The sequence below is a fragment of the Bos indicus x Bos taurus genome, chromosome 15 (assembly GCF_003369695.1).
Source record: "Bos indicus x Bos taurus breed Angus x Brahman F1 hybrid chromosome 15, Bos_hybrid_MaternalHap_v2.0, whole genome shotgun sequence".
NCBI classification, from domain to species: domain Eukaryota; kingdom Metazoa; phylum Chordata; class Mammalia; order Artiodactyla; family Bovidae; genus Bos; species Bos indicus x Bos taurus.
This window is the reverse complement of record NC_040090.1, coordinates 37,346,489-37,407,436: the sequence shown is the minus strand read 5'-3', so window position 1 is coordinate 37,407,436 and position 60,948 is coordinate 37,346,489. Positions and strand designations below refer to the sequence as shown.

Genomic DNA, 60,948 nt, shown 5'->3' with positions numbered 1-60,948 from the left:
TTTGAACTGTGGTGTTAGAGAAGACTCTTGAGAGCCCTTTGGACTGAAAGGATATCAAATCAGTCAATCCTAAAGGAAATCAGTACTGAATATTCATTGGAAGGACTGATGATGAAGCTGAAGCTCTAAAACTTTGGCCACCTGATGCGGAGAACTGACTCATTGGAAAAGACCCTAATACAGGGAAAGATTGAGGGCAGGAGGAGAAGGGGATGACAGAGGATGAGATGGTTGGATGACATCATTGACTCAATGGACATGAGTTTGAGCAACCTCCTGGAGCTGGTGATGGACAGGGAAGCCTGGCATGCTGCTGTCCATGAGGTCGCAGAGTCAGACATGACTGAGTGACTGAACTGAACTGAAGTGAGCACGATTCCTGGATCTAGGGTGGGAGGGCCTATTCATGGACATCTGGAAGACAAGAGGGGCTTTTCAGAGATCAAAGGGACACCTTGTGGACCATAAGGAAGTCTCAGTTATGTATGATTTGATAAAATAATCACATTACGTGTTTAGCACAATGCCAGGCACATACATATGCCCAATAAATACAAGCAAATTATTATAGTCATTCATAGGGAGGGACCTGAGGTGACTCAGTGGTAAAGAACCTGTCAGCCAATGCAAGAGACTTGGGTTTGATCCCTTGGTGGGAAAGATCCCCTGGAAGAGGAAATGGCAACCCACTCCAGTATACCTGCCTGGGAAATCCTATGGACAGAGGAGCCTGGCGGGCTACAGTCCCTTGTGTTGCAAAAGTTGGATATGACTGAGCACACACACAGACACACATTCAGAGGGGAAGTAAGAGTGGACTATGCAGGAAGGCCAATTATAGACAGGGAAAATCTTGAAGGAGTTGATTGAGAGCAGCGAGCACTTTGGGTACCTGGAGCTGCATCCCAATTCTTCTAAGTCCAGAGAAGAGAGAATCCCATCTCTGCTGCCTGGAGTGCTCAGCACACTCAGCACTCATGGAAGTGAGAAGTAATTGGGATGAGAGAACTCAGTGGCAGAGCGGGCTGCACACAGCCAGTCCAAGGGACAGTAGGGCAGTGTCCAGCCTAACTGCAGCCCTTGGAGATGCCAGAGGAAGCTCTGTCCATGAAGATGTTTGTAGGCACATATTCACACTCCCTTAGGGGGAAGTCAGAGAGCTGCTGGTCAGGAGGGTTGGGAAGAAAGACAACGTGGTAAAGGGGATGGTTGGATAATTCCGGGCTTGAAATCCCCAAGAAATCAAGCAAGGGACCAAGGTTCCTACACCTGTTCGGGGCAGCGGAGATTTTCAGAGAGAGGGGACAAGGCACTAAGGCCCCACAGCGAGGCTGAGAAGAGTGAAAGGGAAAAAGTGTGGGGAGCTGGTTTCAGGGACGAAATCACTGGGGCTGTGGCTTCTGGTTGCTGGGTGGGAGTGCACTGATCCCCGAGGCCTCCAGGGGGCGCTCAGGCCCAAGTTTGGACACAGCCCAGGACACAGCGCTGGGAATAACTCAGGACAAGCAGAAATGGCCAACATATCCACACCTGGGTTCTCAAATGGCCTCTCAGCCCCTGCTCAGGAGGTGAACTTTCATGCAAGCTGCCTGCTGTGCAGAAGACTGTTGGCCTAGTCCCTGAGAGGTTGGGGGGGCGGGGGCGCTGAGGCAGTTGGGTCGGGGGTGTACCGGAGGAAGAGGAAGGCTTCTACTAATACCATCAAAAGCACCTTAGAGTAGACAAATTAGGAAACAATAGTGGAAAAGTGCCACAGATCAGTCTTCTGTGATAGGTAGATCCAGGGGTGCTGTGATGGGGACCAGAGCTGTGTGGGAAAGAAGAGGCCAAGCTGAGAAACCACCATCCAGTGCATGTGCTGTCTCCCAGCAGAGGGCCCTGCTAGGCCACAGGGGGCTGCTCCTGGACCAGAAGGTCCATGCAGGGCCCTGCCAGTACTACTGAAGACCCTCACAGTGGCTTTTCCAGGGGATGTTCCTGCTCGGTGTGAACACTTCAGTCTCCCCAGGCAGGCTCAGTGAAACCTGTAGGACACGTGGACACAGTTCTGAAGCTAGAGATGGTTGTTGAGGGGTTGGTGACTGGGTGCTCAAGGGGGGCTAATCCCAGGAAGGTTATATAAGACTTTAGAGGCTGAAGACAAGGAGAAGGGGAGTCTGGGAGTAGCAGCCCCCAGTGCCCAGCAGCTGGGAGGAGGGCCCAGTCAGAGATACCCTGCAGTGGGAGAAACGGGTGTCAGGTATCTGCTGAGGGAGTCGAGGTGCTGCCCATGCTGCCAAGGGCCTGAGGAGTCCAGCTTTGTCCACTAACCTTAGGGGAGGAACAATGTTAACATGACATGTTTTCATGGTAAGTCAGGAGAGGACGCTAAACCTGACGGCAGAGGCCTGGTAACACGTTCCAGGGGTCCCAGAAATCTGTCTTCCTGTCAGGAGGAACCTTTGCAGAGTAGATAAAGGATCTGAGGCCTTTGCTGAGGTTATTTAAGGGGATGTGGAGGGCATCTGAGAGGGATCAGGGGCCCTTCAGGCTGGATTGGGGAACAGGGATCCTGGAACCTCAGCCTGGCCCAGAACAGACAACTCCTTATAGTTGTCTCCTGCAGCTACGTCTCAGAAACAGGCAGACCCCAGTGAGTGCTGAAGATAGCAGATACTAGAGATGGTGGAGCTGAGAGGAGGAGAGGAATGTAGGGCTGGACACTGGAGAATGAAACAAGACCACAAGATGAAGGTCAGTGCCACAGAGACCTATGACCCCTAGATCAGTGTGTCTCCAAAATAAAACACCCCCAATCCTGATATTCTCCTTACCTGGAAAGGAGAAAAACTGTCAGAAATTTGGCAACATTAGTAACACTATTCAATACTTGAAATTAATGTTTTTCATTCAACAAATATTTATTTAACATCTATTACAGGCGTACCTAGTTTATTGCACTTTGCTTTATTGCACTTCACAGATAGTACTTTTTTTTTTTTTTTGTAACAAATTGAAGGTTTGTTGCAACCCTGGGTTGAGCAAGTCTTTTAGCACATTTTTTTCCAACAGCATTTGCTCAGTTCATGTTGCTGTGTCACATTTTGGTAATTCTTGAAATATTTCAAACTTTTTCAGTTTTATTATATTTGTTCCAGTAATCTATGATGTTACTATTGCAAAAGGATACAACCCCCTGAAGGCTCAGATGATGGTTAACATTTTTAGCAATAAAGTGTTTTTAAATTAAGGTATAGAGGCTTCCCTGGTGGCTCAGTGGTAAAGAATCCGCCTGCCAAGCAGGAGACACCGTTCTGACCCCGGCCTGAGAAAATCCCACATGCTGTGGAGCAACTAAGCCCTTGTACCACAACTATTGAGCCTGTGCTCTGGAGCCCGCAACCCGCAACTGCGGGGCCTGTGGGCCGCAACTGCTGAGGCCCACACGCTCCAGAGCCCATGCGCCACAGCAAGAGAGTAGGTCCTACCCTCTGCAGCTAGAGAAAAACCCACACAGCAACAGAGACCCAGTGCAGCCAAAGAGAAACAAATACAATTATTTTTAAAATTAAGATATGTACTTTTTTTTTAATCTAATGCTATTACATACTTAATAGACTACAATATAATGTTGTTATAACTGAAACTCCAATACTTTGGCCACCTGATACGAAATACTGACTCATTGGAAAAGACTCTGATTCTGGGAAAGATTGAAGGCAGGAGGAGAAGGGGACCACAGAGGATGAGATGGTTGCATGGCATCACTGTCTCGATGGACATGAGTTTAAGCAAGCTTCAGGAGCTGGTGATGGACAGGGAAGCCTAGCACGCTGCAGTCCGTGGGGTCGCAAAAAGCCGGACACGACTGAACCACTGAACTAAACTGAACTTAAACTAATTTACTTATTTTATTTCTAGTTGCTCTGGGTCTTCACTGCAGCACACTGGCTTTCCTTAGTTGTGGTGAACAGGGGCCACTCTCTAGGGGTGGTGTGCAGGCTTCTCATTGCAGTGACTTCTTTTTTATTTGCACTGAGAAACCAAAAAAATTGTGTTAGTCATTTTATTGCGATATTCACTGTATTGCAAGGGTCTAGAAACAAACTCGAGATATCTTTGAGGTACGCCTGTACATGCCCGGTACTAGTTTAGGTAGAGAAAATGTAATGGTTCAGGGACTTCCCTGGTGGTCCAGTGGTTAAGACTCTACCCTTCCAATGTCTGGTCGAGGAACTAAGATCCTACATGGCACAGCCAAAAAACATTTTAAAAATTTTTGAAAAATATATAATGGTACATAAGACAAGCAAATCAAAACTAGCAAAGAAAAAATGCATAAACAAGCAGAAGCAAAAGCATATACAAATAAAATATTTCAAGTTTTATTAAGTAACATAAAGGAAACCCGCGAGATTCTGAAATAGCTAGATGAGGTGGACAAGAAAGGCTTCATTGGAAAGATAGCATTTAAGCAAGAATCAGCTACAAATATTATGAAACCCCAGTACAGTTTTATTTATTCTGTGATAGGTAAACAAAGCACTTTCCCCTTAGGATAGAAACTATGAAGAAAGTCTGATTACTAGTAGGTCTCTCTGAAAGAGACACCTCCTCCAGCCCTTCCATCCCAGGTGATTTTTGCAAAGCCTGTGGGGGTGGGGGCAAGGGCAGAACTTGGACTTTCAGCAATGGTGAAATATTATTGACCTGTCAAGGGCAAAGATAAAGAGACTTGGGAATGCCCCCAACAGGTCCCTGATGGAGCTTGGAAGAAACTTCTCTGAGTAGTTCTAAGTTTGTTTGTATGTGTGTGTGGTTATTAAGTATATGTAAGTGTTAGTGTTTTTAAGAGTCTCAGAGCTGGGCTTGGCACAGTTCACAAAAATGTTACTTTCCTCTTCTCTCCTCCTGCGTTGTTCAGGCAAGTCCAACCACAGTCAGGTGGTCCTCAATCAATCTAACCCCTTCTTACCCTTTATGGGTACCCAGACGCATCAACAAGGTGAAGAGTCATGTTGAACATCAATGGCCTGGGCCAGTCACCGCTCAAAAGTCACCAAAGTGCTTTGCTGTCCACCTGAAACTATCAAACGTTGTTAATTGGCTATACTCCAATATAAAATAAAAAGTTTTAAAAAAAGTCACTGAAGGGGGATGGGGCCTCCTGCCGGGAAGAGTTAGTCTTTTCAGATTTCTGTTCAGACCCTGACCTTATTTGCACTGATGTAATCAGCCAATATTGGCATAGTCCTGAGAGATCTTGTTCCCAGCAGGCTTGGAGTGGGGGTAGTGCTGTTGCCTTCTCTATATAGGGGGTTCAGCCAGGTGCCCAGCGCTGTCCTGGGGCCTCTCCAGCTCACCATGGCTCGGGCATTGAGAGTGCCAGTTGCACTGTGGCTGTTGGGCTTGTGCTGGTCTTTGGCTAAAGCCCACCCTCTGTGAGTAAAGTTGAGGCTGGAGAAGGAGGACCGGGGTTGGGATTAGAGTGGGATAGGGCCAGCTTTTAGGTCTGGGGTAAGTCTGGGGTCTTGGGACTTCCCTGGTGGCTCAGACAGTAAAGCATCTGCCTAAAATGCAGAAGACCTGGGTTTGATCCCTGGGTTGGAAAGATCCTGTGGAGAAGGAAATGGCAACCCACTCCAGTAGCCTTGCCTGGAAAATCCCATGGACAGAGGAGCCTGGTAGGCTACAGTCCATGGGGTTGCAAAGAGTCAGACGCAACTGAGCGACTTTACTTCACTTCTTCAAGTCTAGGGTCAGGAGCTAAGGAAGAGGGGTTAGCTGCTGTGGAGCCAGACAGCTCTGTGTCTTCTCTCTAGGGCTAGAGCTCCTGAGCTTGGGCACGGAGTTGAAGGTGGGAATGTGGCCAAGCCGGATCCAGACGTGACGGGTGAGGCCCTGACTCTCTGTGTCTGTCTCTCTGCTTCTGCATTGTATCCTCTTACTGATCTTTCACCTGCTGCCTCCCTGCCTCCTCCCCAGAACGCTGCTCGGATGGCTGGGCCTTTGATGCTACCACCCTGGATGAGCATGGGAACATGCTGTTTTTAAAAGGTAGGAGGGGCTGGGACTGGGGCATTTGGGACCTCAGACTTGGTTGCCTTCACCAGGATGTATCCTGGTGGTCTTAGGAATTATTTAAGAGCATCACCCATGGCTTCTTTGTAACTATCTCAGTAGGCCAAAAGTTTGCTCTGGGTCCTTCAGTGACTGTGTGTTTTGCAGGGGAGTTTGTGTGGAAGGGTCATGCCTGGGCCCGGCAGTTGATCTCAGAGAGGTGGAAGGATGCCCCCAGTCCCGTGGATGCTGCATTCCGCTATGATCGTAACAGTGTCCTTCTGATCAAGGTACGACTGGACCCAGGTCAGGGCCAGGCCAGAAATGCTGGAGTCAACATGAGAAACCCTCCCCTAGGTGGCCCTTGCCAACAGGTTCCAGGTTTCCTCCTCCTGGGCCTTCCTTTCCTGAGCAAGGTCAGGCTAGGGGGGTGTGTGTGTGTATGCATGCGGACCTGACAGGCGCCACATCCAGTGGCTCTTCTTCAGTCCTAATCTGCCTCCACACCTCTCTGCTACTCCTCAAGCTGTTGACCATCCTTTCCTTCCTAGAAATTCCTCCTTGGCTTCCATGACCCCGCATCTGGTCTTCTTCCTATGGTTGCCAGGTTGTTCGCCGCACAGCGGTACCTGGCCGAGGGGTGAGTGGAGGATGAAATCCAGCCCACTGTGCTCATCAGGTCCCATGTCCTGGCCCAGCTTGTGTCTGGTCCTTCTGGGCACCTTCTCCTGACTCACACAAAGATGCCGCATGGCTGGGTGGCCCTCACTGCTGGGTTTGTTTTCCCTCCTGCCTTTTTTTCTTGCTCTTCTCAGCTTCTCATCCTGGGCCACTCCCTGAATGTTCCGTGGGGATCCTTCCCAGCCTTTCCATTCACCCTCCCTGGGTGATCTCAACTACTGCCACGGCTCTGAGACTCTCCACGTTGTGGACACCAGATATGGCTCTTTCCCCAGAGCTCCAGACATTTCTTTGCAATTTCCTGGCTGACATCTTCAATTTAGATGTTCTGTAGACACCTCAAATACAGCACCCCCCAAACGGAACACAGTATCTTCTGTACAAATCCCTCTCCTCCCAAGTCCCCTATTTCAGCAAATGGCACCACCACGTGCTGCACCCTGTAAGCCAGGGGCACACGGGTCATGAGACCTGGCCCTTGCTTATCTTTTCAGGTTGATCTCTTCCCCAGCCACATTCACTCTATGCCAGCCACATGAGTATACGGTGTACATGCTACTCCCTCTGCTAGTAATGCCCTTTCCACACTTGTCTACCTGGAAAATTCCTGCTCAGTTTTGAACACCTGGCCCAAATGTTCCCTCCTCTGTGCAGCCTTCTAGGAATTCTCTAGGTTGACTTAGGCACCTCTCCTTTATTCCCAATGCACTTCACTTGCCTCCACCTTGGGGCTCACATGGCTAGGACACACTAGGGGCTCACTTTCTGTTTTTGTACAGTGAAAAAAAAAATGAAGTCCTTGAAGGCAGAGATAGAGTCTTGTCACCCCTTTATGACCAGTGCTTCTCACAATACCTGGCATATGGTAGTCATTCAGCAACTGTTTCTTGAGTGAATAAATGAACAAATGAATGTTTGAATGGATGGATGATCGCAGGATGACTATGGATGTGCCTGCCAAAACCAATGGTGTTGCAGATAATTGTACCATAGGCGTGCTAGTTGCACATAGTCAGATGTGTGTGTGTAGTAACAGTGATTGGATTTGCACAAATTGAAGGTGTATATTTGTGCAAGGGGTCAGCACATTGTTGTCCACAGATGGATTGAGAGTATGGGGGACTGCAGAAGAATATTATGTTAAGTGTGATAGATCAAAGGTGTTGTGTGAGCAGAATGGCAGTGTCTGGCATGCATATTAAAAATAGCATGCTTTTGTGTGTAGGGGGACAAATTCTGGGTATATCCTCCTGAGAAGGGGGAGGAATATCCAAAGTTGCTCCAAGAGAAGTTTCCTGGAATCCCATTCCCACTGGATGCAGCTGTGGAATGTCACCACGGAGAATGCTCTCATGAGGGTGTCTTCTTCTTCCAAGGTCAGTGCAGGCTGGAATAAGAGAGCGTGGAGTAGCGGTGGGATGGTGGTGAGGGAGGTAGAGATAGGGAGGGTGGTGCTGGTAGAACCATGATATGGTTTCCCAAGAAAGAGAAATAGAGAAGCTAATTAAGGTCTACACAGTTTAAGTAGGGGAAGTAAGAGGAAGTCATTCTGGGGAAGTTAACTGGATATAATTTTGCTAAAAGCCCTTCGTGTCCTCCATGACCCTTAGGACAAATCTATGTTCTTTAGTCTCACAAAGTTCTTCATGACCTTACAGACAAGGTTCTCCAAGTCCCTCCAGCCTATTGACCCTCCAGTGTTTAATCTCTCAATCCTTCCCTTGAATATGAAGCCCCCCAAACTCTCTGCTATTTCCTAGACACCCAGTTTGCTTCATGCTTCCATCTCCCACTCTTGACTGCTTTGTAACTCCTTCAGTTTTTAGTTTAAGTATCACCTTCTCTGGGAAGTTTCCCCAGACTCTTCCCACTGCCCTTGCTGAACTGATCATGTGTACTTTGCTGCTGAATTTTGTCATATGACTACTTTCCTCAACTGGGAACTTGCGCTGCTGGGCTGTGAGCTCCGTGTGATGGGGGCCACATCTGGTCCATCCTGGGGCCCAGTGCAAGCACAAGGGAGGGCACAGTCTGTCCTCACCGAATGCTTGTTGGTTGATTGGACAAAGGCAACCACACGTGGTTCTGGGACTTCTCTACAAAAACCATAAAGAAACGTTCCTGGCCAGCCGTTGGGAACTGCTCCTCGGCCATACGATGGCTCAACCGCTACTACTGCTTCCGGGGTAACAAATTCCTGCGCTTCGACCCCGTCACGGGAGAAGTGAATTCCACTTATCCTCGGGATGTCCGAGATTACTTTATGTCCTGCCCTAACAGAGGTGAGAAAGCCCCAGCCCTGGGACCTCTGGAGACATGTCCACCTTTCCTGAGTCTGCAAACGCCATACACCCCAGCTCCTACCCTCACCTATGGAATGATACCTTGGCCCTTGCCCCAGCCCCACTTCCATTCCGGCTCTTCCCAACTGTCTTCATATGGGGAAGACCTGCACCCCCAATACCCCCAGCGGTTTCTTCCACCTCAGACCTCATTCTGACTTCTTGCCTTTGTGTGTTCTCCCTTGCTTATTTCTCCCCCAAGGCCATGCACATAGGAATGCAACCCAGCATATGGATAAGCGCTGTAGCCCACATCTAGTCTTGTCTGCATTGCTTTCTGACAACCATAGTGCCACCTACGCTTTCAGTGGTAAGAGATGCCCTCCAATCCCCCCATCTCTGTCCTCCAATCCCCCCGTCTCTGTCCTCCATACCTCCCTACTCTTTCATGTGTGCCTCTCATCTCTGAGATATTTCCTCCATTTTCATCACTGTGCCCCTTATGAAAGGCTCCCATCCTTTCACCCTGGCATGCTCCTTTTCACCTCTCATTTCCTCAGATGCATATCTGAGGAACCTATCTCATTGTCCAGGCCTCTAACTTCTTCCACCTATCTGCCTCTCAGTACTATCCATGCAAGGTTTGTATCTTCTCTGGACCCCCTGAACCTATGACTCCTCATACTCCCTTTGCTCCTGCATGTCTCTGACCCTCTCTACACTGCTCTACCTCAAGCTTATCCCCAGGAGCTCCATCTTTTTCCAGGTGCCTGGTTCCTATGTCCAGCCTCTGGGCCCAGCATTACCTGGAAATAAGATGTTCCCGTTGCTGAGCATCAGCCAAGAAGTGTTCAGTTCCTTAGATCTTTAGGCAATAGCTTCACTAGCCTGATAAGATTTCTCCCCTGAGTGACTAGGGGAGACCCCTCTCCCCAGACCTGTGCCATTAATTAGTAAAAGCCATCTAATAGTACCTAAGGATAAGTCTTGATCCATACTTGAGGACAGCTCTAAGAGAGTGACCTATCCCATTACACTCAACCTAAGACATATGTATGACAGGATACAGGTGTGAAACAGTGGTTTAGAATACAGCAGAGTGAAAAATCCTTCCTTACTCCTAACCCCTGAACAAATCCGATCAGATGTGACTACCAAGCTATAATGAAAAATACACAGCCACAAGCAGAGCATATCCCCATATCAAGGGGGATATAGAACATAGCAGCATATCCCCATCTGTAATGAGAACATACATCCGTGATGAAACACACACCTATAGTGAACAAGTAGACCTGTACTGAGAATACCTGCCAGAGTAAGAACACATACGTCTCAGGAGAATACGCAGCTATGGTGAGAGCAAGGCACCACTGGGAGAACACACACACAAAGTGAGATAGCTATGGAAATAGAGATAGAGATCGATAGAAAGACATGGAGATAGAAACACTAAGAAACTAGGGCTACAGGGACCACACAGAGATAGACAGAGAACACTCACCCATGGCGAGATCGTGGAATCTCAAGGCCATGTGCGCATAAACAGAATGCAGCTGAAATCCTAAGTCAAGAGTATTAGAGATGTTCCACAGCTGTTGAGGGAACACCATTATGTTAAAAATACCCAGCCAAGGTGGGAACTCACTATGTTGGCAAAAACACCAGTATGACCCAGCTGTTCAGCAAAGGGCCAGTTCTCCCCTCTCCTTTATTGATAAACCTCTTGTCTCTAGCTCACGGTTTCTAATCTATTCTTTCTGCTTTCCCAACTTTGGCTCACACATGGACCATTATGTCCTCCCGATTTTCTCTCTAGTTATGATCTTTTAGCCTCAGATACAACCGATAACTGCCTCGGTTGCTCTTTTCCCTATTGGCTTTCCAGAGAGAGAATGGGACTGGCCCAGCCCCATAGTTTTATTCCAGACCACATTAAAGTGGCTGCTGGTTGGTCTCTGCATTGGCTATTGATGGACTGGGGGCTCAGCACTTATTTCCTCTGCCCAAAGAGCAGCATAGCTCTGATTCTCAAAATAGGAGCCATGAGCAGGGTAGTTTCATCAGGAGAGAAAGGTGGACATGTGGTCACTGAGTCTTGCCTGGTTAATACACATAAAGAGAGCTTGTGGCTGCATGGGGAACACTGACTATTTATCAAGCACCTGATAGGCACTGGGCATTGTTCTAGGCACTGGGATACAGTGATCAACATGGCAGGCAAGACAATTACCCTCACAGAACCTGCTGGAGAGAGAGATGATAAAGAGAAAATAAAAGAGAATACTTTCAGGCAGTGTTAATAGCTGTGAAATGTCCTGGGAACATTAGAATATTTCTTATTCCCAAATACCATTTGAAGCTAGTATAAATGGATTTGTGAGTTGTTGATATTTTAAAATATAAAATAAAAAATGTTAAGTGTCAAAAAGCTGTGAAGGAAATAGGACAGAATAATTGGATAGAAGTGAAGAGAATGATGGGCCCCTTCTCTGGGAGATGATTTTTAAAAAATATTTATTCTATTTATTATTTATTTGTCTCAGAGAAGGCAATGGCACCCCACCCCAGTACTCTTGCCTGGAAAATCCCATGGACAGAGGAGCATGGTAGGCTGCAGTCCTTGATGTCACTAAGAGTCGGGGACGACTGAGAGACTTCATTTTCACTTTTCACTTTTCACTTTCATGCATTGGAGGAGGAAATGGCAACCCACTCCAGTATTCTTGCCTGGAGAATCCCAGGGACAGAGGAGCCTAGTGGGCTGCCGTCTATGGGATTGCACAGAGTCGGACACAACTGAAGTGACTTAGCAGCATTTATTTGTCTGCGCCAACCTTAGTTGCGGCATGTAAGATCTTGTTCCCTGACCAGGGGTCGATTAAACCCGGGTTCCTGCATAGGAAGCATGGAGTCTTAGCCACCAGACCACCAGAGAAATCCTGAAGAGATGACTTTTGAGCTGAGATTTCAGTGATAAAGAGAAATTAGCCCCATAAGGCAATGGAGGAGAAGCATTTTAGGGAAGGTGAACAGCAAATACTTTGAGGAGTCAAGAAAGGAGGCCAGTATGACTCGAGTGTTGGGAAAGAGCAGATGAGTGGCTTGAAAAGAGGGAGAAAGGAGCCAGATCACATGGGTCTGGGAATTCCCTGGTGGTCCAGTGGTTAGGACTCTTATGTGTTCACTGCTGAGGGCCCAGGGTTCTGTCCTTGGTCGGAGAACTAAGATCCTGCAAGCTGTGCATGGACCAACCAAAAAAGAAAAAAGATTATATCATGGGCCTGGTAAGGATTTTCAACTGTAAAAGGAAGCCAGGAGGGGATCTTGAGTTGGGCCATGATCTGTTCTGACTCAATTTTTTAAAAGATCATCCTTATTTCTTATGGAATGTAAGTCACAGAGCTATAATTGTATAAGCAGGGAATCAGGCGAAGAGTTCTCGCAGCTGTCTGGATTAGAGGTGATGACAACTTGGATTGGGATAACAGCACAGAGGTGGTGGGCAATCATCATGATGTATTCTGGAAGTCGAGTCCATAGCATTAACCAATGCCTTGGATATTGGTCAGAGTCGGGAAGGGAAAAGAGTGGTTTCAAGAATGACTTAGCTTTGGGGAACTGGGCAACTAGGTGACAAATGGTTCCTTTTATTAAGATTGGAAAAGACTAGGGTAGAAGGTGTGTGTGTTTGCTGGGAGCAGAAATGAGTTTGGACACATTAGAGTATTGGTATCTAGTAGCCCCAAATGGACACGTCAGGTAGGCAGCTGAGTTTGAGCCTGACACTCAAAGAAAAGGTCCATCAGAAGTGAAAAGAACAGATCAAAAGTATTCAGTATGCAGATGGGGTTTAAAACCCTGGACTAGGTAAAATCACTAGAGAATGAGGGCAGATAGAGTGGAGGCCCAAACCGGGGGATTCTAATGTGGGATACCAGGCTGAAGAGACATCAAAAATGTAAGAACACTGGAAGAGTCTGGAATAACAGGAGCCAAAATTAAAAAAAAAAAAAAATTTAAAGAAGGGAGCTGTGAGCAGTCAAATGCTGCTAAGAGGTAGAGTAAGAAGAAGACATTAGATTTGGCAAGCTAGAGTATACTTAACCCTGAAGAGAGAAATTTCAATGGCAGAGGGAAACAGGAACATAAGTGAAGTGGATTGAGGAAGGAAAGGTAAATAAAAGTTTAGACAATTTTTTTAGGAAGTTGTTATGAAAAGGGGAGAGGAAAATAAGGGGGCTGGTCTGGCTACTTCCTCTGTCTCTGGCCATCTCATGAGATTAGAGAACACCCAGTGGGAGCTTGCTGTGGTCTTCCCTTTTCTTTTTTTTGAACTTTTAATTTTGTATTGGGGTTTGATGAACAATGTTGTGATAGATTCAGGTGAACAGCGAAGGGACTCAGCCATACATATACATGTATCCATCTTCCCCAAACCTCCCCTCCCATCCAGGCTGCCACACAACATTAAGCAGAGTTCCATGTGCTATACAATAGGCCCTTGTTGGTTATCTACTTTAAATATAGCAATGTTTTAGGTTGTAGGTCCTTGTTGGTTATCCATTTTAAATATAGCATTTCTAAAGAGAAATGACGCAAATGAACTTATTTACAAAACAGAAAGAGACTCACAGACATAAAAAATGGACTTATGGTTGCCAGGGGGAAGGGACAGTTAGTGAGTGTGGGATGGTCACACACGCTGCTTCCCTTTTAACTTCTGGCCACCATCTCATTGTAGCACCTCCTCACACGGACATCTGAGATGCATAAGGAGCCCACACCAAACCTCATTATGTTGGCCTGAGCTAGCAACCCGGCCACTCTTCCCCAAGCTTGCCCTTCCATCAGGCCCCTACTGCCTCCAGTTCCAATCAGGTCACCATGCCTAACTTTTCCAACCACACGCTTGCTCTACTTTCTCACCTAGCCTCTTCCCTCTTGGCTTCTGGATGCACTCTCTCCCCCTTCTCGGGACTCACCCCTGCATCTGTCACTTGCCTCTTCACGGCCTGGCCTTTTACCACCAGCACTAGAGCTACCTCTGCTACCCCACAGAGAACCACTACTGGCGTCTGGACAGCAGCCGGGACGGGTGGCACAGCTGGCTCATTGAGCATCTGTGGCCCCAAGGTCCCTCAACAGTGGATGCTGCCTTTCTCTGGGATAAAAAGCTCTACCTCATCCAGGTGTGTGATGGGAGAGAGGCCTGAGGTGGAGACTGGGGAGAATACCCTGCTCGTGCTGATGAATGTCCTTTGTCCTCCAGGGTACCCAGGTATATATCTTCCTGACAAGGGCAGGCTACACTCTCGTAAAAGATTATCCAAAGCAGCTGGAGAAGGAATTTGGGAGCCCTGATGGGGTCTGCCTTCATTCTGTGGATGCAGCCTTTACCTGTCCTGGATCTTCTCAGCTCTACATCATGGCAGGTGAGGGGTGTCGGGTGCTGAGGGGTGGTTGGTTCTGTGTTTCTCCATCAGGGTGTGAGAAAGGCCAGGTGCAGATCCCCGTGACGCGGAAGCCATGTTACATCCGGTGTCTCTTCCCAGGCCAGAAGCTGTGGAGGCTGGACCTGAACTTAGGAGCTCAAGCCACGTGGACAGAGCTTCCTTGGCTCCATACGAAAGTCGATGGGGCCCTGTGTACAGAGAAGTCTCTGGGCCCCAACTCGTGTTCTGCCAATGGTCTGGGCTTGTACCTCGTCCAAGGCCCCAATCTGTACTGCTACAAAGATGTGGAGGAATTGAGCAAGACCAAGGACCTTCCCCAGGCCCAGAGGATGAACAGCCTCCTGGGCTGCGCTCCCCACCAGCACTCCTGATGCGAGTTTGGCTCAGCTCCTCCTCCCAGTTTCCTCACAATAAAGCCAGAGTGCTTCTTCACCTGAATCAAAGGGCCCTGGTTGTGGAACAATCTCACTTCTTTGAGTTGAGAAGCTTGTAACCTCTCTTTTTGAGGCTCTTAAAGCTACAGGAGATAAGGGAGGGGAGGGCTGAAGGACAAACCTCATTTCTTCACAGGTGATTCCTGAATCCCAGTCATAAACTGGCTTCTTCCAGACTATCATCCCAGACAGGGAAACAGAGGGGAGGGAGATTCCAGAGGGAGGGGATATATATACATATATACATATATATCTCATTATGACTGATTTATATTGCTGTACGGTAGAAATCAACACAACATTGTAAAGCAATTATCCTCCAATTGAAAAACAATATTATAAAAAAGAGGGGAACAGAGAAAAATGTAGAGAAAGGAACCCCTGTGTTTGCACAGCAAGTAAGAAGCAGAGCAGGGACTCTGCCCTGCTAATAACTGACCACACCTTGGCCCCAGGACATAGGGAAATAGGGCTAGAAGTGGCTACGCATGCACCAAGTGTACTGGCCCAGGGCTGCCATGAAGGGCTGTTCAGTTCAGTTCAGTTCAGTCGCTCAGTCGTGTCTGACTCTTTGAGACCCTATGAATCGCAGCATGCCAGGCCTCCCTGTCCATCACCATCTCCCAGAGTTCACTCAAACTCACGTCCATCGAGTCGGTGATGCCATCCAGCCATCTCATCCTCTGTCGTCCCCTTTTCCTCCAGCCCCCAATCCCTCCCAGCATCGGAGTCTTTTCCAATGAGTCAACTCTTTTCATGAGGTGGCCAAAGTACTGGAGTTTCAGCTTTAGCATCATTCCTTCCAAAGAACACCCAGGGCTGATCTCCTTTAGAATGGACTGGTTGGATCTCCTTGCAGTCCAAGGGACTCTCAAGAGTCTTCTCCAACACCACAGTTCAAAAGCATCAATTCTTTGGCGCTCAGCTTTCTTGTGGCAGTCCTCAAATTGTAGGTCCAGGGGGTTCAGGCAGCATCACAGCAGATGAGGCTTGGTTGCTATGAGTTAGGCACAACAAGCGGAATGAAAAATGAGTGTTTCACCTGCCTGAAGGAAGCTGGGAAAATGGAAGAAGGACTGACTCTGGGGCCTGGCACTATGAAACACATTTGCAGAATGTCACACAGCCTCGTGGGCGTCCTGTTGGCTACCCATCAGTCCCCTGCATATTTGCACCATCTAGGCCAGCAGTGTCATCTGGGTGGAGGTTACGGTGGTTTGTTCTTTTCTGGTCATAAGCTGACCAAGACTTTAGGGTCCAAACTTACTGACAACCATTTGATTGGGGATTGGCCTGGACTATAGGCAACTGGGTCTTGAGGTGAGACCTTTTTCTTCCTCTACCTTTCCAAGTCACTTGAGGTTGAAAACTTGTTTTAGGCTCAAAAAAAAAAAAAAAAAAAAAGCCTCAGACTCTAGCAAGGAGCCCTCACTCTGAGCTTCTATATGCTAGCCTCAGTGACCTCTTCCCTTAAATGGGAGCAATACTAGACACTTTCCTATGACATTGAGTATGGACTCAAACCCACCTCTTGGATTCACTCCAGAGGATCCTTGGAAGGACAACCACACTCTGGTCCATGGTCCCTTCTGATCTGGTGGCCCCATCCTCTGGGGGGCTTTGGAGTCTAAGTAGAAGAGAAGACAGACAAACCTGGCACTGGGGGGCCAGGCCATAGCATGGTTCCCAACAGGCACCAGGCCCTGTTGATCAGGAGAACTGCCCCAGGTTCCTTTCCCAGGCTCATTGTGCTGGGAAGAGGAGCAGGTGATGAACCCCAGCCCCTTAGATCATGGTCCATCCAGGACTGGAGTTTGGCTGGGACTCGAAACAGAGGTAAGGGCCAGGCACCAGGGCTGTGGGATCCACTTCCAAGAAGTGTCTTGAGTTTTCCCTTCCATCCTTGAAGATGTCTGGATGGTTCTCCTCATGGGGTTGGCTTCTTCTCCTTCAGCCTGAGGGGTGAAGACAAGGCCAGAGTCTTAGTTCTGGGTTTCATCCAGTCCATGTGCCACATCTGGAGCCAACACTGCATCATGTCAGGATGCCTAGAGGTGTTTTAAACAGTTATCCAACAACTGTGGTATTGGAGGCTAACTTCCTCCTCTCTACTGAGAAAGGAGGACTAAGTCTCCTCTTCTCTTCTCCCATCTGCTCTGTTGAAGGGAAGCCTCTAAGCTTGTGTCCAAGGAACTTTCAGAAAAGGTCAACTCATGATTCTTCCATCCACCCTCTTAGCACCTCCTATGCTCAGGGTAGTGTGTCAGGCAGTAGAAAAAAAGATGGGTTGGACAGTTTCTGCCCCGAGGTCTGCCACTCTATACAGTTGGGGTGGGGGGAGGTTGGAGGGGAATGCAGACAAGGTATCAGATAAATGCAATAGAGTGAGACAGACATTAAGATGGAAGACTATATATGAAAATGAAATCAGAACCAGCAATACCTGTATGGAGAACAAGTTAGGAAAGCCTTTATAGCTGAATTTTAAAACATGAGTAGAACATATGCAGTGCTTTACCATGCCTGGTGCATTACAGGCAGAAGAGGCAACACAAGCAAAGAAGAGCCAGGAGTGGGAACCACAACTACTCAGCAGGGCTAAGTACAGGGGATGAGTGAGAGGCTGGTTGGAGGTGATGCTGGAGAAGGAGCCAGGGGCTTCTCAGCTCATGGGGGGCTTGCCCGTCAGGCTAGGAAGCTTGGATTTTGTCTATCTTTGGGGCAATGGAGACCTACTAAGGGATTTTAGACCAAGGAGTCCTCACACTTAATGAGATTTACATTTTAGAAAGATGACTCTGTTGCAGAGTGGATTCTGAGTGAAAGGAGATCACTGTGGATGTGAGAAGGGCACTGAGGAGGTCAGTGCTGTGATCCAGGTATAAATCATGGAGGCCCAGACACTGGTGCAATGGAGATGAAGAGAAGCAGGCAGATTAAAAATCATTTAGAGGATTTCCCTGATGGTCCACTGGCTGAGACTCCACACTCCCAATGCAGGGGGGCTGAGTTTGATCCCTGGTCAGGGAGGTAGAGCCCACATGCTGCAACTAAAAGTTCGCATGCAACTAAGTCCAACGAACACCTGGTGCAGCCAAATAAGTTACTTAATTAAAAAGAAGACATTCTGATAAGAGGGTGACAGAGTGAGAATTTCACCGCCGAACGACTCCATGGACCCTTTTCCTGCTCATCATTGTGCCACTTCTTCCCCAACTTCCCATGGTGCCCTCTCAAATGCACACTCCATGGTCAATAAGCTTTTGTGTATTCTTTATACACTTCGTGGTTAATATGCTTCTCTCTTTCTCTCCAATGAAGAGATTGGGCTCTGCCCCAGGGACTTCTTCCTACCCCTGGAGCTGTCCCAGTGGAAGGGAAGCAGCTCACCATTGGCAAGACTCCCATACACGCCTATGCTATTTTCTTCCTCTTTCTATGCAGGTTAAATTCTTTTCTTTGGCATCAAGCAAATGAGCCACAGTCTCCTTATGGCTCCCATCTACTAACCTCCTGACTATGGCCTCACTTGCTGAAGACCCTACTTCAGTCACCCAAACCAGACCCTAGTCCTCATTCACAACTACTCCACCTGCGAAGCAATTCCTTAAATTCCAACACCCTCGTGACCACAACCTCCTACCTTTATCCTTCTTCCTTTTCTCTCTCACTGCTCTCTGACTTTTTTCCCATCCAAATTGAACATCAAGGTTGATCAACTGAACAATTTTCTTAACAATGGCTTTATTTCTCTGTTCCTTTTAACTTCTATTTAATCTAACCATGGAAAAGAAAAAAAAAAAAACAACAAAACCAAAAGCCAACTTTAGGGCAGAGAAAGAGTGTGAGCTTGAGTCAGACATGTTTGAACTCCAGTCCCAGTTGGCCCACTTACTAACTCTGTAGATTTGAGAAACTCAGCCTTTCTGAGCCGTGTGTGTGGTGTATATGCGTATGCAAAATAGGAAAATATGTATCAATCACTGTTCCATAAGGATAGAGAGAGCACTCTAGATATTCCAAGTAGAGGAGGATTTTTTTTTTTTGCATTTAAAAAAATTACTTATTTTTAAATTTTAAGTTGGAGGATAATTGTTTTACAAGGTTGTGCTGGTTTCTGCCATACATCAACCTTAGAGGAGGATTTGACAGCAAGGAATTTGTTACAAAATTTTGGGGGAGGTCTGAAGAAGCATAAGAAGGAAAACAGAGTTACCCAGAGACCAGGAAACTACCACTAGTCTTGATAAAGGAGCAAAAGGCAGAAAAGGTATTGCCCAAAGAACAACAAGGAGGTGGAGCCCACAAATCTGCACTGGGTGCTAAGGCAGCTAGCGTTTGTATTTATGATGCTACTGTAACAGCCTCCATGTTTGCTAGGGTGGAGCCACTGCTCCTGAATTCGCCAGAGGCCCTGCCAAAAACAGAGTGACTCTTTCCTTCCTCCCACCTTCCTCAAGCGAGGGTTCCCATTGGCACAATCCAACTGGAACGAACCGACAAAGGAACCTGAGATATGTGATTTTCAGATCTCCAGCCTTGTTGGTACAAGGGAGATTAAGAACAATGGATGTAGGCTGAGTACCAACAGGCAATATTGACCTAATATATGTGTCATAAACTCTTGGTTGCAAGCTATAAAACCTAGCTCAAAGTGGTGTAAACAAAAAATATTGATCAACTTATGTGACTTCAGGAAAAGGCAAACAAAGGTGTTAAATGGATGTTATCAAGCATCTGTCTCTCTCCATCCTTTAGCTCTGCTTTTTTTATATTGGCTTCATTTTCAGGCAGGCTTATCCCTTCTTGTGGCAAGATAAGGATCAGGCTTATATTCTACCAGCACCACTAGCCCAAAAGTGGAAGGAAAATTCCTGGAACTGAGTTTAACTGGCTCAGAATAGTCATGTGCCTATCTCTGAACTGATCATTTTGACTTGATCCTGGAAAAGAGCCCAGCACTGAAATGAGTTGTAGAGTTAGAATGATTCCCATCTGAACCCCACAGATTAAGAGTGGGGAGGAGATGGGTCTTCAAAGAAAACTGATGTGCTGTTACCAATCAGAGGAGGAAAAGATGCTGCACTGGTTACAACAAAGGCAATAACAACTTGTTGATGACAGGATAATATTTATAAGGTTTTCCATATTCTCCATCCAATCCTCCTTCCCTTCCTCAGCTAGAGACTTCAGAAATACTGATATCACTAGGCGTGAAATACCTTAATCTCTTGCCTGGCTCCCACCTTATTAATTATCCTATCTACCCTCTATCCTCACCCCAACCCTTCAGCCTATAAAGCTCAGGTGTCCAATTCTATCTAAGCCCTTGATCCCACCTCCTCTCATCACCTCCAGGATCTCAATCTATCTTTTTTTTTTCTTTCCTTTCAAATCTATCTTCTCTACTTCTCTATCTTTCTGTAGTTTATACCCAGGTGGTGCTAGTGGTAAAGAACGCTGCCAATGTAGGAAATGTAAGAGATACAGGCTTGATCCCTGGGTCGGGAAGATCCTCTGGAAAAGGGCATGGTAACGAATTCCAGCATTCTTGCCTGGAGAATCCCATGGACAGAGGAGCCTGGCAGGCTACAGTCCATGGGGTCACAAAGAGTTAGACACAACTGAAGCGACTTAGTATGTATGTAGGCACACAGACCATATTCAAGTCTCTGTCATCTTTAAGGGAGAAAAAAAAAAGATAAAACCAGAATCTTCAACTTTGTACCACTTTTCAGCTGTCTATTCTTTCTTCCAACTTTCTTAAAGAGGGATCTGCACTTACTTATCCTACTTCCTGATTTTCATTTGCTTAAGTACTATTGCATTGTGGCTTCTGCCTCTATTTTCTGCTAGTATAGATCATAGGGGGATCCATGACCTCCATATTGCCAAATTCAAAGGATACATTTTTTGACCTTGACCTGTTGGAAATCTTTGCTGCATTTGATGCTGTTGATCACATCTTCCTCCTTGAAAATCTTTCCTCCCTTGGATTTCATCCATGACATTAGCTCTCTCCTGCTGCTGCTGCTGCTGCTGCAAGTCGCTTTAGTCATGTCCGACTCTGTGCAACCCCATAGATGGCAGCCCATCAGGCTCCCCCGTCTCTGGGATTCTCCAGGCAAGAGCACTGGAGTGGGTTGCCATTTCTTTCTCCAATGCATGAAAGTGAAAAGTGAAAGTGAAGTCACTCAGTCGTGTCCGACTCTTAGCGACCCCATGGACTGCAGCCCACCAGGCTCCTCCATCCATGGGATTTTCCAGGCAAGAGTACTGGAGTGGGGTGCCATCTTCTTTTATTCTCTGTTTCTTCTCCGCTTTCCTCTGGGCCTTCTTTTCCTCTGCTGGCTCACCAAATGCTAGCATTCCCAGAGTTCAGTCCTACGTCCTTTTCTCATTCTCTACTTGGTCTTCCTAGGAATGCACTAGAATAGTCCTGTCGAAGAATGGTGTTGAGGAAGTCCTTGCTAGACCTAGCAATTGACTTTTGAGATCCAGTGCATATAATATGGGAGAAGGCAATGGCACCCCACTCCAGTGTTCTTGCCTGGAGAATCCCAGGGACGGGGGAGCCTGGTGGGCTGAGGTCTATGTGGTCGCAGAGTCGGACATGACTAAAGTGACTTAGCAGCAGCAGCAGCATATAATATGTAGGAAGATTTTACTCATGGATTTTCCAAATGATAACAACCAATCTGAAGAAAGAGGGTTTATTGTATCAACTACAAGAAAAATTACAATATCAAAGCAATATTTACATATAGTAGTAGAAAAGGTCATCTTTGCTCCAAAAGTGTCTTTGCTGCTAATAAGGTTGCAAGCTCTATTCTTCCCTATAGGTGACTTGGTTAGGTGATACAGATGTTCACCAGGCTGATCTATTAAACCAAACAGCATAAAGTCAGTACTCCTGGTAAATGACTCTGGATGGATTTGCTTCTAATCAGTTTTTCCTGGTAAGTCCAAGGTAGTAATTTGAAAAATGTGCTGCCTCAGAGGGACCCACGTTGGTCAAAACCACACAGAGTATCTGAAATGGCTCATAAGCTACTGGTTGTTCTGGAAACCATCAGAAGGTGGATGAGATACAACATAGAGAGGATAGATGAAGGGTACAGGTTAACACCCCACCAATCAGGAGGCTTTGCAGAAATAGGAGAGCAGGGATTCAGGAAAAGTGTGTGTGGAGCAAACTGCACTGTATGTACATCTTTTTTTTTTTTTTTTAACAGCTTGGTTACAGCTCATAGTTTTATTCAGTAAACAAAGGATAGTACACCCCCCAGGCGTGAGGGTGGAGATCCCAAAGGAGAGGCCTGTATGTACATCTTAACTACACTTAACTGTATGTTTGCATCTTAACTAATTAGATGCCTTTCCCCATCTTCACCATCTACCTGTGATTATCATCTCTGATTACCTGAAGAGACATCCCTGGATATTACAGCCGTCCTGCTTAATGGGATTGGCAAGACAAGTATTCTGGTGGGCTGTCTGTAAATGGGTGCTATTCCTGGATTCTTTTTTCATTTGCTCAAGCAGAAATCTGGAAGTCATCCTTTCCTTCATTTTACCTTAGCCAATCAATTAATCACTAATTGTTGAGTTCTTTCTCCTGAATATTTATTAAAGCTATGCAATCTTCTCCATCCCTAATCCCACCACTATAGTCATCTCCTAGAACTGCTTTCTAACTGGTCCTCATTCTCCAATTTTGCTCTCTTCCTATCTATTCTCTACTTAGCAGCCACAAGTGATCTTCCAAAATGCAAGGGTGGGACTTCCCTAGCAGTTCAGTGGTTACATCTTTGCTTTCCAATGCAGGGGGTGCAGGTTTGATCCCTGGTTGGGGAGCTAAGATCCCACATGCCTCGCAGCTTATATATATATATATATATATATATATATATATATATATATATATACACACACACACACACACACATAAAACAGAAGCACTATTGTAACAAATTTAATAAAGACTTTAAAAATGGTCCACATCAAAAAAAATCTTTTAAAAAATTTACCTCTTAAAAAAAGAGGATTGATACTGAAGCTGAAGCTCCAATACTTTTGCCACCTGATGAGAAGAGCTGACTCATTGGAAAAGACCCTGAAGCTGGGAAAGATTGAAGGCAAAAGGAGAAGCAGGCAGCAAATGGATGAGATGGTTAGACAGCATCACCGACTCAATGGACATGAATCTGAGCAAACTCCAGGAGATGGTGAAGGACAGGGAAGCCTGGTGTGCTGCAGTCCACCGGGTTGCAGAAAATTGGACACAACTGAGTGACTGAACAATGACAAAGATGTAAAAAAGAAAAAAAGCAAAGGTGAATGAACTTGTCCCTCCCGTGCCCCAAACCTTTTGATGATTTCCCATTGTCTTTAAATTAAAGTCCAAAATCCTAAGCCTAACAACATGGTTCTCCTTGATTTGGTACCTGTCTACCTTTCCAGCTCACCTTATGCCATTCTTCTACATTATCACACCCATCCTGGCCTTCTTGTACTTCTCCTTTGACTTGGGATCATTTTCTCTTCTCCTGGATGACCTCTTTCTTTCTCACCCTTTCCCCTCACCTAAGTGCCACTTCCTTGTGAAAGTCTTTCCAAATGTCCCCAGGTAAAATTTAGTTCACTCACATAGTATTCTATAGATTTCCTTAGAAACACTCATCACAATTCTAATTATATATTTAGTATCACTTTCCTTTGTTATTCAAGTTTCATGAGGGCAGGGACTGAATCTTGTCTCTTGACAAGTTCCTAGCACCAAGGACAGTGCCTCCCACACTATAATTATTTGTTGAGAGAGAATTATCAAATAAATGAGGACATCTTTCTTCTTCTGAGTAACTCTTACTCATCTTTCAAAGACAAAAGTCATATGTTATACCCTCCAAGTTGGGTGACAGTCAAATCTGATTCATCTTTGGGACCCTAGGACCTAGCCTGAGGCTTGGTACATGGTATATAATAGAAGTTTGTCAAATCATAATAAACTCTTGGTTAGGAGTTGATAATTTCTGAAGTCGAATGATGGGTATATGAGAGTTCATTATACTATTCTGTTATCTTTCTGTGTATATATTTGAAAATCTCCATAACAAAATGTTAAAACATATATTCACCTCAAGTCAAGTGAAAGTGTAGTCAAATATGATCTTGAGACTTCCGGCTTAGGCAAGCAGTAGATGGTGATGCCACTCACTGGGATGGATGAAGTGGGGCTGCATTCAGTCATGTGTGTTTGTGTGTTCTCAGATACATGTACTGGAGAGAATTCTTTTTCACCCCAGTGAAACTTCTTAAAAGGCAAAAAAAAAAAAAAAAAAAAGGGGGTGAGACAATGAGTTTAGATTTAAACATTTTTAGTTTTAGGCACCCCAAAGGGGTGCTCGATCTTTAGTCAAGTTGCTCAATAGTTTGCAGGTACAATAAATTAAACCTCTGCCTTGGAGGAATGAGTCAGGGGAGGGTTTCTGGATGGTGACACTCCCTTTCACTGGCTTTGATGGCCTCTGGGCCACTGACCTGACCAGTGGGGACTACCCCACTATCCAGGGAGTCTGCAGTGTTGAGCTCCACCATTCCTTCCTTCACACTTTTCACCTGCATTCTCCCCTTCTTCTTGCCCTCCTGTGAATTTCTGCCAGGGAGCTATTCGTTCCTCATGTCTGCAAGGCCTTGGTGTCACAGTCTCATGTCCAGCCGCAGGGGTAGGGTGTGAAGAAACATCTGGGTTCCAGTTTGTTTCCCCCACTTACCTATGAGCGCCCACAAGTCGCTTTACCTTTCTGAACCTCAGCATCTTGTCTGCAAACTGAGGATAATCAGAGCAGCGACTTCACAGGGCTGGTGTGAGCACGAATGCGTACAAAGGGTTTAACACACAGCCTGGCACCGTGAAAGCGGTCAATAAATACGAGCTATTATTATCACCAACGTTGTGTCCTCATCGCTTACCACCAGGACGTCAGGGAGTGTTGCCGCGAGAGCCGGGCAGGCGGCCTCCTCCAGCCCCTCCCCACTCGGCCGCGGCCCGGGCACCGCCACCGCGGCTCCCGCTCCAACCTCGGCTGAGCGTCGCCCTGCGGCGGTGCGGGGCCAGGGCCCTGCGGGGCGCGCAGGGTGAGTCCGGGGTCCCCTGGTGGAGGGCGGTGCCGGGCTGGGCGGGGGTCGGCGGATGCTGGGGCAGCCCTCTGGGACCTGGGGACCCACCCGGGCGCAGGGATGGCGGCCGGCGAGGGGGTTGGGGGCGCCGGGCTCCTAGAGGCCGCAGGCTGCCGTAGGGAGGGCCCCTCCGCTCGGCCGCCAGGGGCCCAAGATGGCGCCCCTCCCCCACCCCTGCCCCGCGCGCGCCTCCGCCGCTCCGGGCGCGGCCCCGCGGCCCGCGCGCTCCTGGGCGGGGGATGTTGTGATGGAGAAGCTGCAGCCGAGCCCGAGCCCCGCAGCCTGAGCCACCTCCACCACCTGGGCCTGGGGCCTCCCCGCGCAGGTAGGAGCTGCCCCTGACGGGGCCCAACCTGGGCTGTCGGATCCCTGCCCCCTGCGGCCCGCGGATCCTGCAGCCCGAACCCCCGGGCGGCCCGCGTCCCCCAGCCAGGCCCCATCCCTGCGGGCGGCCCTCCCACCGCGTATTCCGACCGCCCTCCTGTCCCCTCCTTCCAACGTCCTACTCTGCTAAGGTCCTCGCGCTGTTGCCTCCCCGACCTTTACCTGCTGCCCTCCCCCCCGGAATGAATAGGGAGCGAGAATAAGGAACGGGGAGCTGGGGGCGGTGGGGGATGGGGGAGGGAAATAAGAGGATGGGGGAGGGGTGGTCAAGGACTGGGAAGGGGACCTGGGGTGAGGTGGGCCGACAGGCCGCATGGATTCCTGCAGGGACCCAGGCCTGAAATCTGTCAAGCCGCATTCTGTTGCCCTCGGCGACCGAGGGGTGTGCCTTGGGGCCGGCTGGCCCCAGCTCAGCCTGGAGGCCTAGCGCTGGCTGGAGCACTCATTAGGAGCAGTTTTCCCATTGTCGATTCAGAGGATATTTCGAATCTATTTTGAACCTGCCTGTATGTTTCTCGCTTTCCTAGCCCCTCGGAGCCCCAGCTGGCTACACGCCTTAAAGCCAGAACCTCCTCCACAGTTTGGTATCTTTATTTCCTCGCTTTCCATTCATTCTTAAAACCACTTCACTCCATCTTCTGTGTCTGGCACCTATGGAAATTGCTCAAGCCAAGGTCACTGGAGACTTCCATGTGGCCAAACCTAATGGACGCTTTTCCTGTATCTCCTTGCCCTTTCTTAGTGTTAGTGGTGTGTGTCGACTCTCCCTGAAACATTTTCCAGGTTTCTCTCCTTCAGCCTTGTCTGCTCCTTCTCAGTCTCATTTGCTGCCTCCTTCCCCTTTCTTTAGTTGCTGATGAGGCTCTTGGTTCTTTCCTAGACTGTCTTCTCTCATTCTGCACTTTCTTCTCATATTTTATTCACTCTCAAGTCTCCAAATTTCAACTCTCAGAAATGGATACTTTCCAGTCAGCTACCCAAGCTGGAATCCTGGGCAACATTCTAGATTAATCTCTGTCTCTCACCCTATATCTTATGTCAGCAAGTTCTGCCACATCCACTACCTATTTTTCAAATTCATTCACTTCACTCCATCTCACCCACTGCTGCCAAACTTAATCTAGGCCACACACACCCTTTTTTCCTTGATTGCTTTGATAACATACCCTCTTGCTTACTTCCCGTTACTACTCTAACATAATTTTTCTTTACTAAAAAAAAAAAAAAATCTATCCAATCATTTATTTATTCAACAAGTGTGCTTTGAGCACCTAGTATATACCAGGTACTATTAGGCACTGAAGATTAATGATGAGCAAGATACACTATGCCCTTGTTGCCATGGTGCTGACAGTCTAAGGGGAATGTCAGATAAGAATAAAATTACAGATATAATAATTACCATGAAGGGAAAGGTGAATGGTGTCTTGAGAACACACAGGAGCACAAGCTAAACTGTACTGGAGGGTACGGAGAGAGGACTGAGGAAGGCTGAGAACATGACATTTGAACTAAGCAGTAAAGGATAAGTAGGACTTAAGCTGGGAGGGTAGGGAAAGGGAGTTCTGGGCAGAAGGGGAATCGTGTGTAAATACCTTATGGAAGGAGAGAGCATGATGTCCTCAAGGAATCAAAAGAAGATCAGTGATGCTGGACAGCAAAGTGCCAAATGTGGAAGGAAGGTAGAGGCCGGGCTGAGCTGGACAATTTAGACCATGTTAAGAATTTTGATCATAAAGCCTTTGTCCTTGGTGTGGACTTTTGATAGTAGTAGATGTAGAACATCAAGCAAATTCAGAAATTTTTCTTGGATAAAAGATCGTCAGTTTTGGGGGATAGATTTAATATGGGGAGAGACGGGAAAGGTGGTGTCAAGGACGGAATTCCTACTTCTGGTTTATAGAACAGGTTGGATGGTCATGTTATTCCATGAGCCAGGATCCTGAAAGAGGACCAGTTAGGGTGTGGGAGAGAAACATGAGTGAGTATGTTGGTTTGAGAGGCCCTTCAGACATCCAGCTAGAGATATTGAGTAGAAAGTTGAATGTATCTCTCTAGAGCTGAGATGAAGGTTCTGAAATGGAGGTATACTTTTGGAAATCATCTGTTTGTAGGGAGCAACTGAAGTTATGAGCATGAATGAATACTTGTATTGAATATTGGGTGAGAATGAGAAAACAGCATGAGAATAAGCCATGAGAAACTCTAGCAGAGGAAGATGAGCCAGCAAAGGAGTGTAAGAAACCATCAGACAGTATCGAGAGTGTAGGAAGAAAATCAGGAGATTCAGTGCGTGAAAGCCATGGCTGAAAGCTGGGTGAGAGGCCATGGTGTCAGATGCTGCCGAAAGTACAACCAGGATGAGGACTCCCAAGCGTCTGTTGCAGTAAATGACACTGGGGTCATGTTGACCTTGGAAGGAGCTGTTACTGAGGTGTGTTAGGAGTGAAAGCAGGACTGGAAAGAGTTGAAGCGTGAGATCCAGGTGAGGAAATGGCAACTGTGAGTAAAGACAGCTCTTTCAAGAAGTTCATGGTGTCAGGTCGGGAAAGATTCTGTGCTTAAGTTGGGAGATAGTGGATCTCATTGAGGAGCCATTGACTACATGGAAGAAAAAATGGATCAACAGTGGTTAAAAAAAATTCCTAGAAAGGCATGAAAGGAAGAATTTAAATGACAGGTGAAGCAATTGGTTTTGGAGAAAAGGAGAGAAATGAATAGATGCTGAGTCAGTAAGTTTTTGGGCCTGAGGCTGTTCTCTGGCTGATGGCTCCCATTTCCTCAATGAATTAGGAGTGGGGGAGGGTGGCGTTATCCTCTGAGAGAGAAGGGTGATGAAGGGGTTGGTCCAAGGAGAGCTATGTTCTTGTCTCAGGCAGGTCTTCGCTGATGTATTGGCTAAAGTAAACTTTGGGATCCTCTCAGACATGACTGAAGTGATTTAGCATGCATACATGCGTTGGAGAAGGAAATGGCAACCCACTCCAGTATTCTTGCCTGGAGAATCTCAGGGACAGAGGAGCCTGGTGGGCTGCCGTGTATGGGGTCACACAGAGTCGGACATGACTGAAGCAACTTAGCGGCAGCAGCAGCAGCAGTGCCCTGTTCTTTTCCCATCGTAATACTCAATCATTTATTCAACAAATACAGAGTGCTTAGAGGGTTAGATACTGCCATCATGATGCAGTGTAATGAGCTCTTCAACAACTGTTTCTTGATAGACCTTGAAGTCCATCAAGGAAGAGCCATTTCTTTATTATTCATCTCTGTCTCCCCCATGCCTAACACAGTGCCTGGCATACAGTAAGCAGTCAGGCTAAAAAACCATTGACCTTGAGCAGGATTCATCCCCTACCCCTGTGGTCTCCTGTCAGCCCCTTCAGGCTTAGTGGCCACTCTTAGTTTCTCCCCTGAGGAGCCTGCCTGCTCCCTGCTTTGAGCCAGAATCCAAGTGGCTCCTTCCATCCTTGGAGAGGTCCCAGGTGTGAGTAGTACCAGTAGGAGGGGAGAGGTTGGGTTTTGCCCCCTCTTGAAGATACTGAGCAACGGGTCATTCTTTGACCTTAAGAAATGGAATGAAGGTGACTGCACTTTCTTGGGACAGGCACTCAGCTTCGGCACTCACAGCAGAACACCCGCTTCCCTCCTCCGGTGCTTTCTGCCCCTGTGAGCAGATGGGCAGGGGTGTCCTGAAGTCACCCTGACTCCTCAGTGTTACAGCCTCACAGGGCATGTGCCCTTCTCAGACCACACCTCTAGATGCCAAGGAGATTGGTCCCGAATACTGAGAAACCTAGCTCCACACATTCCTGTTTTAGAGAAGGGCCCGTCATCCCTGTAATGCTCTGAGCGTGGCACAGTCATGGGGTCTTTCATCTCCTGAAACTCAGAGGAACAGCCTTTGAGCAAGGATGTCAGTTTAAGCCAGCCGTCCCCCTTTTTTCCTAGATCTCAGGCCTTGCTTGCCTGGGACCCCATACTACTTCCTTCTCAGGGACCCTTCAGCATTCTCCACCACCCTCCCTGATTCTCCTTCCCCGGCCCACGGGACCACACAAGCCTGTCTCAGTGTGTATTCCCAATTAGTTCTGAGCTACCTAGTTCTTAGTTCCTCTTACCCCTCCATCCTAACCAGGGGCCCCCTCTGCAGACGCACAGCACACTCTCTTTGGTCATGGAGTGTGGAGTAAGACACAGTCTTAGATGTTCCATTGGAATGCGGTGGTGCTGGGCATGGTGAGACGCAGAGGAGGGAATGGGCACGTGAAGAGGGGAGAGGGGACCAAACAGGAAAGACTTACTGCTTAGGAGCTGCAATGGCTAAGCCAGGTTTTGAAACACGATCAGAGGTCCTTACAAAGGGAGACAGGATTCCAAGCCGAGAGATCAGTGTAAACAAAGAGCCAGGGCTAGATGGGTGTGACATGTTCTTGTGGCTGGGGCATAAGCTGAGGAGGAGGCAGGATGGGGAGAGGGTCTGAGGGGTCACAGGGATTGGCTCAAGGAGGCTCTTGGTGATCTGCTAACAAGCGCAGACTTTATCCTAAAGCCAGCAGTGAGCCATCTAATTTTTTGAGCTGGAGAGTGACACAATCTGGTTTCCGTTTTTGGAAGATTACTGTGGTTCTGGGTAGAGGCAGAGCCGTTTATTTTTCTTGTTGGTGCCAGTGGCCACGAGATTTCTCATTGCCCAGGGGAAGCCATACTGAGCAGACCAGCAGTCAGTTACGTGGGAGGCAGACACGTGGACAGGAACCGTTTTTCATTTCTTTCACAGATGCGTGCATGGCATCGTGCTAGGGTCTGAGGAGCTAGAAATGACGGAGAGGTGAGCTATGGCACCCGCCTCGCAAGCGGGGCAGTGCACCTGGGAGATGGCCAAGCCTTGCCCGGCAGCCTAAACACCTCCCTGCAGCCAGTGCTCAGGGTTGAGAGCTCTGCCAAGGAGGCAGAAAGAACTGAGGCCGTGGGTTCGGGGAGACAAAGAGCTCAGGGTGAACAGGGAGCTAGAGAGCGCTCAGGTGAGAAATTGAGGAGAAAGAACTGTGCAGTGAGAATCAGAGAGGAAGGTGTGTGTTGGGGGCAAACAGTGGGGTCAGTTGCCTGTTGGGGGAGGTCAGGTAGGAAGAGAGAACTGAGTCAGGCTGTCAGGGAGGGGAGGAGAGTGTGGTAGGGGCTGTCTAAGGATGCGAGAAAATTGAGTAGTTGGTGAGGGAGAACAAACTGAGGGGGACATCCAGGGAGTGAGCATAGAAGGGGGTCATAGAAGGGGAGAAGCTTCCAGTGGAAGGTCAGGGAGATGGGGAGGGTGGAATGGGGTTCTGAGGGTGGGATCCATCATTAGGGTGATGGGCTGGGAAGCCTGAGAAGGTGATCTACAAAGGGCTTCTGAGGATGCAGGAGGGGGTTCAGGGGGCCAGGAGGGGTGGACTGTCACTGAGGAACAGGTGAGCCCCTCACCAGAAGAGCAAGTGGAGTTTGCTTGGGGCACCGTGAGCAGTGGCTGACACACAGTACGTGACCACTGTGTGTTCTCTGAAACTGGCAGAGGGGATGCTCAGTGGGGCCAGGGGAGATGGGAGGGCAGACCATACATTGATTCAACTAGTATTTATTGAGTTCTTGCTTTGTGTCAGCATTGAGCTAAGCTGTAGGCATACTGCATTGAATAAAAAAAAGGCAAAATCCTCACCACCATGGAACTCAAATTATAGTCACGAGAAGGCAGTCATTAAACCAAGTAAATAATAAATTAGCTTGTTAGATGGTACTGGTGCTGGGGAGAGTTTGGGAACGGCTGGGAGGGGGCATGGGGGCCTACAGTCTTAGGGTATTCAGGGGAGGCCTCCCTGAAAAGGTGACATTTAGGCAAAGACCTGAGGGGCTGGGGGTCCGGATCAAAGGCTCCTGCAGTGACCCAGAAGCACTATAGGTGCTGGCAGAGGAAGTGGTACCCGAGGTGAGATACTTGATAGAAACAGTCATCAAAATGCAGCTTCAACTGGTCAAAGGAGCCATGAATTGGAGCTCAAGACCCTTGTTCTGTGACCTGAGGGCTCAGGACCTTGCCCTTGGGGGCTTGGTCTGCAGTTCATTCTCTCGTCTTCCCGGTCACTCCTACAGGGTGGACTTGGGGGCCAATTGAGCCCAGTGATTTACGATGAGAGCACCAGAGCCCAGAGAGCTCACAGTGTTGGGGCTGTGGGTAGTGGTGTGGCAGGAGGCAGGGAGCAGGCAGTGTCCAGTGTCTAGAACACAGGAGCTAGCTCCTCACCAGCCGCACTCCTGGTACAGTAAGCCCCAGTTGGATGACTTGGGGGTGGGGATGCACAGAGAGCCATTGTTATGGAGTCTCTGCCATTGGGAGCGAGGGCAAATCAGGGGCTGGCTGTGCTATCCCTGGCAGCTCGGGGCTGGGGGTTGGGGAGGGGTGGACCTGGCCTGGGCCTGGCCACTGCAGGTGGTTGTTGAGTGGGTGTGGTGGTGATGGTGGACAGAGCGGAGCCCAGTTACTCTCCTGGGACAACAGCTCACAGGACACAGTGGTATGTGCTGGCCTACTGAGTGCAGGGAGGTGAGGAGGTGCAGGGCACAGGCCTGGGGCTGAAGCAGGGGTGTTGCTATGCTGACCTGGAGGCTCAGCATGGTCTCCTCTCCCCGCTTGCAGGATTTGCTGAGGCCATGTCTGTTCCATCATCCCTGAGCCAGTCGGCCATTAATGCCAACAGCCACGGAGGCCCCGCATTGAGCCTGCCCCTGCCCCTGCACGCTGCCCACAACCAGCTGCTCAACGCCAAGCTGCAGGCCACGGCCGTGGGACCCAAGGATCTGCGCAGCGCCATGGGCGAGGGTGGTGGGCCCGAGCCAGGCCCTGCCAACGCCAAATGGCTAAAGGAGGGCCAGAACCAACTCCGGCGGGCCGCCACAGCCCACCGTGACCAGAACCGCAATGTGACCTTGACCCTGGCTGAGGAGGCCAGCCAGGAACCCGAGATGGCACCCCTGGGCCCCAAAGGCCTGATGCACCTGTACTCTGAGCTGGAGCTCTCCGCCCACAATGCGGCCAACAGAGGGCCGCGAGGACCTGGCCTGATCATCAGCACCCAAGAGCAGGGCCCGGATGAGGGAGAGGAGAAGGCGGCGGGGGAGGCCGAGGAGGATGATGAGGAAGAGGAGGAGGAAGAGGAGGAGGACTTATCTTCTCCCCCAGGGCTGCCGGAGCCCCTGGAGAGCACGGAGGTGCCCCCTGGGCCCCAGGCCCTGGCAGACGGCCCCCGAGAGCACAGCAAGAGCGCCAGCCTCCTGTTTGGCATGCGGAACAGCGCAGCCAGCGACGAGGACTCGAGCTGGGCCACCTTATCCCAGGGCAGCCCCTCTTATGGCTCCCCGGAGGACACAGGTACCTTGTGCAGCTTGATGTGGGGAACGTGGGAGGGAGAGAGGGCAGAAGGTGGGTCCCTCCGTACAGAGGCCGGTGTCCGCCTGGGCGGGGATCACCAAGCCCATGTCCTCAGTCCTCAGCAGGCCATGCCCTGTTTTTCTGGAAAGAAATGTCCCTACATACTGAGAGTGCTTGAACAAGTGGATAGACCTTTCCATCACACACCCCCGATGGATGATGGACTGGTCTGTTTATGAGGCACTTACCAAGTACTGGCTTTCTGCTCAGTATTATGGTATTAAATCTGCACACCAATGGGAGGTAGACATCATTAGTATGCCCATAGTACAGGGGACAAAAAATGGGCCTGGAGAGATTTAGTCCTCTCCCAAGGTCACCCATGGGCTTCCCTGGTGGTTCAGACGGTAAAGAATCCTCCTGCAATGCGGGAGACCTGGGTTCCATCCCTGGGTTGGGAAGATTCCCTGGAGAAGGGAATGGCTACCCACTCCAGTATTCTGGCCTGGAGAATTCCATAGACAGAGGAGCCGGGCAGGCTACAGTCCATGAGTCACAAAGCGACGGACACGACTGAGCGACTTCCACTTTCAAGGTCACCCACAGTCTGAGATCACAGTAGAACTGGGATCGAAACCAGGTCCAAGTGCAAACCCGAGCTCTGGGCCCTTACACTGTCACTGATGCATATGGCCGGACAAACCCAGGTGCCCTCTAGGCAGTTTTGAACAGGCAGCAGCTCCTCACAGAGGTCCATTGGGAAGGATTGGAGTGTTATGTACAGAGCACCACGCTGGATGTTGCAAAAGTAATGTTTTGTTAGGAAGAGGATATTGACTAAAAGGAAACAAAGGAAGAATAAGAGACTGCTTTGTTGGGATGAGGGGATAGATATTAGGACTCCAAGGATTGATCCTTCAATGGGTCCCATTTAAAGAAGTTGAGTCTCTGCATTTGCTAGTGTCACATGGAGATGCAGATAGAGCTGAGGAGCAAACGGCAGAGATAATGGGCTGCAGCCGCAAGCCTGTGCTGGATGGTAGTGTGAGCAAAGACTCTTCCCACTCTAGGCAGCAGGCACCTTACCCAGAACCAGCCTGGGGAACCTTGGCAGAGAACAGGCAGTTCAGATGAGTGAAGGGCAGCATGCCATCTCCTTTCAAAAAACTTACTATGGACATTTTCAGACATATACGAAAATAACAGAATAATGAACCTGACTTACCCATGACCCAGTTTCAACAATTATCAACACACGGCTAACCTTGTTGCATCCATACCTCCACCTACTACTCCTGGGCCCCAGCCTAGGCTATTTTGAAGCAAATACATCTGTAAATGTTCACTCATGCATTTCTTTTTTTTTTTAATCTTGATTGATTGATTTTTGGCTGCGCTTGGTCTTAGCTGTTGCGGTGAGCTTTCTCTAGTTGAGACAAGTGGGGGCTACTCTCTTGTTATGGTGCTCCATCTTTTCATTGCTGTGGCTCTTTTGTTATGGAGCATGGGCTGTAGAATGCTCAGGCTTTAGTAGTTGTGGCACATGGGCCTCGTTGCCCTGTGGTATGTGGAATCTTCTCAGACCAGGGATAGAATCCGTGTCCCCTGCATTGGCTGGTGGATTCTTAACCACTGGACCACTAGAGAAGTCTCCCAACTCGTGCATGTCTAAAATATAAAACACTTTTTAAAAGTCCAGGGACTTCTCTGGTGGTGCAGTGGTTAAGACTCTGTGTTTCCATTGCAGGGGGCACAGTTTCCATCCCTATTTGGGAACTAAGATCCTACATGCATGCTCCTGCCTGCCCCCCACGCCCACCAAAAAAAAATCCGAACTACTAAAATCATGTCCACAGAAATTTAACAGTACTTCCTCAATATCACTGAATATCTAGTCAGTGTTGACATTTCCCAGTTGTCTAATGAATGTGCTCCCTGCCCTTCTAAAATTTGATTCATCTCATCAGTATCCAAATAGGAACTGACCTTTTGATGGTTGGTATGTCTCAAGGGTTCTTTTGATCTGTACCTTATCCCTCCGTCTCTATTTTGCTCAAAATTTTGTTGTTGTTTTAATTGAAGCCACTGTGTTGTCCGCCCTGGGTTTTCCATGTTCTGGATTTGAATAAGTTCTACTTCCCCCGAATTTCCCGTAAATTGGCAGTGAGTTCTAGAGCCTTCATCAAATTCAGAGTTTTTGTTTTTGTTCGCATTTTGTTTAAAAGGAGACTTCACAGGTGGTATTGAGTACTTCTACCAAAGACAAAATCTAATTGCCTGTCTTTAGAGGGATGTTAGCAACCGTCAGTGATCACTGCCCAGATCCCCTTTATAGGGAACTGCTGCTACTCCACTCCAGCTGGTTACTCATAGGGTTAGGTGTGGGGAAATGTCTTAGTGGAGCCAGTTCTTCAAGGGAAACTAAAACTAGATGTCGATGTGAAACGTCCCAATTTCTAAATGTTAGCAACCAAGTCTATTTTTTTAAAAAGTACCACACAGGCCAAACAAAATCTATCTGAGGCTTACACCGGTCTGCAGGCGGCTTATTTGCACCCTCTGCCTCAGGGGGTGTCAATCAGGGGCCAAACAATGGAGAGCCTGGATGCTCTGGGGTCCCTGGATGGTCACTATGGTGGTCACTCCTATGAGCCTTCTGAGAGTGGGAGGACGGAACTGCTCAAGAGCTGGGAAGAGTGTGCCGGTTGCGGACAGTGACCTCAGCAAGGGAGCTGGTGTGGTGAGAGGATGGGCAAGGATCAAGGTCTGCTGGAGGCAGTGGAAATCGAGAATCTCAGAATAGGCTGCATCACTGCCTACTCTCTTATGACTATTGCTATGACCAGGAAGACCACAGAGGAGGTCTGGTCTCCTGTAGGAACGTGGTAGAATTGAGCAAACATTATTTTCTCCTTCCCACCCTAGGATCTCCACAAGGTTGTTAATTGAATGTGGAAGTATATGAGTGAATGAATGGATGGATGGATGAATGATGAGCGAATGATAAATGAATGAACTTTCCTACCTGTGTTGGGTTCATACTCAGTGCCAGGTCCTGTCCTAAATGCTGAGAATACATACTACAAGTGACAGATATTCCTGCCCTTATAGCACTCAGTCTAGTATTTTGACAGAAGCAAACAGGTAGTTTGAGCCCTGGGGTTGGGGAGGTTTAGGAAGAGCATGGTAATAGAACCAGGGGTGGGTCAGTTTTGAGAAGGGACCTTTACACTGATGTCCAGTAGGTGGTGCCAGGTGATGTTTGAGGGAATGGAGGCTGGGATCAGAGAGGATATGGGGCATGTCCCAGGCAGGGAGAGAGACCAGGGGTGAGGGGAGTGGTCAGAGGTAAGGCTGAGAGGCAGGTGAGTAGGGGCTCCTAAGGTCCTACAAACCCGGTGGAGGTATTGGGTTCTGTCCTGGGGGCAAAGATAAAACAATTAGAGTATGCAATTGGAGAGAAGGTTGTTAGCATTTTGGAACAGTCATTTGGGCTGTAGCATGCAGCTCAGATTAGAAAGGGCTAAATAGGAAGAGGGAGACCAACTTGGGAGGCTGTTGCAGTGACCTAGCTGGACTTGGGGAGTGAGTAGGGCTGGGGAAAGAGAGAGAGCAGGTGACTACATCCGGCTTAGCCAAGGAGGCCTGTGTGGATGAGTGAATGATACATGAACCTTTGAGTGCGTGGGGGGAGCGCCTGAATGAATTGGTGCAGGAGTGAAAGTGTGCATTTCTAAATAAATGTATGCTTGTGGAAGCAAGGGCCGGGGTGGGGCTGTGCTCGGAGGAGATGTGCCAAGCTCCAGAAGGGCCTCCCAGATGGTCCGGGGGGAGAGCGGCCCCTCCAGGACTGATCGGAAGGATGAAGCTCTTTGAGGCAGGAAGGTGCCGACTGACAGGGATGGCAGATGGATTGGTGTGTGTGACTCAGTCAGGAGAGGTGACCTGGTCCTCAGATTCAGGGGCATATGACCCTTCAGGAAGAAGGGTGTGGCTCTGGGGGACACAGCTGTCCTAGGTGCGGTGTTCCTGGAAGGTTTGGCGGGAAAGCCCTGAAGACGGTGGAGGGTTCCCAGGGAAACACGGGCATTCTAATTCCCTGGGGCCTGAGGGGAGAGGAGGCTGGGGGGAGGGAGGCAGTAACGGGTACCTGGAGGCTGGATGGGCAAGAAGAGCCCCTCCTCTCTGAGGCCACTTCATTGGAAGCCGAGGGTGGTGAGGCACCTTGCCAAAGTGACTCTCGCATCAGGCACACAGTCACCTTGGTGTAGCCACGCCCACTTCCAGCCCTCCTCGCCTGGTTGCCCAGCAGCCTGGGTCTGGGGACTGACTGCCTGTCCCTCAGTGCTGCCTCTTGGACCAGTCAGGATTCCTGGTTTCCCTGGTAACGGGAAGCACGTCAGCAGTCTGGGCGCTCCCAGCCGGTCCTGGTGCTGCGGTTGCCGAGGAGACGCTGCAGCCTAGCTGGGCCCTGGCAGGTGAGGGGGTTTGGTGCTGGGAAGCCCCAAGCCCAGTCTCAAGCTTGCTGGGGCCCAGCCCCTGAAGCCCACTCTTCGCTTGAACTGCTTGGCAGATTCTGGGCAGGGGCGGGATCCCTGGGAGCCTGGAAGCCACACCCTGTTTGCAGGGAGAGCTCTAGGCTTTGCAGGGCCCCAGGTGGCTGGGGTGTTCCCACGAGGCTGAGCCTCCTGTCGTCCCTAAGGCTGGGCTTGACTGTGGCACTGAGGTGATCGCTGCGGGTGGTGGGATGGAGATTCAGGATTGGGGGAGGGGATCTAGGATCAGAAAGAAGAGATGTGAACAGGGAAGGCTGGGGTCTCACGAGCTGCACCCTCCATCCCCACTCCAAGGGGGTTTCCTTCCCTTGTGGTCCTGGCCCCTCCCTGGTGAGCCCCAGGTGGGGGAGGATCCTGCCTGGCAGGCGCTCTGCCCTGGTGATAAGTGGGCGGGATGAGCTTCTCTCTGCAGCCCAGCACCAGGCTGTGAGCCCAGCTGGCCGGGCTGGAGGGGCTGTGAGGAGGCAGGGTGGAGCAGGAGGGGCTGGGAAGGAGCGCCATGTTCTCCCAGGACTTTTTCCTGGCCATCCTCCTGCAGGATAGTAGCCCAGGTGAGGGGCGGCATGCGCCTGGGCACCATGTGGGGTGGGGTGGCAGGGAGCATGGGCGTGGTGGAGGTGTGAGCTGGGCTGCGGGGCTGGAATGGTGTGGCTCTGCTCAGAGAGGGGAGGGTATGTCACAGGTGTGTGGTGTGCGCGTGTGCATGAAATGTCTGCACGTGTGTGTGGTAAGGGTCAAGGTGTGTCTGTGGTATTTGCACACATGTGGCAGAGGTTGACATATGTTGCGTGTCTGTGCATTCACTGTGGGTGTGGTACCCACACATGTGTTGGGGGGCATTATGGATGTAGTCTGCACATGTGTGTGGCAGGGGCTACAATATACATCTGTGTGTGCACACACCTTTGTGGATGGTGGCTGCATTAGTGAATGGGTGGAGTTGGTGTGCGCGTGTTTGTCCCTGCACATGTGTGTGCACCTGAATGCAATACCTGCCATCTGTGTAGGTGTCTCCTGTGTGTGCACAGCCTTGTGTTTGTGGGGGCTACACAGGTGTGTAGTAGGGCTTGTATATGTTGTGTGTCTGTGTGCATGTGTGTGTACAGGGTAAGTGTGTCCACTGGAGATACGGATATGTATGACAGGTCATTTGGGGTCACTCAACCTCCTTGCCTTCTCTCTGCCTCCCTCCTTCCCTCTGTGTGGCCACATTAGCCAGGATCAGGGCCCAGGAGGAGACCTGAGTCACGTTCCCTGCTGATGACTCCCATGCTGTGACTCCAGACTTCAGGCTCTAGGCGGAAGCAGGAATCTTAAGTTGGAGCCCTTCCCCCACCCCTTCTCCACCACTGGGTGTCAGGAGGGGACTGGGCATAGCACCCACGATTCTCTTGTTAGGTAGGCAGACCCTTACCAAGACCACCCCCCCCAACCCGGCAGATTCCTTTTGGAACCCCAACGCCTTCGAGACGGATTCCGACCTGCCGGCTGGATGGATGAGGGTCCAGGACACCTCAGGGACCTACTACTGGCACATCCCCACGGGGACCACTCAGTGGGAGCCCCCGGGCCGGGCCTCACCATCACAGGGGAGCAGCCCCCGAGAGGAGTCCCAGGTGAAGCTCACAGGCCTGAGAGTTCTGACCTGGGGTGGAGGGGGGTGCTGCTGGAGCAAGATAAGCCAGCCACTCCTTGCTCCCATTCATGCTTCTAGCTCACCTGGACCGGCTTCACTCACGGAGAACGCTTTGAGGATGGAGAATTTTGGAAGGTGAGTGAGGGGACCTCCTTCACTATGGGGGAGCTGGAGACGGGGCATCATTTGGGTCCTGATTTCTCTCTCCCCTTGCTCAGGACGAGCCCAGTGAGGAGGCCCCAATGGATTTGGGGCTGAAGGACCCCGAGGAGGGGATGTTGCCTTTCCCAGCTCAGAGCCTCAGGTGAGTGGGCTGGCAGTAGGATGGGTCTGTCTGGAAGGGGCCTTGGGATAGCTCCCTCTTCGGGGGCCTGTACCAAGTGTTACATCTGCCTCCAGCCCGGAGCCATTGCCCCAAGAGGAGGAGAAGCTGCCCCCACGGAATGCCAACCCAGGGATCAAGGTGTGTTCAAGGCAATGCCTGTGCCCAAGTTGGGCCCCCGTGAACAGGCGCACCCTCGGGTCAGGTTCTGGGGTCTCTCTGGTCTCAGTACAGCTCCGCAGGTCCTCAGCTCTTGCACTCTCAGCACAGACCCTTGTGTCTGAGCAGGAGGCACTTCAGTTTATAACTCAGGCAGCCCTGTGTCTTGGCAGGGGGTCCTTCCTGGCTGGGCTCAGGTGCTTCCTGCCCAGGGGTCTCCTCTGAGACCATCAGCCCTCCTGCAACTCTGTCCTGTTTGTGGAGCCTCTTATGTCCTCCCACCCGCCGTGCTCTGAGTCGGGAACTCCTCTGGTCTCAGCAGAGTGCCCTGTGTCCTGGCTGGGGGCTCTTCTGGGTTTAGACCAGACCCTCTATCTCCTACCCCCTCTTTTGTGTCTGGCAGTGTTTCGCCGTTCGCTCCCTAGGCTGGGTGGAGATGACCGAGGAGGAGCTGGCCCCTGGCCGCAGCAGCGTGGCAGTCAACAATTGCATCCGTCAGCTCTCCTACCACAAAAACAATCTGCACGACCCCATGTCTGGGGGCTGGGGCGAGGTGAGCTGGCAGGGTGGCAGGGTGGCAGTGAAGTGCAGAAACTGGGAGAGCTGGGAGAACCAAGCTGCCCCTCTGCCAGGGCTGGGGAGGCGGGTGCAGACCCACCAGGCAAGTCTGCGAGATGCAAGTGTGACTCCTGATCGGGAGATGGTTGCCTAACAGCGATGGGGTTGATAAAAGGAGTCACGTCAGAGATGAAAGGTGTGAGCTTTGTTAGAGTTGAAGCCTGCAGGGTGGCTGGTCCCACACCAAAGAAAGGGCCCTAGAGGAGTGGCTCACCTCCCTCGAGCTGGAAGTGGCAAAGATCAGCCACCTTCCCGGCTGGGGCACCGCTGAGCATCTGCTTCCTGGGCCTGCAGGGAAAGGACCTGCTGCTGCAGCTGGAGGATGAGACGCTGAAGCTGGTGGAGCCACACAGTCAGGCCCTGCTGCACACCCAGCCCATCGTCAGCATCCGCGTGTGGGGCGTCGGGCGGGACAGCGGAAGGTGGGAGCAAGGCCGGGGCTCCGGGGTGGGGGCTCAGCCAGCAGTCAGAGCGAGGCCCTCCTCCCTAACTCTGTTGTTTGCCTCTCTTGTGCTGCCGGACCCAGAGAGAGGTACTATGCCTAATTTACCCTGACCATTCCTCTCCCCACCCCTGGACCAGATGCAGCAAAGTGCCCAAGTCCTCTAGTCTGCCCCGCCCCTCCCTGCGCGCTGTGCTCGCCCATCCTCCCAGACCTCGGCATGCTTGCCTGTCTACCCTCTGGCCAGAAGGCAGTGCCCACAGGACAGCGACCCGAGGGCAGACGGATGGGGACGGCGTGGGTGGGCGGGAGTGAGGGTCCGCACTGGAAGGCACTGGGAGACACTGAGGCGCCCCTCCCCCAACAGGGACTTTGCCTACGTAGCTCGCGATAAGCTGACCCAGATGCTCAAGTGCCACGTGTTTCGCTGTGAGGCACCCGCCAAGAACATCGCCACCAGCCTGCATGAGATCTGCTCTAAGGCACGGCCCCCTTCGCACCCTGGAGTAGCTGCCACCTTTGCTCTACAAGGACGTGGGTGGGGTCTTTGAGTGGGGGGCGCTCCAGGGCGATGAAGCCCTGACCGACTCGCCCTGCCTCTTCCTTCTTCCCCTCCTTTCTCAGATCATGGCCGAAAGGCGCAATGCCCGCTGCTTGGTAAACGGACTCTCCCTGGACCACTCTAAACTTGTGGACGTCCCTTTCCAAGGTCAGTGTCACAACCCTGCCAGGTCTGTCTGTTTTGTTGGCAAAGTTGGGGGGACCCAAGAAGAGGCACGAGTTCCTAGGCAGAGTGATAGTAAAATGGAGACTCAGCACTTAACCTGGTAGTCCAGTGGTTAAGACTTCATACTTCTAATGGGGGGGGGGGGGGCGGTGTGAGTTAGATCCCTGGTCAGGGAACTAAGATTCTGCAAGCCATGCGGAGTGGCCAAAAAAAATAAAAATGGAGATTCAATTCCTGGGGTCAGATTAGTGGAGGGACTTTGGTTAAGGAGAGGCAGGGGAGGGGTGGAGGTAGGGCCTTGGCTGAGTCAGTGTTCAGCTTATGCCCTGGTGGTGGGGACTGGGAGAAGCAAGATCTGTCCCTGTGATTGATCCTTTTCTTTCCTCCTGCAGTGGAATTCCCAGCACCTAAGAATGAATTGGTGCAAAAGTTCCAAGTCTATTACCTGGGGAATGTGCCTGTTGCTAAACCTGTTGGTATGTGTGTCCTTTTCCACCCAGGCACCACCACCTTGATCTCAAAGCCCTTCCCCCACCCTCTACCTCCCAGTACCTCTTTTACCAGACCTTCCTCTTGCTTGATGTCACCCTGCTCTTCAGAGTGCATCCCACCTTCTGTACCTCTGTCCCAGCTTCACTCTGGGTCCTAGCTTCCCTGAGTGTGAACCAGGCATATAGGGAGACCCATTCTTGAAAAGCTTTGGTTAGGTTGGGAGGTAGGTCTTTGATGACTAAAACGCTGGAGCAGCCAGGAGCTGTGTTTGGTATTACAGCACCAACTATGGACTGTGATCATCTAGAAAGGGAGCAGTGAGCATATTTGTCAATATGCTTTGTGTTGGTAAAGTACTTCCTTACATGTCATTTAATTCTTGAGGATCCTGTGAATTTTGGATTATGATGATACCCATTTTATAGTTAAGGAAACTGAGAGTAGAGACTATTAGGTTCCCTCTGATATTTCTAATACTTTCACAGTACCTGTTATTGTTCATTCACTTAGCAAATAACTATGAGGCCTACCATGTACCAGGTCCTGAGAGAACAATGGCCACAGCCCTGCTTTCATGGAGGTTATAGGAAATTACGGTAGAAAAAAAGAGGATTAAATCAAACAATCACACAAATAAATGTGCAATTACAATTTGAGTCATTTTACTGAAAGAAAGTAGCAAGATACATGGAACTATGTAACAGAGGAGCTTCATTTAGTCTAGGAAGTCAGAAAAGATTTGAGAAAGTGACATTTGAATTGAGATCAAAAAATAAATAGGATCTAATGTGCCCAAATGGGATGGAGACAGGAATAAAGTGGGGAAAGATCACTCCAGGCAGAGTGAAGATTGGGTGTGAGGACCCATCATGAAAGACACTTTAGTATTTCAAAGGGATTGAGAAAAGCAGTGCCAGATGAGGCTAGGAGCTCGGCAGTGGTCATAACCTGCGGAACCTCATAGGCCATGTTTATGATTTGTTCTTCATCCTAAAGTGTTAAGAAGCTATCAGAGAGTTTTCTGGAGCACACTTGTCATAATCATTTTAATTTTGTGAGAACTTCCCTGGTAGCTCAGCTGGTAAAGAACTCTCCAGCCAAGGTGGGAGATGCAAGAGATGTGGGTTTGATCCCTGGGTCGGGAAGATCCCTTGGAGAAGGAAATGGCAACCCACTCCGGTATTCTTGCCTGGAAAATTCCATGGATTGAGGAGCCTGGTGGCTAAAGTCCTTGGGGTCACAGAGTTGGATACGACTAAGCACACATGCACGCACCTTGGCGATACCATGGAGAAGGGTGTTCAGCAGGTGGAGGTGGCCGTGGAGACCTCCGGAGGACCTTGCAGTAGCTGTGGTTGGTAATAAGAGTATCTTGCACTGTACTGGGGCTGAAGAGGAGTGTGTGGATTCAAGAGGTTATTGGATGATTAAAGTCAACATGCCTTGGTGGGATGTGGGGTGAGGGACAGAGGCCTTAAGGTTAACCCCTGGCTTCCTGGCTTTTGGCACTAACTGGATAGTGGTGTCATTCTCTAAAGGTACTGGAAGAGGCCAGTTTTGGTTTGGAGATTTGAGTTCAATTTTAGGCATGCTCAATTTGGTGTGTCTTTGGGAAGGTGAGTAGCAAACTCAAATTGGCAGCTGGATTCACAGAGGAGAGGACTGGGCTAGAGATACAAATGTGGGCATCGTTGGGTTAGAGAGGTAATCAAAGCCATGAGTCTGAAGAAGATTGACCCTGGAACGTGGGTAGCCACTGTGAGAAGGGATATCAGGCTAGGCCTGGCTGTGAGCCCCTCCAACATTTAATGGACAGTGGAGGAGCAGGTGTGAAGTCAGAGGAAAAGAGACTTCAAGAAATGGTCAGGTGTCACACCAAAAGACACCTGGGAAGAACTCAACAGTATTTGGGAATGGATAAACAAATACACAAACGAAAGAACGCTCAGGTGAGAGCCCAAGAGATGGTGGACTGAGGACTGTAACCCTGGTTATCTTCAGTTCTCTGTTCTTCCCCTTATACCATGCTGACTAATGATCAGCACCATTACATTCAGTGAGGGAACCCTTCTTAGGGTGGGGATTGAGCTGGGGTTGAAGGAAGGCCTGGATTTGCAGAGAGTAGACTTAATTCAGAGGCACTGCCACAGCTGTGCAGCTGGAGGTGAGAAGATCCTTGTGGGAGAGCAGGAAGAACTCATGACTCCGCCCTCCCCTTTGTGCTGTTTCCTCCTCCCTTTCACCCTCAAGTTCATGACTCTTCCAGTTATTTCATCACTCCCCTATCTACCTGCCATTCACTTAGCTTCTCAGTACAATAAAGGAACTATCTACAGCCCTTGATGGATCCTCTGCGGTCCATCAGCTTAGAAGGTCTGCTCTGTTGAAGCCAAGAGTTTCACACGGTAGTCCCTAAACTCACTTTATCATGTTTTATTTATGCTCTGTTTTTAACCTGCTCAAGTTTAACATTGGCCCCTCCTGAAGCTGCAATATTCACTCATTAATCATCTATCGATCAACAAATGACTACCCAGTGCCTGATTTGTGCCAGGCACTGGTCTAGGTTCTTGGTATATGTTAATGAACACAGCTGCCTTTAAACCAAGATTCCTGCCTTTAAGTAGCTGACATTCTATTCAGAATAGACAGGCAATAAGTAAATTATATAGTATGTTGGAAGGCTACAGTTGAGACCTGAAGCGATGAGCCTACTCATTAGAAAAGACCCTGATGCTGGGAAAGATTGAGGGCAGCAGGAGAAGGAGGCAACAGAGGATGAGATGGTCGGATGGCATCACCAACTCAGCGGACATCAGTTTGAGCAAACTCCGGGAGATTGTGAGGGACTTAGTGACTGAACGAGGCTAAGGGGGGTTGGGAGTTTGGGGCTGGCATCAGGGTGTAGGTTTCAGTCCTGAGCTGTTATCAAATATGACAGACTCTTTCCAGGTCACCTAGTTCCACTGTTGTCCCCGCCTCCATGCTGATCCTCCCCACTCTGGAGCCAGGTGCCACCCCCACAGCTCCATCTGCTTATTAGGCAGTCTGATGTCTGGTCTCCACATGACTGGCATCAGTGTCATTTCACATCTGAGCCCTCTGCGGGCTGCCCTCACCACCCACTCCTTTCTGTGTCATCACCCTTCTGTAGCTTTCAGGTTGCTGGGTTATTATACCAGTTTGGGTACATTTGCCCATTTGCCTTTCTCAGACATCTGGAATTCCTTCAGTCAGTAGCCTTGTGCTAGGACTGGGCACACAGACAGTGAAACTTGATTTCTGTCCTTGAGATGGCCATAGCCTAGTGTGAAGAAGTTCCTAGCAGTTACAAGATGTGCCGAGAGTTGTCTCAGCAGCACCCTGTCTGCCTGTGGCAGGAAAGGCTTCCCAGACAGGAGGGCCTAGGTGAACGCTGATGCCTGAGAACTGGGAGTTTCGCAGACAGTCAAGAGAGGAGGAGCCCTCTGGAGGGAGGCTTTCCCTCAGTTACAATCTGCCCCTGGAGGGCATCCTCTTCTTTTACTTTGTATTTCCCATCTGCCTAGCTGGGCATTTGCCAAGATTAGATGTTGATAATGCTACATAAATCATTTGAAGTTCAGGGAGCAGTAAAATATGGAGCTTGACAGGTCAGATGAGGCCAGTTTTTGGAGGACTTCATGCTTAGGAGAGAAGTTTGGCTTTGATCCAGTCAGAGGTATGATGAGCAAGGCCAAGGTGAGGGAGGACTTTGGGGGAAGACGTGTTCTCTGCCCTCAGAGGGCCCACGTGTTTGGTTCCTAGTGGGAGCCCAGAGGCACTGACGGGGCAAGCGGGCCTGGGGGCGGACCAGTGTGTGCTTTTCATGGACATCGGTCACTCTAATGTCTCCACTACAACCACACACAGATGACACAGCCAGCTCATGAGGAGTGCAGGGAGCAGAACCTATGCCCCATGCCCTGTGCTGCTGCCCTGGTTCTCTGCTGAGTACCAGTGGCAGTGGGATGCATGGGTGGAAATATTATGGGTGGAAGTGTTTAAGGGCAGTTAACATTAGGAGCTAATGGAAACATTGTTACAAGGGCAAGTTGATCCATCTAAAAGCCAGGAACCTTGGATTCCCTGGCTTTTGCATAAATCATAGAAATTACTGAGTGCAGTAAGATTTTGACAACCCCTCTGGTTCTGAGACTAGGACTATAGACAAGGGGCAGGGGAAAGGCCTGGCTAAGAACCCAGGCTCTGGAATCAGACTGCCTGTCTTCAGATCCTCATTTCTCAGTTGTGACCTAAGGTCAATTACCTGATTTCTCAATATAAGCTTCAGTTTCCTTACCTGTAAAATGGTGATAAAGGGATCTATTGTGTATGATAGTGCACTATAATGTCATAACATGGTGTGACACATGAGACAACATTGCTCAAATGCAAATCTTAAAAAAAAAAAAAAAAGCCAAAAGCAAAGCTTGCATCTTGGGGTCTTTAAGGACTGGCGAGAACTGGCCTATAAGGGCTGATTTAGGAGTTGTATGAAGCACTGCAGTGTGTGAATGTGGAGAGCAAGGTATGGGGAGGATAGAGCTTTGGGGGTCAGTCTGCTCAGAAGGCTGGAGGAAGACACATAGTCAGTGAAGCAAAGCAAGCTTAGGATTCAAGATGGAAGAGACTAGAAAAGTGCCAGGTCATTGAAACCAAGGAGGAGTGCACCAAAGAAGGGTATCTATGCTAGTCCAGGGCTGTGGGCAGGTGAAGTAGGGATGGGACAGAGACCCCAGCTTGACTGGGCAGAGCCGGACAGTCTAGTGTAGAGCTGGGGTGTCCTCTGCCCACCGCCAGCACTGCCACGTTCATGTCCTTATCTTTCAGGGGTAGACGTGATAAATGGGGCCCTGGAATCCGTCCTGTCCTCCAGTAGCCGTGAGCAGTGGACCCCAAGTCACGTCAGCGTGGCCCCTGCCACTCTCACCATCTTGCACCAGCAGGTAAAGGCCTGGGTGGAGAAGGTATGGCAGGGCCCTGCCGTGGAGGGGAAGACTGGGAATGAGGGGAAGGGCCTCCAGGAAGAGGGACTGGCCATCCCTTTCCAACTGGTGCCCCTCCCCGCAGACAGAGGCAGTGCTGGGGGAGTGCCGGGTGCGCTTCCTGTCCTTCCTGGCCGTGGGCAGAGATGTCCACACGTTTGCATTCATCATGGCTGCCGGCCCAGCCTCCTTCTGCTGCCACATGTTCTGGTGCGAGCCCAATGCTGCCAGCCTCTCGGAGGCCGTGCAGGCGGCGTGCATGGTAAGTGGGGAGGGTGGTGAAGCGGTGGCACCCGCCCACTTGGGGCAGGCTGCGGCGTGACTGTGCCTCCTGCCTCTGCAGCTCCGCTACCAGAAGTGTCTGGATGCCCGCTCCCAGGCCTCCACCTCCTGCCTCCCGGCGCCCCCAGCTGAGTCTGTTGCCCGGCGTGTGGGGTGGACCGTCCGCCGGGGCGTTCAGTCGCTGTGGGGCTCCCTCAAGCCTAAACGGCTAGGGTCCCACACCCCCTGAAGCCGTCCATGCTCCCTCCACCTGCTTGAGTTGGGCCCCAGGGAACTCAAGGGTGCGGGGTGGGGAGGGGTCCTGCAGGCTATTATTAGACTTCAGGTCCACCCCCCCCCCCCAGAGTTGCCCTCCCCAGTAGCTGGGGTTCCTCACCTGGGGGCTGGGAAGGGAGATCTAATTCTGCAAGTGACAATATTGGATTGAGAGAAGAGGAGCAGAAAGAGGAAGCAAGGCCAGCCCCAGCTCTCCATCCCCACGTTTCAGGTGGAGCAGGAGGAACTGGTCGAGGCCAGGCCCCATCTTCATAGGATCCTGCTGGGGCAGAAGGGGGCGGGGACTGGTCCAGGCATGGGTCCTCTCCCCTCTGCTCTGTGGGCACCTCTGCTGTACTGATATCACTAATAAAGTCTGCCCTGCTGAGCTATGTGCTTTCCTGTGCCTGCAACACACCATCACTCCAAGAACCCTCCTCCTTCCGTTAGGATCTTGTTCCTGGGGCCCCCTTGCCCTCCCTGCCTCAAAAAAGCAGATTGGGACAGTCGCAGCAGGGTCTTGAGTCCAAGTCCCTTGTATTTATTTGAACAGCCTGGTAACCAGGCAGCAGCAGCAGCACAGGGTTCCTGGCTGACCAGTACAGGCCTGGGGCGACAACTTCTGTCTGGTCTGCCCAAGTCAGTGCCAACTTAGACCTCTGCTCCATGGCCACAAAAGCACAGCAGCCTCAGAGCAGCCAACCCCCCTCCCATATTTTGCTAAACCAGCTCCAAGAAAGGAGGTCTTGTTTTCGAGGTGTGCATGGGCCCAGAGATGGGCCCTTCCACCAGACATTCTTCTCCTCACAGTGGCCCTCTGGGGTTTTCACTCCTTTCCTACAACAAGCGCTTTCCCACTTCTGGGCCCCAGGGGTGTTAGCACAACAGTGGCATTGACCACAGGCTCTGGACATCAGGGAGGCTTGCATCCGGCACCAGGTGGCGACACAGAGCAGGGCTGTCTGAGCGGGCGGAGAGCTGGGCACACAGGGTAGCGAGGCGGCAGGGTGTGCCGCAGGGCTCCGAGGGCGGGTGGCCCTTATGGTAGAGAAACCAGAAGGTCTGGAAAAGCTGTGTGTCCTTCCGCATGCGGTACACCAGGTCGTGCCAGGCAGTGGGCAGCGCGTTGGGCAGCCCATAGGTTTCCCGAGCCCTATAGAGGAGGTACCAGTGCGGCGTGGCTCCGGGCTCGTTCGCCTCCGTCAGATTCATGATGTAGGTCTCATGGTCCAGGACCACGTGAGAGCTCCCAGAGTAGTTACCGTCTATTTGGTAGACACGGTACCCTGCAAGGAGGGAGGACTGACTGGACACGGAGAGGGCAAGGCCACTCCAGCAAGGAGGCGCAGCTTATCCCCTGGGTGGCCCTGGTTCCAGCTCGCCTTCCTCTCTCTCAACCACCTCCTTCATCCCAAAAACTTGGCTTCCGCCTCACTCACCAGGATTAAGGCCGATGTAGGTGGTGGCACTGGGCGCCAGGAAGGCTACAGACAGCGGCCGGCTGAGGGTCTCTTCGTCATAGAAGACCTCAAACTCATCCACGTGGGTGTGACCAAAGAACTGACCAGCCAAGGTGTTCTCATACCTGGCCAGAAGACACAAATCACACTCAGAAGATCCTAGTGAGGGGGAGAAGAAGATCTGACGAGGAGAGGGTGCTTTCTTTGTCCATCCAGTTCAAGGACGTAGCCTCCCAACCCCATGGGGCAGTGGGGGATAGTGAGATGCCTGAGGGAATTTCTGACCTTTAGACTCTTGAAAACCACTCCTGCCTATAACACATCTTCCTCCTACCTTTCCACAATTCTGTAATAATTCCAGCTCCAGCTCTTCAGGCAGTGCCCTGGGGGAATGTGGCCAATTATGTGCACCTGTGGGGAGGGTTAAGGAAGGTTTTCAGGAGAAGAGGGGTCCAGGCAGCACTAGCTAGGATGGCAAGTGTTCATGTCTCCAACAAGGGTTGGCATTCATGGCCAGAGATGGGGAGCAAGTGAAAGGACTTTCTAAGAGTGACAGTTGAGCTGAATCCCCAGGGAACACTTGTGAGTGCCAGAAAAATAGAGCTGCTCTGCCTACAGTGCTCCAGCACCAGACAGGAGTCTGCTGGGGAAGGGCCTGCTCTCCCCCCAACCCCTGGCCCCTGCCCACCGGCTGGGCTCCCACCACCCTCTCACTTTGTCTCTCCGGTCCTCAGCGGCCTGAAGCTCCCCCACCAGCCACTGGAGCTGTCCAGCAGGATCTGTGGAGTTGATCAAAAGCCAGAAGTTCTCACGGGAACAGAAATTCATGTTGAGAGAGATGAGGCGGAGGCCAGGGCGTGGGGAAAGGGCATAGAACCCCCCAATTCTGAAACAAAGTGAACACGGGTCAGCACGCATTCAGAGTCTTGGCCCTTTGTGCCTAGTCCTGTGCAAGGAACCTGTGTGAAGGAAAGAGGCACCCAGGATGATCCCTACCCTCATGCTCACATTCTGGCTGAAGGTCAGACAGCACTGACTAGAGGGCCCATGGGACTGGAGAGTGGCTCAGAGGACTGGAGGCTGTAGAAGCTCAGAGGAGAGAGAAAGTGGGCTAGAACAGGAAGCAAAGGTCGTCCAGAGAGAAGAGGGCCCAGGCCTACATAGGTGAGCTGGAAAAATTGGGATGTTACAGGGGGAAGGCATCTTAGAGAGGGCCAACATGAGCAAACAGTGCCGCTAGCCCTGTGAAGGAGGGTGCCTGGAGATAAGGGTGGAAATGGAAAGTGGGGTCAGACTGGGAGGGGAGTGAAGCGAGCTGAGGGCTCAGGCAGAGCACTCACGCGTAATGCCGGTTCCCCACTCCCTTCGCTTTCATCCACCTTTCTCCTCCCTCCCTGGGTTTCCGTGGGTCTCAAATACCTGAGGGTGTGAAGGGCTTCAGCCGGCAGCCAGGGCTCCCACGCCTCGGCCATCGCCTCATAGAGCCAGTGGGAAGACTGGTTGCCCTTTATGAAGGGGGGAGGGAAGCCGTTGACGGGTGTGCTCTCGTGGTTGCCCACAGCAGGGTACACTGGCACGGGCCCCAAGAACTTCTTCACAAGGGCTGTGATGGTGGTCAGCGCCCGCAGCTGGTCCTGACGAGACTGCTGCCAGATGTTGTGAGCAGGGATGTCTCCTGTCCAGTACACCATATCAAAAGGGCCGGCGGGGCCCAGCCCACTCAACAGGCTCTCCAGGGTTCGCAGGGGCAGGTCACACTTGCTATACTCGCCCCAGTACCCAGCACCGGGCTGGGAGGCAGGCGGTGGGCCAGAATCCCGGCGGCAACACAGTGGGTTCTCACAGTTGGGGTCTGTGCCTTCCAGGTAGTCGTGATCCCAGTGCAGATCAGTGAGAAAGAGGACGCGGCTGACAGGGGAGCCTGGGGCTGGGGGCTTGGGCGGCTGGGGGGGCGGCTTTGGCACGGCTGGCAGAGAGATGTTCCAAGAGGAGAAGATGTCCCAGTGCCCACAGGAAGAGCCCAGCAGCAGACCACAGGCCTCCGACGGGCTCAGCACTGAGCGTGTCCACACCTCCACCATGTCGTCCTCGAAGAGCTGGACAGCTGACTGGCACACGGCAGGCGGCGCGATCTTCAGCAGCACGCACAGCTTGATGGCCACGGAGCCCACCCAGGCCACACTGGCCTGATTCTGCCATAGGAAAACCAGCGGTGAGGGGTCAGAGACAGAGCTCAGGGGCCAGGCCGTCCTGGATATGAAAGACCCTTTGGGCTTCCATACCCACAGTGGGGCTGGAATAGACTCCACCACGGCGAAGAGATATCAGTTCACACCTGTCTCCCACAGACATTGCCCTGTGACTCAAACAGCACCAGGCCAGTACTTCCTTTTAAGCTCAGTGGCAGTTCAGGCCTTTGCTGGCCCAGCTGACTTTCTCAGACATTGTCTGCTGAGTGGCCTGAAATTTGGACTGGGCAGAATGACAGACTGACCAGCATTTGGGGACACACGTGAGGATAGGACCTTGATTCCCTGAGGAAACCTTCTGCCCCCGCCCCCACCCCCCCCACCCCCCCCCAACCAACCAGCACTCATCATAACCCCATGAAGGACAGTCAAGGCAGCCCAGACCGAACTAGTCCCACATCTCTGGATATTCTTTAATTCAGCTTCCCTTTTGGGTAGTAGCTAGCTCTAGGCATAGTGGTGCTAGGTGTAAGGTGGAGGGGATTCAGTCAGGCACACCAAGCTGGGAGTCCCGCCCGCACCAGCTGCTGGCTGTCTAACAAGTGACTTCAGCTCCGGGGCCTCTATTCATTTGTAAAGCAGAGATAACAGTAATGAAACCACCTAGCAGGCTACATTTAACCTGTATAAAAACACTAGCACAGTGCCCAGCATTAAACTTGCACTGTTTCCTTACTTCACAAGGTCACAGTGGAGGTGGTGGTGGTGGTGTGCAGCCAAAGAACGGCAAATTCAGCAAAGTCTTGTGGAAGACAGCCTCTCCATCAGGGATGCTTTTGGAAACCCGGGAGCACCGGCCTTAGCCCCAGCCCCTACCCCCAGCTGCACCTTTCTGGCCTGTCTCCCAGCAGCCCCTGTAGCGCTCACCCTCAGCCCGAAGTCGATGGCGGTGAACAGTCCTTTGCAGGTTGGGCAGGTGAGGTTCCACCAGCCAAAGGCCTCCTGGAGCTGGGGCGCTATGCGAATGAACTTGGCGGGATGGCCTTGGGTAGGAAGAGGGTGGGCCTCCGCAGGGGACCAGAGGACCGGGGAGTTGGGCAGTGCCAGCGCCAGCGCCAAGCCCAACCACAGGAGCCTCAGACAGGGGGCCCCTAAGGACCTGTCCGATGCCTGCTCCCGGCCCGACCTGGGGCGGCCCTGGCCGGGAGAAACTCCATGGCGGGGCATCGCCCAGCTTCCTAGACCAGGCTGGTTCGCCTGCCCGGACCCGGCTGGTGTAGGCCCCAGTAGGCTCTCGGGATCCCAGGCGGTGCCAGGGACACCGATTACCCCCCGCGCAGTCGGCTGATTGCTCTGAGAAAAGCCACAAAGCAGCTCCGCCCCTTCCTCCTTCTGGGTTCCGCAGCAGCTGATCGCGGTGGCTGGAAGCCAGCGCGCAGCTAGGGAGGCGGAGTGGACGCGGAGTGGGCGGGGCGCGCCTGGGACCTGCCCAGGTTCCCGCCCGCTATCCCACCCCGGCCTGGACTGCGGCGGGAGGCTGCTGTCGCCGCCCAGCCCTTGCTGGAGCCTATCTAGTGTGGCTGGTGAGAGGCTCCTCCGAGGCCCCTTAGGCAACTCCTCTCACTCAAATTCCTGGAATAGCTAACTGCCAGGCCCACCGGGCTTTAAACTCGGAGCGGAGTGGGCAAGAGCTGGTGGTGGTGGCGGGGAGCACAGCGAGGCAGGGATGCTTACACTGGGTCTGTTACTCTCCGCCCAGAAGGTGCCAGTCCTCAATTTCCTATGTTCTGCCACTGGTCCCTGCACCCGTGAGTCGTCGCCCTGCCTTTAGTCGCCGTACTCAGACTTCTCCAAGTGGAAGGGACCCTAGGCTTACCCATGCCTTCATCATATGTTTGAGGAAACGGAGGCTCAGATGGTAAAGTGGCTAGTTGAGTTGAGTTCAGTCGCTCAGTTGTGTCGGACTCATTTTCAGTAACATGGATGCATCTAGAGATTATTATACTAAATGAAGTAGCTCAGAAAGACACGACAACCTGTGGCTAAGAACAGATTAAAGACCATACAGCCAGGAACATGAATTAGAACTTGGGTCTTCCACCTTCTTGAATCCTTGACGGTGAAAGCTATCATTTGCCGAGTGCTGTAGGATGTCCCAGGCACTGAAACAGGCATTTTATAATGACTAATCCTCAGTTCTAACAACAACTCTAAAAAGTTAGTATAATACTGTTATTTTCTCCATTTTACAGATGGGTAAACTGAGGCACGGGACAGTTAAGTGACAGAATAGTGATTAAAAGTGAACTGTATCTCAGTGCTTCTCCAGATCCACAGAACTATCAAGTTCCTGTCAGTTCTTCCCTTTGAGAAATTTTTCTTTAAAAAACAAAAAAATTCATTTATTTTTATTTTCGGTTGTGCTGGGCTTCTTTAGTTGTGGCGAGTTGGGGCTGCTCTTTGACGTGGTGCTCAGGCTCTAGGCCCGCCGGCTTCCGTAGTTGCAGCACAGATTCAGTGGTTTTGGCTCAGGGACTCTAGAGAGTAGGCTCGGTAGTTGTGGCACTCCAGCCCAGTTGCTCTGCTGCATATGGAATCCTTCTGGACCAGGGATTGAACACGTGTCCCATGCATTAGCAGGTGGATTCCGATACCGTACCACCCCTGAAGTCTTGAGAATTTTTTTCCAAGTGACCCTTGCCCCAATTTCTATGAGCATCATATCAGATAGATTAATTATAGTATAATAGGAAATATATTTGGTTTTGTCTCCAGTTTCTGGCACAGAGCTCCTGAAATCTTGAATTTTCTGATAGGAACATCTTTTGTTATTTTTACAAGCCCCTTTCAATCACACCCAAATTTATGTTAATAGGTGAATTAGGGTGGGGCACCTAAATAGCCTCAGGATGGGGCTGGTCTCTGGGAAGATCTAGTGATCAGAGTGAGATGTTTTGGTCTCACAGTCTCCAGGTTGGGGAAGAGGGCTGGGGATTGAGCTGTATAAAAACTCTCAGAGCGCTTCTGGGTTGGTGAACAGTTGAGGTGTTGAGAAGGTGGTATGCCTGCAGAGGGCATCGAAGTTATGTGGCAGTCCCCCTCACATGCTTTGCCCTATGCGTCTCTTTCATTTGGCCATTCCTCAATTTTACCCTCAGTATTAATCAGAACACGTAAGAAGGTGTTTTCCTGAGTCCTGGAAACTGTTCTAGCAAATTATCAAACCTGAGTAGAGGGTCATAGAACCCTAGAATTCACAGCTGGTTGGTCTTAAGTATAAGTGGCAATCTGAGACATTTTGTAAGCAGGTAGGGAAGGGGGTCCCCAGAAGGAAAGAATCAAATACAGCTTTCAGACACAAGAGAAGCCATTTTCGGCCTAAGCCATTCTGTGCTCTAGTCTGACACAGCATCTGCCCTTGAACAGGTCTTGTGCTGTGCGCTCAGTTGTGTCCGGCTGTTTGTGACCCCATGGACTGCAGCCCACCAGGCTCCTCTGTCCATGGGGATTCTCCAGGCAAGAATACGGGAGTGGATTGCCATTTCCTTCTCCAGGGGATCTTCTTGACCCAGGGATTGACTGCACACGTCCTGCATTGACAGGCAGATTCTTTACCTGCTGAGCCACCTAGGAAACCTCCAATAAAGATCTTAAGAGAAAAAAAAAAGAACAAGACTTTTCAAGCAAGAGAAGTAACCAAAGTAAGGGTGATAAATCAGTTGTAAAGACTCCCAGTTCTGTTTCAATGGTAAATGTTAGCCTGAAGCACTTTCTTGAGCTGTTTTTCAGAATTTAAACCCTTTCTGAGTGAGTACCCAATTCCTAGATCAACTGGAACCTAAAGGATGCTGCTGCTGACTTTTTCTGACCCTTGGGACTTCAGTCAACTAAAGTTGGAGCTCTGTCAAGTTCTGCTTCTATTCTCTGCAGAATTCTCCTGCTCAAGCCCCTTCTTGTATATGCATGCATCCTTAGCTTAAAACCTCCCCAATTTTGCTGTTTAGGGAGATACTACTTTGGGAATGATTCCTGATGTTCATCTTACTTGTTACAAGTAATAATTTTTTTTATTTCTCCTAATCTCTGTCTCCTTTGCATCTTTTGGCTTGACACCCACAAAAAGCTGAACTGAGTTTTCTGGTAACATTGTGACTGGCTATGTTGCAGGAAGGGAAACTTCTTACAGGGCCTGAGAGTGGGCTCTTGTCTAACATTCTGAAAAGAATCGTTGGAGGAAACACATGAACTGACAAAGCAAGAAGGGCTGGGAAGGGGTGCCTACATGGAGAGCAGCAGGATAAGGGAACCCAGGAGAACCGCTCTGCCACGTGGCCTGCCATCTCATTTTATGGTAATTGGGTTACTTTCCAGGTTGTCTCTGGCCAATCATTCTCACTCAGGGTCTTTCCTGGTGGCATGCGCATCCCTCAGCCAAGATGGGTTCCATTGAGAAGAATTCTGGGAAATTGGTAGGACATTTGGACTGGAGTCTCTTTTCTGCCTTTGACCTTTCTTGAATTCTTCTAATTGGTGATAGCTTGTTAGTTCTGCGCTCCTTACCAGGACCTCCTGTTAAGATAACTCATGCAAGAGGGTACTACCTTGCCTGGCCAGGGCAGGTGTTTTCAGTCAGCGTTCCCCTAACATCTGGAGTGGGGACAATCTTGTGGGACTGACCCGTTTAATTTGTTGGATCTGATCCTAACTCCAGGTAGATAGTATAATTTAGTCAAATTGTTGTAAAATTAGCTGGTGTTGGAGAATTGGTTCATGTCAGAGAAAACTCTTCCAGAATTGGTGTCAGAAATACAATTTGCTAGCTTGGCCCTAGCTCATGGAATCTTGTGATCCAGGAAGAGATAGAATGGAAGAGCAGGGGACGAGGAACCTTAGATTTCTGGGTGGCCACATAGTCACCCATGCTATGAAACAGCAGCTGTGCTGTAATCAATTACCAAAGGTAAATTTTACCAATGGAATTTAGCTATAGATCCAACTCCTGGGGCATTGTTCACTAGAATCTCGAGGAAATGGAAACTAGTAAGAAAAAAGCAAACTACGCAATCTTTTGGTTATTGATATCTGTAGTAGCTAAAATGAAATAAGAAAGAGTGCTGGATTGGACCTTGATTGGCTTGAGCTTCGGCTACTAGCCCCAAAGCCACCAACAAAGGGAAAATATTATGTGGGGACAACAGAAAGTAAGACTCTGGTCACCAAGAAGATAGTCTGTGTTGGGAGAAGACAAAACCAAGAAACTACTAAAACCAGGGGATATAATGTGAAGGAATTGTTTTACTTTATAGATTAGTATCACCAACTTCTTAAACAGCCTTCACTGAAATGCATTGTGAGAATGACTAATTTGGGGATAGTAGTTTTTTTAAATGCTACAGAATGGAAGAGCATGTTTAGGTTGATACAGGGCCTATAGCTTACTGTGCAACAATCACCAGTGGTTATACATGATCCAGACACACAGTAAGTTTTTCCTGAGGAAATGGCCAGCCTGCTGGATTGGATAAAAGCCACTGTAAGGTCTGTTTACCCTGGTAAGGTTAACTATTCATCTGCTGCTGCTGCTGCTAAGTCGCTTCAGTCATGCCCGACTCTGTGCGACCCCACAGACGGCAGCCCACCAGGCTCCCCCGTCCCTGGGATTCTCCAGGCAAGAACACGGGAGTGGGCTGCCATTTCCTTCTTCAATGCATGAAAGTGAAAAGTGAAAGTGAAGTCGCTCAGTTGTGTCCGACTCTTAGTGACCCCACGGACTGCAGCCCACCAGGCTCCTCCATCCCTGGGATTTTCTAGGCAAGAGTACTGGAGTAGGGTGCCATTGCCTTCATCAACCCCCATTAAATGGCAAATGGAACACTTCAGATAAAGAAGCTGATCTGCTTCATGTGCAGGCCATGTGGAATGGATTTTATGATGAGGATATTCACTCCCTTGATCTTGAGTGACCTCGGCCTGCAGCAGCTTAAAGTGGAGCTTTGGTACCCAGCCAGAGACTGAGGTCGGGTCGCAGTGGTAAGAGCACTGAATCCTAACCACTAGACCAGTGATCAGTGACAAGGCCCTGGCTCTTCAGCTTTGCAGAAAAGAATTCCCACAAAAAATGGAAAGTAGTGAAACCAGTAAAGTATTTATTAGGGGGGAAAAGTACAGTACATGAGGACTCGGAGAGACTCGGAGAGAAAGAGAGGGTCTCTGAGTTGCAGCCTCGTGGCAGTTTGAATTACTTTTATGGGGCATTTCTTCTGGGTTTCCTTTGACCAATCATTTTGATTTGACTGGTTCTGAGCCGTATTTGGTTTACCTCAGGAGTCTCCCATATGTGCATGTTCATCTCTTAGCCAGGATGGATTCTAGTAAAGAGACTTATGGGTAATTGACTTTACTTACTATGAAGTGATGTCCCCTCCCTTTTTGACCTCCAAGGAGTCTTTCTGTGCATATGTAGTCCGGGAGGTCTCCTTGACTTCGGGAATGAGGAATATGTGGTCTCTTATCTCTTACCTGGGCCCAGACGCCTCCATCGTCTTGTTTTCATGGAGTTTCTGTCCACAGAAGATAAGTTATTCAGCCAGCAGCCCATCCATGTCCTGCCTCACCCTGACTATGCCCAGTACCCAGGACACGGTAAATGCTATGGTTAAGTAGGCTCCTTTTGCACGGACACCACTGTTGCATCGATGCCCCATGTAACTTTACTGCTACGTATTCAATCACTAGTCCAAGAAATCTTATTTGATCTGTTGTCTTCCCTTCTCATCCATCTTACAGATGCTAATAAAAACATTATATTAATTAACAAGAGAATGGGGAGATGTGGATGGGAGAATCAAGGGACTCATCCCAACAGGGTGGATATCTTTAGATGGTTATCAAGAAAGGGAGTTCAAGTAGCCCCATTTGTCCTTACCTGTTTCTGCTCTGAGACTCTGTCCTTACTTACAGAGGACACTGATGACCCCTAGGGCCCACATTCTATCTGTTCTCCAAGACCTTATTTTCTAAGGTCTTGTAAGCAAAAAATGTAATATATCATTCCAGATCTACAAGGTTGATGTACCGCAGTTGCCTACATAGTTAGATGCATATCTAAAGAATAATTTCAATGAGTCCAGATTCTTGCATCTTCCCATACATGGAAAAGAACTAAAATAACTTGAAATACCTATTCTTTGTGATTAGCAGCAACTTTTTGATGTTCAACCAAATGTTTGTTTCCCAGCAAAAACCTCATATATATTCTTGTTCCTCCCTAACCGCTTTGGAGCAGTTCCTCAGAACTACTTGAGACACTGACTCCTGGGCTATAGCTCTCAGTTTAGTCAGTTCAGTCACTCAGTTGTGTCCGACTCTTTGCGACCCCATGGACTGCAGCACACCAGGCTTCCCTGTCCATCACCAACTCCCGGAGCTTACTCAAACTCATGTCCATCGAATCAGTGAGGCCATCCAACCATCTCATCCTCTGTCTCCCCTGTCTCCTCCTGCCTTCAATCTTTCCCAGCATCAGGGTCTTTTTCTGTGAGTCAGTTCTTCGCATCAGAAGGCCAAAGTATTGGAGTTTCGGCTTCAGCATCAGTCCTTCCAGTGAATATGCAGTGATTTCCTTTAGGATAGACTGGTTGGATCTCCTTGCAGTCCAAGGGACTCTCAAGAGTCTTCTCCCATACCACAGTTCAAAACCATCAATTCTTGGGTGCTTAGTTCTCTTTATAGTCCAACTCTCACATCCCTTACATGACTACTGGAAAAACTATAGCTTTGACTAGATGGACCTTTGTTGGCAAAGTAATGTCTCCACTTTTTAATACGCCGTCCAGGCTGGTCATAGCCTTTCTTCCAAGGAGCAAGTGTCTTTTAATTTCATGGCTGCAGTCACCATCTGCAGTGATTTTGGAGCTCAAAAAAACAAAGTCTCTCCCTGTTTCCATTGTTTCCCCATCTATTTGCCATGAAGTAATTGGACCAGATGCCATGATCTTAGTTTTCTGAATGTTGAGTTTTAAGCCAACTTTTTCACTCTTTCACTTTCATCAAGAAGCTCTTTAGTCCTCAGAAAGATCCCCAATTAAACTTAACTCACAAATTTACATTGTGTGTTTTTCTTTCAGTTGACAATCTTATCTTTCACTTGTGTCTCATCTCCTTAATAACATCATTTTTGATCACTCCCTCCTTTTTCATTTGCCTAATCCCCTTTTTCACAGTGATTTCACATATATTGTTGCTTTTGATAGAACCAGCACTTGCTACATATTTATCGTCCTTATTCTTATGGATAGGTGGTCAAAAACCTCTCTTCCCCTGATATGGATGACATTGTTCTCCAGAAATCAAATTCAGAGAAAGAGATTAACATGCAAGAGATTTGGGGATTCCCTGGTCATCCAGGGGTTAAGACTCTGCCCTTTCACTGTTGTGGGCCTGGGTTGAGTCCCCGGAGGGGAAAAGAAGATCCCACTGCAAAAACAAAAACAAAAATGAAACAAACAAACAAAAATAATGCAAGAGGCTTATTAGGAGATGCTCTGTGGAAAGAAAGGGAAGGTAGCAGCATAGAGCGGAGGGACAAGTTGAACTGTGATGCTATCTCCATAGAGCTTCAGTGGATTTTATGGGAGTTTTGAAGCTGAGATGACCCTTCAGAGTTGTTCTGAAATAGGGTGAGGGGCTTGCTTCATTTGGGAAAATCCCAGCAGCTGATCCCAGAACAGCAACTGTTACCCATCATTTTCCTCTTCTATATCTTCTCGATTTCCTTCATGCCTAGCTAGCACCTCTGTTGATTTCAGTGGCTTACCTGATGGTGTGACCCAGACTTTTCCCTTCAGGAATCTGAGCCTCAGTATCCATGCTCTCCTAAGTCAGAGCTGCTGCACTTGTCATGACCATCAAAATAGAGCAGAGCAGGGGAGTATCAAGAGGTTCCCAAATGAAACAGTGCCAAACACATCCCCCTATGTCTCCTTTGGTAACAGCTATCCTATCTCCCTTTATTTATTTATGATCACGCTGCATAGCTTATAGGATCTTAGCTCCCCAACCAGGGATTTAATCTGTACTCTCTGCAATGAAAGCACAGAGCCCTAACCACTGGACAGCCAGGAAATGGCCCCTTCCATCCTGCCTCCCCTTGTTCCTGTGATCAGGATTTGAGTTGAGAATTTTAAGTTGTTTTTTAAAAAATGCTATTTATTTATTCATTTTTGGCAGTGTTGTGCCTTTGTTGCTGCGTGCAAGCTTCCTCTAGTTGCAATGAGCAGGGACTACTCTCTAGAGGAGGTGCACGGGCTTTTCATTGTGGAGCACGGGCTCTGGGGCACCTGCTCAGTAGTTATGGTGCATAGGCCTAGTCTGTGCCGCTCCCAACCCCCCCCCCCGCCCCCCCACTGGCCCCTGGCATGTGAGATCTTCCCTGACCAGGGATCAAACCCATGTCCCCTGCCTTGACAGGTAGATTTACTGGACCACTAGGGTAGTTGGGATTCCAGTTTTGAACAGTGATGGGCAGAAGGATGGGACTGTGAACTTCCTAGTTAATTTGGGAAGTCTGATTCCATTTGGGGTACCTATGTGTCATTGTGTTAGGAAATCTATTCAAATTCTGTACAGATAACTAGTCAACTCTTGGGCTAACTGTGAAACTGGAAATTAAATCTGTTACTTGTCAGCAACCAAGAATTGATGGGGAAAGGTCTCCCTCTTGTGGAATTTGTAGAAAGTACACGATATCCTGAACAAATGGCATCTTCTGAAAGGCAGTTCCAACCAGGTGTGCACAGACCCCTGCAGGGCAGAGCAGTGGCTAAGGGATGGGTTTTAGAATCAGTTTCCTGTGTTAGAATCCTGGCTCTGCCACTCGCTAATTGTGTGACCCTGCAACGCATGTCACCTTCTAAACTTCCATTTCTTCCTTCCTGTGCAACATGGAAATA

General features: G+C 49.8%; 3 protein-coding genes and 1 long non-coding RNA gene across 10 annotated transcripts; 2 read left to right on the top strand and 2 right to left on the bottom strand.

Moving 5' to 3' along the window:
- Positions 1 to 5,295: 5,295 nt before the first annotated feature.
- Positions 5,296 to 14,905, top strand: HPX (hemopexin). The gene is made up of 10 exons (XM_027563140.1): positions 5,296 to 5,420; positions 5,802 to 5,872; positions 5,965 to 6,036; positions 6,208 to 6,329; positions 7,946 to 8,096; positions 8,790 to 9,002; positions 9,265 to 9,372; positions 14,064 to 14,194; positions 14,275 to 14,437; positions 14,558 to 14,905. Exons 1-10 carry the CDS (start codon positions 5,344 to 5,346, stop codon positions 14,827 to 14,829), a joined length of 1,380 nt encoding a protein of 459 aa, XP_027418941.1. The 5' UTR covers positions 5,296 to 5,343; the 3' UTR covers positions 14,830 to 14,905.
- Positions 14,906 to 15,750: 845 nt separating this feature from the next.
- LOC113905610 lies at positions 15,751 to 24,956 on the bottom strand. Its single transcript, XR_003514691.1, has 4 exons — positions 24,865 to 24,956; positions 24,030 to 24,205; positions 16,421 to 16,847; positions 15,751 to 15,889 (listed from the first exon to the last, which is right to left on the bottom strand). It is a non-coding gene; the product is annotated as an uncharacterized LOC113905610 (long non-coding RNA).
- Positions 24,947 to 47,739, top strand: APBB1 (amyloid beta precursor protein binding family B member 1). 7 transcript variants are annotated; one of them, XM_027563135.1, is made up of 15 exons: positions 24,947 to 25,029; positions 32,123 to 32,854; positions 38,851 to 39,026; positions 39,125 to 39,181; positions 39,265 to 39,350; positions 39,446 to 39,509; positions 39,931 to 40,080; positions 40,440 to 40,567; positions 40,672 to 40,677; positions 40,955 to 41,069; positions 41,212 to 41,296; positions 41,707 to 41,790; positions 46,658 to 46,794; positions 46,898 to 47,074; positions 47,156 to 47,737. In XM_027563135.1, the coding sequence occupies exons 2-15, from the start codon at positions 32,137 to 32,139 to the stop codon at positions 47,321 to 47,323; spliced, it is 2,151 nt and encodes a 716-aa protein (XP_027418936.1). In that variant the 5' UTR covers positions 24,947 to 25,029; positions 32,123 to 32,136; the 3' UTR covers positions 47,324 to 47,737. The 7 variants fall into 7 exon arrangements, with proteins under 7 accessions (XP_027418936.1, XP_027418934.1, XP_027418932.1 ...); XM_027563133.1 differs by lacking the exon at positions 24,947 to 25,029 and adding an exon at positions 25,289 to 25,396 and having other exon boundaries at positions 46,658 to 46,773; positions 47,156 to 47,739; XM_027563131.1 differs by lacking the exon at positions 24,947 to 25,029 and adding an exon at positions 25,289 to 25,396 and having other exon boundaries at positions 47,156 to 47,739.
- Positions 47,740 to 47,867: 128 nt separating this feature from the next.
- On the bottom strand, positions 47,868 to 52,409 carry SMPD1 (sphingomyelin phosphodiesterase 1). Its single transcript, XM_027563139.1, has 6 exons — positions 51,926 to 52,409; positions 50,229 to 51,001; positions 49,524 to 49,695; positions 49,144 to 49,220; positions 48,789 to 48,934; positions 47,868 to 48,635 (listed from the first exon to the last, which is right to left on the bottom strand). The coding sequence occupies exons 1-6, from the start codon at positions 52,223 to 52,225 to the stop codon at positions 48,226 to 48,228; spliced, it is 1,878 nt and encodes a 625-aa protein (XP_027418940.1). The 5' UTR covers positions 52,226 to 52,409; the 3' UTR covers positions 47,868 to 48,225.
- Positions 52,410 to 60,948: the final 8,539 nt, after the last annotated feature.

Bases quoted from the DNA above. Each gene is read 5' to 3' on its own strand.
- HPX (XM_027563140.1), top strand. From the start codon at position 5,344: ATGGCTCGGGCATTGAGAGTGCCAGTTGCACTGTGGCTGTTGGGCTTG. The intron at 9,373-14,063 runs GTAAGAGATGCC...GCTACCCCACAG, and splicing joins TGCCACCTACGCTTTCAGTG to AGAACCACTACTGGCGTCTG. The intron at 14,438-14,557 runs GTGAGGGGTGTC...GTCTCTTCCCAG, and splicing joins TCAGCTCTACATCATGGCAG to GCCAGAAGCTGTGGAGGCTG.
- APBB1 (XM_027563131.1), top strand. From the start codon at position 32,137: ATGTCTGTTCCATCATCCCTGAGCCAGTCGGCCATTAATGCCAACAGC. The intron at 39,510-39,930 runs GTGTGTTCAAGG...TGTGTCTGGCAG, and splicing joins ATGCCAACCCAGGGATCAAG to TGTTTCGCCGTTCGCTCCCT. The intron at 46,795-46,897 runs GTATGGCAGGGC...CCCTCCCCGCAG, and splicing joins TAAAGGCCTGGGTGGAGAAG to ACAGAGGCAGTGCTGGGGGA.
- SMPD1 (XM_027563139.1), bottom strand. From the start codon at position 52,225: ATGCCCCGCCATGGAGTTTCTCCCGGCCAGGGCCGCCCCAGGTCGGGC. The intron at 51,002-51,925 runs GTGAGCGCTACA...TTCCTATGGCAG, and splicing joins CCATCGACTTCGGGCTGAGG to AATCAGGCCAGTGTGGCCTG. The intron at 48,636-48,788 runs GTGAGTGAGGCG...CCCTCCTTGCAG, and splicing joins CTACATCGGCCTTAATCCTG to GGTACCGTGTCTACCAAATA.